The sequence below is a fragment of the Anopheles funestus genome, chromosome 2RL, assembly GCF_943734845.2.
Source record: "Anopheles funestus chromosome 2RL, idAnoFuneDA-416_04, whole genome shotgun sequence".
Lineage (NCBI taxonomy): Eukaryota > Metazoa > Arthropoda > Insecta > Diptera > Culicidae > Anopheles > Anopheles funestus.
This window is the reverse complement of record NC_064598.1, coordinates 77,861,899-77,933,987: the sequence shown is the minus strand read 5'-3', so window position 1 is coordinate 77,933,987 and position 72,089 is coordinate 77,861,899. Positions and strand designations below refer to the sequence as shown.

Here is a 72,089-nt window from a genome sequence, read left to right as displayed (position 1 = left end):
AAATAAATATATGTAATTTTTATTTAGATTTCTTTTCTGTAATCTATTTATTTGGATAAGTCTAAAAATTAAGCCTCACTCAGTATACAGTCACAACTCATGCCATCATTTGTGTATGGATTTGCTGACGATGATAAAGATAAACATTGGCAAAGTGACAGTACCGGATTATCATCGCCGTATGAATGCATCCAATCCGAGAAGCGTACGGAGCACTCGGTCGGGCGTTGTCTGCCGGCACTCTGGCCAACTGACACCACAATTTGAATACCAGAGCAATGTTTTTAATCCACCCTTCGTCGCCGTTGTCGCCCATTCATCGTGTCATCGCGTCGATTCACTTCGTATGTGTCCCTTTCATAACAGAGGATTGAAAGGGTTCCAGACGCCCGTAGCCGGCTGGCTGGCTGGCTGGCTGGCTGGTTCTTTGGTGTCGTTGAGCTTTTAGAAGCAAACAGAACCATCCACATCCGATAACCACCCACCCTGTGTGGGTGTGGGGGGGGGGGGAGATTGATGGGGAGAAAGCTTTTCCAACAAGGACAGAAACACTTGTGTCGAAGATTACAACCCAAGACGTAGCCAGCTCGACCGTATTACCCGGAGTATCCTACACTTGCCGGGCGAATGTATGGAAATGTGACCTAGAAGAAGGTATCACCTCAAAACAGCCGCATTTCATCATTCAAAACTGAACACAGTGTAGGGTAATTGCAATTGAAAAGGTGTTTGGACCATCTCGCCATGTTTCGGTGTCGGTCCTTTCCTTTACGCTGAGCTGATGATAATATTTTTCACATGCGCTGGGCTCTACACTAACTCGGCAGATTATTTCTCCATGGATGGATGCCATGATTGGACGGTCACCGTGTTTTGTAGTGCGAATGCGCATTATTATGTGCTTACCGGTGGTTTACCACACCCTCTAGGGTGTACAATTAGAAACGGAACAGGAAACCATTTGTTGCGCGACCGCTGGAGGTTGGATAATTTCGGTCAAGTTCACCCTAATGGTGGTTGAAGTATAGTCGAACGATTAAAATGTTTTGTTGCCGAAAACATGCTGATTATATTATGTACAATAGTTGAAATTTGTTAAAGGTTTATAATATGAAGAGAGATTAATCGACCACGTGAGTGAAGTTCTCTCGTTAAAATTTCACTTTGATAAAGAATATGTACTCAAAACAGCTACATATTTGGATGGAAATTGCATTTGAGATTATCATTCAAACATTGCGTTGTAAAAAAAATGCAAAAAATGCAATAAAGAAAGGTTTCTGCAAAATATTGAAAAAACATTTTAAACGCGTTGATAACGTTCATGTGACTCAAACTGGACTAAGTACTAAAACCCATCATGGGATTTTGATTGAGAAACTTCAGGACCGTGGACTCACCCTCTGTAAAATGACGTAGGGTCTGAAATTAGATTAACATTCACCTTATCGGTCATTGTTCTAGAAATTCACTTTGTGATTGTTAGTAAACAATAACATACCTCACGGACTGCTGCTGAAGAGGATGGATTGAGCTTCTTGGGCTTGCACAGCAAGCTTGCAGGTAAAGAGCCAGGATCAGGAGGAATTTTCAGTAACGATAGATGATATGTTCTTGAAAAAACCCCGGGCCGTCTTAGCGGAAAAAAGGATTCTGTTCTACAATATCTCCTTCAACCTAAACTGGATCTTAATTTCTAAATTTCTACATTTACAGGTAAAACATAAGAATTTTATTCGCTAAAATGTTTGCAAACAAATGTTCTTGGATTACCGTTTTTTACAATTACTGATAACATGGTTTTCGATAAAACGACCTTCAAGTTTTGACGACGATCAAGTTTAACATTTCAAATTTCTTTATTTCATAACGTCCAACATAGAATCATCTTTGCTATTGGCTAGATAGTCCGTACGAAAGTGACTGCCAGTTGCGTCGAGAGATTCTCCGGGATAGTTCATTCGTCTTAAGTTACAAAAGTAACATTACATTGGATCAATGATGATACTTCAATACTGTTGATCTCCTGTGGTGAAATTTCATCATTTAACATTCCCGATCCGAAGCGTACTAAAGCACGCACCGGACATTGTGACGCTTTTGTAGACCGATAGACCGACAGCCGCACGGTAAATGTAACACACATTTCACGAACTGACCATTTACTTATTCATCGACGAATCGTGACACGGCCGGAAACGAAGCACCGTGGTGCGGAAAATCTCTGCCGATGGCAGTGTAGCTTACGTTGCGCTGTGTAATCGGAAGGAACTCCCGCTGTCTGTGTGCCCGTTCGAATGTCAAACGATGCTGCGAAGGGAATTCCCAAACAAAGCCATCAATAGGCAAGATGTCACGAAGTTATGGACGTCTTCTGGGAAGAATAAACATTCCGGAAGCTTATTGACAGACAAGCTGAAGACAATCGCAGATTCCCGTATCGAAGCGTATTGGATTGGTGATTCAAGGCCTATAGTGAACGGTCGAAAGGGAACCATTGCCGCTATGTTACCGGAAATGGATGCAAACGTTAACGAGCTCGGTCTGTGTGTGTTTTTTTTTTTGCTCCGAGCGGGAAGCGTGTGGCACAGCAGGTTATTAAACTCATGGTAGAAAAACGAAAGCATGACTTACAACAACAAAAACCGTTCGCTAAGAAACGAACGCTTCCCAACGAGTGTAACAACGATTATCACGCTTCAGCCTCCCAGTTGGTCACATTGCCCCCATTCCTGTTGGACAGCGCACAAAGTTATGGACAGATGGTTCGTTTCCGGGTTCTGTAGCGCCCGGATGGTAGCACTCGGTTCGGTAAGGATATGATTGCATTTTGCTCCATGACTCACATCCGGTTTCGGGGCGGCGTAAACAACTCTCAGATGGCATTTTCGCGTTTCGCCAACTAGACGGTGGACCTTACCATCAACGTATAGAAACCGATCCGCCTTTACCAGTACCGCAGCGCATGTAACAAGTTTTCCATTTTACGTCAATCGCTTTTCCGTGCCCGACCCGATGTGGAGTATGTTTTGCGTGAGCTTTTGCAAAAACTTTTTTTTTTGTGCGGCCCATTTTTCCCACCCATCCGCGTAACGGAAAGCACTTTGAAGTGTGTGCGCATTTTGAAAACTCATCCATTCGCTTCCCCTTCCCCGTGGCGATGAGTTGGCGTGACGAAAGAAAGTGCTTCACAAGTTTTGCCGCGCTGTTGGGAAGAAATAGCTTTCTGATTGAGGGCTAGATATGGGAGGGCACAGCACCATACCGGGTGGTTTGGTGGTGGTTGGTGGCGATTTGGTTCGGAGGACCAGAAAGATGAGCTTTTATTACCACTCATAAATTGTTCGTTTATTGCTTCTTCTGCTGGTAAGTGAGCGCGTGTCCGCCGAAAGTAATGCTCATCGTTTGGAGTAAATATTTCTCAATTAAATTGTCCGCTTTGCCGTTCGTGCAGCGTCGTGCCATACCCGTTTGTGTGGAAAACGCTAGTTTAGTTTTTTTTTCTGTTGGAGTAGAAAATGCGCTGGTCATTTTGTTGCAGCCTGAGGTAGTTGCTGTTGGCGCACGGACAAATCACCGGATACAGGTGACTAATGATAATGTTGAGCGTGTGAGCGACTGAAGCCATATATCAGCCATAAGTGAGCTTCGTAGTCTTTGCATGGAATTCTAAATTAACTTCCCAACAGGTTAACAACCTCGGTCGCCAGCCGACATAAGGATAAGAAAGGCTTGCTGGTGATTTATATCTTGTCGAAAGTGAAATATGGTTTTAATGGTGCCATAAGTTGTTTGAGTTTCATTAAGAATATAATGTAGGAAAAAAACTCTAAAGGGAAATCAGTTCCGCATGCGTTTTTTCTTTGTTTTTATTGATAAATTAATGTGATTCACAACAGGCTTTTGTTCCCAGAAGTAATGCAACAGTGTTCAAACGCTGAACTAATCCGAAAGGAACAATTCCGAAATCCGCTTAATCGAAAAACTTTTGTTGCCCTAAGTTTAGTTTAAATTTTAGCTTCAATGAAATGATATTTTATTCGACTAATTTAAGTACAATAAAATTCCTAAAATCATACAACCCTTAAAAAGTAATCTGTATGCAAATATTCCTGGTATACGCTATTGAAAGGGCACTGCAATTCAACCTTTATTTGTTGTTCTTGATATCGATATTGATATCAGATACCGCGTACTGTGATGATTTATTTTAAGTGGAACAGGTTTGAACAGATTCCGAATTAATGAACTTGGCTTTACAGTGAAAACCATTTTTCATGAAGATAGTTCAATTACGAAAAATAAAATTAATGTTTTTGATCAATATTTTCAGCAGACGGAAAAAAGGATGATCAATTCAAACACCATAAAGGGCTTTTAAGTTAATAAAATTGTTTATAGTTATTATTTTTTTTATTTGGTAATTTATTTAAACCAAACATTTTTTTACGCTCAAAGTTTTTGATTTTTGCTTGTTGAAAAACTGTAAAAAATTTACAAAAATGATTTTACACTGCGTTTAACTAAAAAAACGAAGTATAAAAAAATATCACAGATAAACATGGCACAGTAATTGCTACAGAAATGTATTAAACTTAAAAGGGATCATAATTCGATCCCGGTATCCATTCTGACCAATCTATAATCCCACTTTGCATCCGGATCAACCCATTAAACGACCTTCGATCAGTGCCAATGTAACAACCCCATTTGGTATCCAGCGAGGAGGGGAGATGTTCCATCGTGCCTCAACTTGACTTCGAACACATAACCCAAACCACACACCATTCAGTTCGTGATTTTCTTCTTCTTCCGAGCTCCAATCAATGGGTCCCGGGATTGATCCCCGTTTAAATTCTTTCCCGGTAACCGCATAGCCCCCCGAAACCGATCGGTGCGCTTCGATGATTGCAGAAGCTGTCGTTCGTTCCGTTTACGTAACCAAATTACCATATCACGTTTCCGGTTTGTTCCACCCAGGATACCCTTTTATATACGTACGGGGTGAAACCTTCATCTTGCGAATCAATTCGCCACGCCAATTCGTTTCCATTCTCGCATGGTTTGGGAGGAGAGTTCTTTTTTTTCTGCGCCTCCCTGCCACTATTTGTTCCTTCCCCGGTTGCGTTCACATTCATCCCGGCAGTTGCCGGTGTTCGGTTGGATCGATTTCGCTAATCAACCATCAAACGGGAGCGTGGCATCTTTCAGCTTCGTTCGGTTTCGATATCCTTCCGGGGTTACCGGTGATACCGAGGATTCGCCTTTTGCCATCGTCGTCAGTGTCGTCGTTTCCATCATCATCGTCATGAGACGGGTTGTCGAGCTAACCAACCGAATGGAATATCGAATAGCGCATCGTGGTTTTGGCGATACAATTTTCAGCATTGCAATCCGTACGTACTGTGTGTTTGGTAGGAAACAGTTTTGCTTTCCATGCGCTTGGGATGGAAATGGTAACAGAAAACATAAAAAAAAATTGGAGCAAATTAAAGGCAAAAACTCATCTAACGATTGATACCGTGCGGAAGGTTTGTTGCTAGTGATGGAAGATACATACGTCGCTTCTTTTCCTGGAAAACCCATATTTGAACTGAAGTTTTCACATGTCAACTACGACAGTAGCGAGATGAAAAATTTAAATTACAAAGCTGCAAATTTCAGTTTGCTAAATTGCGGCACATGTCGAATGATGGCTTTGTGTAAGAGTGATTAAAAATGATAACCTTTGCCTTTTTTGTTTGACAAATTTTTAATGTTTTCTTGCGTCAAATAAACAGTGTCTTACGAAGCCACAGTAATCATGAAAATCATAAAGACCATGTGTTCATTGTGTGATAAATTTGACATTTTTCTAATTTATCAATAACTCCAACTGACAGCAACAATAACGCCCACATTACATTTCATCCATAAATGGTTCCATTCAATTCCAACTTCATGTGCGTCAGGTTTATTCACCTTACAATAATCAGCACGCACGCCATACCCATTGGAACAGTTTGCTCCTTTAGTAGCTTAATTGAATATTCAAAATGTCAAACACCAAACTCTTAGCCAAAAAAAAACACCATCACCCACACACACACCCACAAGCACTCGTTCGCGAAGGATCCACATTTTCCCAGCCGGAAATGGCCGTCCATCCAGGCCGACACATGGGAAGCTAAATTTTTATGAAACGGACCATCGAAATGTGCCATCGAATCGCTGGTGTACGATGAAATTCTGGGCACGTCTGAATAATCTACCCATTTGTGGAAAACCGAGGTGGCGCGTACAAGCCTTTTTTCTGATACCGGTCCGGTCCATAACGCGGCCCCCAACGTGGGCACGCTTGGGTGTGGTTATTTGAAAAATTGGTTGAAAAATTCATACCCTTGCCGGTGGGATTTGTTTCGGGGAAATCACACCCAGGAGGATGATGATGGTACGGTACCGTGGAAGACGTGAATGGTCATTTAAAATCACTTTTTTTTTGTTTCTACCACCCACTTCAACCAACCCTGGTTTCGTTGAAAGGATTATTCATGTATTCTGGCCGGGTGCTTGTTTGATGGTGAGTTTGGCGAGGTTAATTGATTTCCGTCAATTGGTTGTAAAGTGACCATTTCATGCTCTGTTGCCCGGGAGTGCAATCGATAATGGGCTTCCACTTAAATGCCATAATTTATGCCTAATAATGATTTTTTTAAATCGTTTAACTTAATATTCTTTATAGCAACATGTTTTCATGTGGATTTTTTCTTATATCACAGGTTTAAAGATGATTTTTACTAGTCAGCTGACATTGACTCGGTGAAATATTTACAACATGAAATGAAACGTGCTTAAACTAAAATAAGTATCTTAAATTATTTTCTTTCTCTATTCTTTCTATTTTGTTTTATTTTTTTAACTTATGAAGCAAAAGTTTTTGTTTACAGTTTATCATATTTTTTTTAAACTTTACTTAATTATTTACTGAATTTTCATTAAAATCAAATGTTTTGAATTATTTACTAGTTTTATGGCAATATGATACTCGCGTTACCGTGACCTACAACAATACACATATTTTTTCAAAAGTTTAAGAACATTTAATTTTCATGTTTTGCAAATATTTTTAATATTTAATATAATTGTTTATATAGAGATGTTAAGAGCCCAGCGGTGTATGTGATAAACGACGTCGGTTCCACATGACAGGAACGGCTATAAAAAACAAACGAACCTTCACCGTAACAAGGCCTGATTATCCGGCTACGTGGTAAAAATAAGTCTAGTAAGCCAGAAATGGCCGGCATGACCTTAGAGATCGTTAAACCATGAAGAGAAAACGAAATGAGATGTTATGCGAGCTGATACTAGTTTATTCGTACTATTCTTTAAATCAACTATAACGAATACTTCTAAAATTCTGGTTATTGTAAATGTATCTTTTACTGTTTTTCTTTTTATAGTCTTATTCGGTTTAGAACATTTCTTTCAATTTACTTCTTTACTTTATAAACGTTGTCTTCTTGTCACAATGCCATGTTCAGTAATGGTGCATTTAATTTTTTTTTAATATTTGCATCACTGTTCTGTAATTCATTATACCTTAAATTTTTATTAGCACCTTACCAATAATTTGCATTTAATTTTGATTGAAATGGCAAACTTTTGTTCATGCAAAAATAAGGGCAAAAATAAAATCAGTAACAAATTGTAGAAGCTTCTGCTACATATGTTTCCCCCCTTTTACACACCCAAACTGATCTTTCAGCAATGTTGCCCATCCACTGAAAAAGTAATATCTTACATCCAATGGCAACTCACCGCACAAACAAATAATGTATGCATACTGTAGAAAGCAACAAATCCGCCTGTGAAGCATACCGAAATAGAAAGTACGTGAAATATTAGTACACTTGTGGGCACGTGCGTGAGCGTGTGTTTGCAAGCTCATCACAACCTACTCGCTCGACCATGTACTTTCCATTTGTCTCGCCAGCAACGGCACGGTTTACGGTTCGTTTGGTGAAAATAATCTCACCCTCGGAGTGGGAAAAACAAAGCCGACCTACAAGCGGAAGTTGCACTAAACAACCGGTTCAAAGTTCCGGTTCGTGTAGCGGCCCGTGTGTTTGTGATGGAATTTCGTACTAAACACTCATCTTGGGTGGCAAAAAAAGGGAATGGGAACAAAGAAAAAAAAAGCATCAACCTTCTCCATTTATTCTTTCGAGGAAGGTAGCCTACTTCGTGATTCTCGCTCTCAGCCCCTGGGGCGGCTCGAAACGATCGACCGTCATAGCCACCGAGCGACCAGCGGTTCGGCTTGTTCCCTGCATGCAATGAGTTATTGCTATGAATATGTATGAGTTGCACGATGTGAGCATATTTGTATGCTTTTATCTATGCGTACATGGTCTAGTGCTGGCCTCCGATTGTGGTGTGGCGGGAAAACACAGCAGGCATCAACCCGCGCCCCCGTACCCCTACAAATATGCCGTTCCGCGACTGTTTTCCGTTCTGTTTCATTCTCGTTAGTCCTGCATTATTTACGTGCGGTACGCTTCCAGGCGCGTAAAATGCAGAACGGCTGTGTACGGCCAATCTCAAAGAATGCAGCCTCCGAATGCCTGTTTGTGACGGCCCCGTTTTTGCCGTGAAAGATACTTTCCCCGGAGGAAAAATCGTTTAATGCGTATAATTAATTCAATAATCGATATTATTTTTCAAAAAAGGTAAAATTTTCTCCACGATCAAACGACCGTACGCACCCGGGGGGGTGGGAGGTTTGTGAAAAATGTGCCCCAACATAAAGTACCATTTACTTTCATTATCCGCATTACCCGTGGTCTCGTGTAAAAACGGCCAGAAAGCAGTATCAAAGAAATGAAACAGAACTCTTTGCCTTAGCGAAAAAAAAGCTAGCTAGGCATCCACCACAGTCGAGCTTTTGTACAAAGTGTGTGTTGTTTATTTTTTTACTGGAAACAGTAGAAAATTTCCCTCATGCCAGTTTCCAGACTTTCAGTCCTTTCAAGTGGCACCCCACAAGTTTTACGCTTTAGTTATTTGAATAAATAGCACTTAAAATTTGTCTTCACCCTGTTTTGAAGCGATCGTTGGATTAGAATGATTCTTTTTTTCTTCACCAGGCTGGATCGTAAGCTAAACGTTTTTCACCCCAAAATTCTCCCTCTCGTTCTAGTTGGTTTTTACCCACCAAACGACAGCGTACCGTAGTGAAACGATTTCTATGGTAATGAAGCTTATGCATATTTCCAGCGCACCTCGTCCTGGTGCTTTCGTCCAAAAATGGCGTACGATTACAAACTGACTCTGGCATCAGACGCGTTGTAAGCCGCACTCGAAATAGATTCCGTCTGCTAGCGTGAAGGCGCGAATTGAGTTATGCGTTGGAAATGATGGTTAAAATAAGAGTACCGGTGGAAAGCATGATTGATTTTACGTTTATTCATTACCTAACACGGGCTAGTTTGAATAACAAATTAAACAGATTCTATTATGCTAAAAGCAAGACCTCTGGGGGCGCAACGAATGTAAATAATATTTCACCATTAACAAGGAATGTGTGGTAGAGGGAACCGTTCGCCGGAAAGGAAAGAGTAATAATAAATTTAATTTTTTAAAACGAAAAACAAATGTAATTATGTAGTATGAATTACAGCCATACTTTTAATTTTTCTGGACACATAATATCCAATTCTTTTTCAAAAATATCTATCAAAAATCTTAAATAAATATCACAACTTCTTCCATACGTTCACTAGATCATGATGATGGAGACACGTATCATATGTAATCTTTCTTTCATACAATTTATTCCTCTCGTAAAATACCTAGGTAAAGCTTTTTTAATTAACTTTCACCAGTAAATCCCCCTTTGCGATTGAGTTTTCCTTACCTTGACAGTAACAGGACCAACCTGGACATTCGAGTTTAATCCTTCTCGAACGTTTCGTTTCCAGTTGCTCTCTCCCTCCCCACGTCTGTCTCTTTGGTGATTACATCATCCAGACATCTAATAAGCCAGTACATACAACCACACCAGGAGTAACCACGCATGATGGACATCATAGCAAAATGGCATCGTGGTAGGGAAGAACACGTACCCAAGCACGTACCGTGCGAACAAAACGAACATCTGCGTGCTTCATCTTGACAGTTTTCTAAAGATAATTCTTTCAGTTTGCTGCTACCAGACAACTTTTATCCTTTTCGTCCGGATGGTCGGAGCCAACCTTTGGAACATGAAGCGGGCTTAGAAAAAACGCCCTTCCCTCTCCACACGCATCTCTGACCTCCCGGCAACCGTTATGCGCTTCCCATTTAGTCTTGTTTGTCTTTAATGGTCCTTTTCATTAGCTTCCGTTTGTGTAAAATGAATTAAAACTTCTAACCGGGCCGTACGTTGCAGCTCGTTACCAGTGGAACGGGGGCGTGAAAGGATCGAGCTCCTTAAATTTAACCGGTAAGTTGAAGCAAACGGTTCCACTCACCCGGCTGTCAGCAACAATCCCCTGAAACTGTCGCTTCAAGACAAGAAAACTAAAGAAGCTGTGTGTGTGTCTTGCAAGACAACGGAACGGAACTCCTCAGATGGCCATCGCCTTTTTCGCTCGTGGTGGACATTTTCCTTGGTTCCTGGTTAGTAGCGAAAAACCTCCACCATCTCGGTGAAACCTCAATTTGTCTACTTTCAAAAGTCACTTTGTCACCCATTTGTACCATTCTTTGGTCCGTAACGGTCTCCACTGATGCTTCCTAGACGATGGACAGGGTGCTCCCGGGAAAAAGGGATCAAACCCGTGTGATAGTTTTGTCCCGTGCATTAAGTTTTATGATTCGAAACCAAAAGAGATCCGGGCTTGGCCTGTTGCCTGGTTGCGCTTGTATTTGTGCAGGATCCGAGACCGAACGCTACTTGGAAGAGATCGAGTTTCGCTTTTGCTGGTAGCCAGTAACCAGTAGGCAAACTTTATTAATAGTGAACCGAAGTGATAGCTAGCGCTGAATGGGATAAGTCACAATGTCGTCTTAAAATATTGGCAAGAAGATAAGAGGTCTAGGTGTAAAATGTTAAAAGGAAAAACGAGAGTTTCAATATAATGTGAAACAAATCTTCATTTCATATTAGACAACAACTTAAAACTCCAAGAATCCATTTCCAAACAAAGCTTAATGACATTTTCGTTCTCAACAGCCGATTTAACTGCCCTACCTTCAACTCCACGAAAGCACACTTCTGCAAGCGTAAGCGGAACGCAATTGTCAAATACATCCCCCAATAGTGGAGTGTCATAAAGCAACACCTGAAACCAGTGCCTTCCAGATACTTGGGCGGAGCACACTTTCACGGGACATCCCAGAAACGTGTCTGCCTCGTTGAGTAGATTTTGATGTACTTTTACTTTCTATCTTTACGGCCATCTTCTCCCTCTGGCGCGTGGAAGTCACTCAAGACAGTTGATACCTATTGCAGCATCATTTCTGGTAGCGCAAGTGGTACACCCCGAAAAAGGCACTGCCCGTACGAAGGTGCCGCTTATTAGCTTCGCATAGTCATCCACAGTCCGCCAAGAGTATGGGTGCGAACGCGTTCTCTGCCCCGATGAAACTATTTCCACCGGATAAGATGCTTAAGATGCAACTAATGCTTTTGCTGCCGTTGCTGAAGCACGTGCCCGTAACACCTGCGCAGCTGAAGCTGAATGTGAGCATCACCCCGTTCATGGTGCTGAGCTTCCTTCACCCACCCGGTACCAAGCCAAAGCGTTCGTTCGAGATGGTTTGGGCAAGCGTATAGTGCATGCTTCTTGGTGGAAAAGTAAGACATAAGACACACCAACCGGGAAAGCTTTCACGAAAATTTGGAGCTGCATGGTGTACCCGTCAGCTGGCGAATTGTGCGGGGAGATAGCATTATGTGCCAGCATTAAAGGTTGGCCTCGTGGCCAAATCTATCCTTCGGGAGCAATATCATGGGAAAATGGTGTTACCTAAACTAGACTCCTGCGGACGCACTGGCATAGACTGAAGGATCTATCTAGGGGAAGGATTTCTGGAAGACGAGGCGAAACCAAAAGTAGTAGATAAATAAGTTTGCTACTGGAGGGATGAGTTTTTCTTTTTTTCTCGCTTTCACTCACACTCACTGTTGAGTGCATTCACGCTTGACCGCGTGACATCACCGACACACACACACACATCTATACCGGTTCTGCAGTAAAACAGCCATTGATCTTTGATTTCTTTCCCCACCGAAAATGGTAAAACACAAATGGATGGCCGGGTGATGGAAAATGTGTTTCAAAATTGAAAGTTATGGGTGTCCGCGACACTGGTACTGCCTTAAAAGCAACAGTAAATTCGAACACATCCCATTCACCTTCGACGTGAGCGGGGATCACCGGATTGCCACACATTGTAAAGCGCAGTTTCATAGCCAATTCACGTGCTGATGGAGTGCCATCGGGAGCGCGATGTAGCGCTTGGGTCGTTTGTGTGAAAATGTGTCAAAAAGCTACTCGCCTAGCAGAGACACGTGAGCAGCTATCGGTGAAAACATTTCCACTACCCAAGCCCGTTGTTTAACAAACTTCATTTTTGGGGATAGGTTTTCTCCCGTACCCGCAAAGTATCAACTATTGCTAATGCTTTCAAAATGTGTAAAATGTACTGTAGGAAAGTTTTCCCGAATCCTTTTTCTTAAGAAGACGCATACACACGCGCACACATATGTATCATAATGTCGCGGGGAAAATACTCAAAACGGAACAGTGGATCGACCCTTTAACCTCTGCCTACGTGTGACCGGACCGGATGGTTTATCATTTGCAACTAAATCCGTGCCGTAGCCAGTGCCGTTTTTCCTGGTAGTGGGAAATGTATCATAAATATCAATAATTAATCGACAGATCAAACTTGTGCGGTCCCGGTCAGCGATTAATTATGAAATCATCATAAATTCATTCCGTGCCGTTTCACCCACCCACCATTTGTGCCCATTTGTCCCGATCCACTGGAAGAGAGCCGGAGTATTGGGAAAGTGTACCAGGGAGGTAGGCAGGTTGCAGATATTGAAAGGTTGCCCACACAGACACACATTCGAACTGGCTTAGCATCGATCAATTATTTACGCTAATTATTTTCCGACATCCACCCACGCCCGCTAGGCACTCACGGGGCGTGAAAATGGAAGTTTATCGCGGTGGGACGGTACGTATGTTGCTTAGCATATTAGTTAGCGAAATTTCCCAGCGGGGCTTCTGAAGTACTTTTGTTTTCTTCCCGTAGTTGGTGGATGTAATATTGGAGTTGTTTGAAACTCATCATTTACTGTAGGTTAATGAGGCAGAGTGGGGCCTGAAGTTGTAAGACATCAAACAATGTTGGAATTGGTGTTGAGAAATAGCTTTCGAAAGGCAAATATGTGGAGATTTTTTTTATCTTCTAGTGAATATAATTTAATATTCTCGCAAATATTCTTTACACATAAGTAAGACATTGGAAAAATTGAATCCTGACGCAATATGACAAATTATCTGGAAATGAAAACTCATTTCACACTTCCTAGAAACGAAGACAAACCAAACAGTTTATCTTGCTTGACACTAAAGGTGTGTCGCGATAATGAATTTTTGATGGATTTAAATGCAATTTCTGTACATCCTTCAAGCATCTTCACACCTTCATTCCCGCCCCATATTCGCCACACATCCACTCTCCCTAATGAACGTTCACTAATTAATTTATCACGCTTCATCACGCGAATATTCTTGTGCTGGTGGTAGCAAATTTAAGCAATTTTCACCATCACATCACAAACCACCCACCGAAAACCGTAGCAATTTTCATTCGCATCCGATTGTCTGCTCAACGCAAAACGTCTTCCTTTCCCAATTAGTCGCGTGCAGTCATTCTGACAAATATTTTCGCACTACGAAACTTACGTCGGGGTTGTTTGCTTGTGTTGAAAGGAAATCGGAGCAAAGTGAAAAGCGTGCAGCATGGGTTTTGTTGCTTTACCATTCGATCACTTTGAAAGTGACAACTTTTGCCATTGCTTTATGTTTGATTTGTTCTGATTTTATTTAAAAGAAAAGGCGGTAAGAAAACTTTACCATTGCAGTGAGATGTTCGCGATGTGCGAAAGATTGTGCAATTTTCTTAATGAATGTTTATTTACAAGTTGAGTAAAAGTTGAAAATTAAATTATTCATTAATTTACGTTTGTGTGCAGCATTTCTGAAAACATTTTCCAAAAAGCTTGAAGAACAGCTTGTTCGGTTATTAAAATAAATATTGATGAATTGCTGTAAGAAGTAACACATTTTAAACAAACGATTAATACAATTATTTTTTTAAACTAGAAGTACAATAAATTAAAGTTAATGAAACATAAACTTTCATCATTCAACCAGCAATACATGAGCTATTCTACTTTAACGAACTTCGTGCAGCAGCAAATGAAAAGCTCCATTCAAATCAGATGCAGTTTGCACAGCTGGTCAAACTACCGACAAGGTACATCTTAGCAGGAACCCTTAGAAACTATGAATTCGAAACAATTTGAAATAAAAACTATCGCTTTTTTGGGTTGTGGAATAAAACGAAAGCTATGAAGAAAAAAATCCACAACAGTGCGAAAGTAAAGGCGAAAAGCTGTAAAAATCATGAGAAAACTTTCTCGCTGTGAAAACATTTCCCTAAGCTTTTCGGACGCCAAATGAAGGAATGAAAAGGGAATGCGTTTCCAAAAGAAGCAGAAAAGCAAAAAATGCACACAAATGTAGAAAATATAGTTTTCCACTAGGGTAAAGACTACACCGGTGAAACGTTTTGTGCTACAATTGATTTGTTATTGTTTCTCAAAGAAACGCTTCCGCTTGGTGGTGCTGCAGCATTTTGGTAGACAGTGTGACCCAAAGCAGCTGGGTTTGCATGAGTTTTCTTATTTCACGAGAGGTTTGTTGTAAAATTTTGCACTTTCAAACAGAGCTAAATTTGGTTTATCTTTGCACATCCCACCCGAACCCATTTTGGATAAGTTTACGTTGGTCAGAACGGGGAAAGAAAAGCGATATAAAGTTAATCGTAAAAGTGTGCACAAAGTTTACATCCATTTACATGAGGGGCAAAGGTTGCGGAAAAGGGAGAAGCAGTGTGTTTTAACGTTGCTTAATGAGCTTAAAATTATGCTAAAAGTAAAAGATTACGAAAGAAAGCGAGGCGTAAGGAAAGAAATGTGATACAAGAGTACTTCTTTTCTATTTTTATATAGAGGATGTAATTGAAGCCGTGGATGTTTAACAATGTACCCGGGAAAACACCAATGCCTGAGCAATTCACAACTTGAATTTTCATGGTAATTGATAAAGGTCGTCTAGTTTCAAAAATCGGTTTATATTTCTTTACTTTTATGAAATTACTACTACTTTTGCAATAAGAAAGATTCGACCAGGACAAACTGGATTCTTCTCTGAAATTAATACAAAGTGTTGAATGTTTAGATGTTCTATGAAATTTGTAAAACATTGTCTTGATAACTGGAAATCGCCAAAAAGCTTCAGTAGGTCTGACGGTTGCTGAAACTCTATGTAGAATGCTGAAGACACGCACACTGGATAAGAAGACGAAAGAAATTTATTAGTTTTAATGAAATCACAAAACTTTTGTTACATATTGTTTTAGCTTAAAATGAGAGTTTTGTTTGGAAAATATGTGATTATGTGACGTATGGTAAGAGTACTTGAAAATAGAGATGCTTTTAAGCGCAATTTCGATGATGGCAGCAGAGTGGAGAATTGCATTTCTACAAAGTACCTGATTTTTTATATTGCCTGTAAAGACAGGAGTGGCTATTTATTTACGTACAATCGACGCTTGAGCTTGACTCTTTCGACAGTTGATCTGGAGCACAGGGTGCTTCTGATTTTAACCCATTTTTACATGTATTCTTAGAAAATGTAATTACATCATATTAAGCTCTTCAAAGAGGCACAGTACAGTGCTGTCAAGAAGACTACTTGTCCTACTTTTACTAGCTTAATTTCTTACACTTGAGCTTTTACTCATTGTGCGATGATTCACTTAAATTATCTTTCCCAAGAACCAAAAAAATATTGCATTTTTCTACAAAAGAGTAGCATATACTTTAGAATACTCAACAAAGCAAAATTACTTTTATGAATAAGTTGACTTATTTGGAACCTTTCTAACAATGCACTAATTCAATCACACTTTTAGGCTGACTATAGAGTTGAAATTTCAAAATATATTAGCGAGATTTAATTTACTTTAAATCGCAAGATGAATGATACACAAATATGATTAACGGGTGAATTTTTCACCGAAGTGATAAGCTGCTGCGGTTAAAATTGATAAACAGCTCGAGTGGGAATATCTCCACACTTTCTCTACCTTTCTTTTGTCGCTCTCTCTCTCTCTCTCTCTCTCTCTCTCTCTCTCTCTATTTCTCTTTCTCTAGTTAACTGCCTTTTGTCGTTGCCTACACTCACCACACCTGGTTGTGACTTTCCTCTGCGGTTTTGTACGTAGAATAATAAACATTCTAACCGCAACTTCAAACCTCCCAACAAAACAGCACCGACATCATTACCACCGTGCACCATTTGCACCGCCATCGTTTCATCTGCCATCGTCCCACCCATCCACAAATTCTTCCATTTTCCACGGATCCATCAACGAAATTGTACGTAACGAGCCTTCGGTACTACACGGTAATGATGGTACCAAACGCAGCAGGGAAAGCGTGCCCGGGCATTACGTGTATCGACCTTCACACTCTTACGCTTTTCAGCAAAAGAGTACACTTCTTTCAGACGGTGCCGACCATGCACAGACACGCATTGCTACCATTTAAAATGTCACAATCCATCTTATCGCTAGATTAATGACATGTGAGGGCGTGTTTTAAGCGTTAAGTATCCGGTTTTGCTTCGATGCGAGGCAGGATGCACCGTTGTCAGCTGAACGACGGGAAGCTCAATATTCGGCAAGACGCCCAACGTGCGAGTCTGACGGAAGCAACGGTAGAATACATGATGGCCAATTTACAACAGTTCTTTTCTGCGGTTTCCCAACAGCTTTCCCGGAACGTCCCCGGCAGCACATCGTGACAGTTGATGAACAGACGCAGACAGCATATAATGGTTTCCTGTTACGGCGTCCCGTGCGTTGCGTGCGAGTGCGTGGTTTTGGGCAGGTAATAAGTGCCCTACCATCGAAGTGCTGTACCGCATGAGGTGCGAGCATGTCACAAGGCAGTTCGGTGGCACAAATTCATGCTTCCTTCGGGGTGTATGTGTAGCATAGTTTAATTTTATTTGCTTTTGTAAAGCTTACGTGCTTGAGCAACGTGTCACCTATGATTTATCCCGGTACATTTCGCTCGAGTATACCATGACTTATAAAGGGAAAGCTTTTAAGCTTCAGTAATGCTTTTCCCTTCAAGATGTATTTTATGCTCCGTATGCGTGGCTTAGCTTGAGCTAATAACGTTCTTCATCCACCAGCCGGGGTAAACTATTCCTACGGCGTTGATACACATCTCTGTGGCTTATCTCTCTCCGGAAGGCTTTACCTTCAATCCTTCAGAAAATGTTTTATCGATGCAACGTGCGCAACAGAAATGTTTCTACCGGTGTAAGGTGTGAACACGTTTATTAAATGCTACACTTGCCATTTCTCATCCACTGTCCAAATCAATTTTCCTTCCAATCATATCTTCACCCCACCCGAGACCACATTCTCGGACGCAATGTCTAAAGAAAGCAGTTATTTCCAGCTCTTCCTCGAACGGTTGGCTGTATTACTGTGAAGTAGGTGCAATCGATAGGAGTCAATTGATGTGGTGAAAAGCTGCGGTGACAGTGGCACACCTTGGGCGAAAGGGTCGGCCATCGTTTTGTTGTGTAGAAAGTTAACGTATCTGCAGCAGGTCAGGATCAGCCTCCGGTTGACACACGTTGCGTTGGTTTGGAAATCGTCCATAAATCATCTCGATTTAGTCATCTCCAGACCATTAATCATCGTCGATTGCATTGCGGATGATCAAAGCATCGGATGGAGTAAACGTTGCAGCTTAGCGCTTTGGTCCAGTCTGTTGTTGTTTTGATATGTTTTACATATGCTTTGATGCAGCACAATAATTTTGATAGCGTGTGGCATTGCTATTGTCGACGAAATACTCAAGTATATTAAGTATTATGCAATTTACTTGATTGAAAAGTAGAAAGTATAAAAATTAGTTTGTCTAAAATAATATCTGCCATAACGAAAATTTAAAAAGTTAAATAAAATCATTAAGGCTGAATTCTTAGACAACCTTAAGGCATTATTAACAAAAAAAAGTTATCATAGTTTTAAGGTAAATGATTTTTTTTTTGTTTTTCCGAATATTTTCTATGTTGAAACTACATTTCAGCATTGTTTTTATTAAAGAAATTGTAGTTATTCTTCATGTAAGCTTTTAAACGGCCTTCGTCCTTTCCGTGTTCAAGAAGAGAAAAAATCTATTTTTTTGAATATTAAAAGCGGTTCATACATTTTTTTAATAATTGTTTGTATAATTCTGGAAAATAAAAAAAGTATTTAAATATTTTTGCATTTATTCACAAGGTCCGAAAAATATGTACGTTTACCTAAGAGTGATCAGTTAAACATCAAAATACAATTTTCCGCAATTGACCATCTTCAACCCTGAACGTTTTGGACTAACAAAAGACTTAGTTGCTCTCATGCAGCTTAAAATCACTGCAAATAGCATGAAGTATAGTTCGGAAGGAAATAAATTCCATTCTTGCATCTCACCTTCGTCTTTCTAAACCGTCTTAATTAGAAGCGTACAGACCACATCGGCAATTTATTCTCAGGAAGACAAGCTTTAACACTACTTGCAGGTTAACTCAATCCGCTGTTCGTCGAAATTTTCTTTCCAAATTCTTGCAACCTGTTCACAAAATGGTTTGATGCAAAAAGGACACTCACATGCCAAAAAAGAAAACAAAAAGTTCACCCAAGAGTTAAGCCATCCAGCGTTCCCGGGCAACGGTGAAAGGAGCAGCGATGTGTGCAATTAAAATTTCTCTGCACATAACCGCATTTTCTTGCCACGCTTTTCCTTCGCTTTTCCAAATGAAGTTTTTTCCTACTTTCTCTTCGCTCTTAACTGTTGGAGTGCATGCAGCTCAAGAGCATGTGGAAAGAAATTTTCTTTCACCAACTTTCTCGGCACAGTAAGTAGACTAAAGTCCTTTACGTACCAGCAAGACGAAGCATTGCTGATGCCATTGTGAATTGTGTTCCCCTTCTCTTTAACGGGGAAGGTTTTTTTTCGTGCTGAACCGTTGCCGGGACACTTAATACAGAGCCGTTTAGCGTAATTCCTGCTTACTGAATAAGATTGCAATGGGTGGCAGGTTACAAGCCAGGGAAGGACGAAAACTTCCTCCGTGCAAACGCGTGCTCGTGGGGCGACACTTCACAGGCTTGTAATTGCTTCAATTGCCCGGTAGTTTCATTTGCGAATCGGTACTCGGTGCACGAGCACAAAACGCGTACCGGAAGCACTGGTATGAACGGAGGATAATCACTGGTAATCATTTTAATGCCATTGCAACGCAGGTGAACGCGCTGCTAATGGTGCATTCGATGCATTTCAATTGCCGAGTGCCGAGTGAAGCCCTACCGAGCAAACGCAAAGGGCTGTTTAAAGTGAAAAATGGAACATTTGCATGCTGCTGAACTTCGAGTGGCACAAAAACGATGAGTGTGTTTGTGTGTGTGTGTGGGTATGCCAGTGTGCAACAGTAACCGGTTGCTTTATTCTCGCCACGCTTTTCCGTGCTAAGCCGCATCGCGATAACACGCGATACGAACCATAACATATACAACGCGACAGTGAAGTGAAAATGGTGAAAATATTAACTTACTTCATCATATTTCATACCTTTCACTGGTGTGTTTGGTACGTGTGTAAGCTGGAAAAGCTCATCTAGCCCGGTAAAAGCATTTCCACTTTTAAGCACCATACAAAACATCATCAACAAACTTCATCGACAGACCGCGGACTTTAGGTTGGTTCATATTTTTTGGAGGTGAATTTTATGCATCACTTCGTAGCGAACAGAAGTTGCCTATACTGCCCAACGGTTTTCTTGTAGTGAATGTTTTGTAAAGTAAAAGTAGTAAAGCGAACACCCAACACTGGCCGTAAGTCTTTCACGTAAACTTTCCACAAAACAAAACGACGACAAGAAAAAACAACGTCAAATGGAAGCTTCGCAACATAAATTCATACCTTTGTAGCGCTCAAAATGAAGCACAGCCACATAACCTACACCAAAAACAAAAGTCCGAAATAGAGAAAGAGAAGAAGAAAAAAAACTCGTACGCGCATATACTTTATCACACCTGGTGTGACTGTTTCATAAATATTAAAACTTCTAAACGACAATGACACAAGCGCTTTCGGTATGGTCCTACCCGTAAGAGCTTCTATACCTTCCCGACTTGACGTGACATTCCCGCACGAGATGTGCTTTGTTTCGGTTTTCTGGTGGGTTTTTGATCCCAGCACCAAACCGTTATTGATGAAGCAGGAAGTGTGTGCGCGGTGGTTTCTTTCTCCATTCTTAAAGCACTTCAACAGCACCTGCTTCCTAGTTGCCGATGGGTCCAAACACTCTACCCCGGTACGGTGGCTTTATGTGGTGCGTTTTTTTTTCAAATTTTCTTCAAAGGCAAAATAAAATAAAAAACAACATTAGCCCATCATCATGCGCGGACCCATCGATTATGTCATTCTGCAAGGACCGAGACGGGGAAAGAAGAAAAATCCCAAAAACAGCCCATGATGATGATGACACGTGCCTCTAGATGGTGTGTTTTTTTCTCTCTTGTTTTCTCATTTTGCTACTTCAGTCCAGCAACCGTTCCGAGCGGTACGAGAACATCTTTAAAGATGTTTTAGGTGCGAAATTGCCATCAAGTTTTTGTGTTCATGTTTTTTCTCCCCCAGTACTTCTAGCTGGGAGTTTTTATTTGCTTTATTTTGTAACAAGCTACTATATTTTGCGACTCTTCAGCGATTCGAGTGCGTGCCGTACATGAACGGAAGGGCCGAAATGAATGAAGATTTCAATATTTTAGCACAGATTATGTTGGCCAGAAATTGTTTACCAAACTCAGGCTCTTCCTGTTGGGTGAGTGTTTTTTGGGTGAAATTAGTTTTTTATGTGGTTTGGAATGCAAAAAATAAAATTTAGAAAATATACCTTTGTTGGATGTGCGGAAGCATCAAATGGAAACAGTCGCATCCAAATGTGATGGTTTCAGAAGGTATACTGTTAAGCGTAATTTTGTGCTTCCGGACGAGGCAAGTTAGAAGCCTGAATATCTACTCCTAAATGTTTGTTGGTTAATTTATATTGTAACAATTTTTAAAAATGTCTACTGACGTCTTATAATCCAATGATAAAATGAAAATTATTTTTTGTTTACTGATGAAACGTCGAACGATTAATACATGTTTTGAATTAAAATCATTACGTATTTAAATACATTTTAATCAATAACTAAAGCGTAAGTTGATATCTTTTTCGTAGGGAACAAGAATAAAATAATTTTTCCTATGCAGAGCTTACATCAAAAGATTTTCAACTTCAATTATCACGTTGTATAGATGCGCATCGAACCAAATCAGTGCAATATAATTTCTTCTACTGTAAAACACTTTATACATGCAATCAAAAAACGCTTATCCTATCTTTTTACCTTCGTTCACCGTTTATTTTGTATGCGAAACAAATTTAAAAAAATCGTTCCCTACTCGGTTTTTTAGGTTATTCGCATACCCGGGTCACCAATATTACACAAGAGGATTACTGTCAAGTGGGGCAAAATTTGATGTAAATAATCGCTCCAAATTTTTACCTGACAATTTAGGCTGTGCTGTTATGGATCAGTATTATGCTGAATCATTTCCAGTGTGAAAAGAAAAAGCATGATTTCTATCATAAATTTATATTTGTGTTTAATATCAGTTTTCTATGCTTCAACTAAACGTTTTCAGGGAAAAATTTAAAAGCTAATACTCAAACAAAATCCAGGAAACGTTAAATGTAATATTACCCTACACTTTCAAACAATCCAACCTGCTTTGAAGACAGAGTTAGCACTAATTTCCGTTGATATATTCATCGATATTTCCATCATTCCAGTTATAGTTTCATTTCCACTTATTCCTGCAATTTTTCCACTGGTTAGTGGAATTTACTTTTCTGTTTGAAAATTTTACTCATACGTACTATACATACATTTTCATCCGAAAAATCAGATCATCTTTTCCATCACTCAAATGGGGGGCAGCTGCAGTTCCGGTAAGCTATTCCCACCGCCTCAGTGGTGTAGTAGTATGTTGCTCATCACACCATCCTATTTCAGCTGTGATGCAGCACGATCCAAATCAGGATTATAAATGATCCAATTACATGCTCGGAATACGTAACAATGTCAAGACAGACACACGTTTGTCGTGCTGTTGACAATTGAATAGCGCAACCGAATGAATCAAAGAAAGGCATACATAGAACTGGGAGGAAATACCCACACCCATGCACGGAGCCCAATGGAGCAAGGTCAAACAAAAGCAATGCGAGCTGAAGGTGCACAATGCACAAGGACAAGGATCCATTTTAGTTGTTTCCTTTAAAAAAAAAAACAATCTCCAAACTGAGAAAGAATCATTTTTCACCGATGAGAAACGCTTGTGACGGGTTCACTGCGAAGCGAGTTAAGACGAAAAAGTGAGGGAAATCGAGGAATCCTCTTTTCTCGTACGGGAAAGAGGTTACAAAACACCAATACAGATTGTTTGTCAAACGATACCAGAAAGAAACGAAGTTGGATGGAGTTTTCCATGTTTTTGGTTTTACCTGCATAGTAGAGAATTTATTTAAAAGAAATAAATGAAGTTAATTCAAGGTATTCTTCTACAGGAATTGTATGACGCTTAAATAAATTTTGAGTACCGTTATTACGCTTACCGAACCTATACCCCTTCCAATATAAATTAAGGGTTTTTGTGTTTTGAAACTTATGTATAAGAGCTTGGAAAATTTTTATTCTAATAAAAGCTTTTCCGACGCCACGATAAAACTATTATTCAGCATCAAATTTTGTCACAAAAAAGCCAATCGATTTTAATTTACAACTTAAGGCGTTATAGAAAATATTATTTTTTTCCAAATTCACTAAAGCCAAATTTCCTTCCATCAATCTTTTTTATGTAAAGTTCATCCTCGCTACAGAAAACAAATGTTAAAAGACACATCAACAGTATTTAAATTCATTTTAATCCATCTGTTCCTGGAAGCCATTCTCACGCGTACAGGGATTAAAATCTAAAACGCAACGTACTTTTACCACGCGAAATGCTTCAATGCAACCCCGAGTGTCGAGGTTAGGTTTTTGTAAATACTTCCCCCTCCCGAATTATAGTCACGTACACCTGCCACAGCATACGCAGCGCTTGTTTTGGTCATTCCGTTTTGCACCCAAAAGCATGATTCAATTAATTTTGTCCCTGTCGGTTCGATCTTCACTGCCACTCTAAATCAATTCAATTTATTAATCAATTATCCGTACAGCATCCGACCGGAAATCGGAATACCTCGTACGATGGAGCGGTAGACTGATGTGAGGACATGGGTGGATACGAGACGGCATAAGAATGTCACGATACATCGATGATGCGTGATGATGCGGGTGCCCATTTGGGGCTGTTTTGGCGTAATAACGAAAAAAAGAAAAGCTCAGTACAGAACTAAAATTGCCCCTTTTGCCACGGGTGGCGTATCCAGGGTCGGTGGTCCAATTATAAAACGAATTCAACCGTGCTTTCCGGGATAAATTTTCACCGGCAATTACGAATGGTTCGGCTAGCTTTTGGGAGTAGGAAAGCTCCTTAAAAAAAACTTTTTTTCTCCCCAAGGGACATATGCTGACGCTTGTGAGGGGTTAGTTTTGATGAAATTTTCATCCGTTCTGGATGACCGTTCGATGGATGATGGTGGTCAAATTTTGACCAACTGGTGATATTTTTCGACCGTTTGGATGATACAATTCAAGCGTTAGCCGCTTGCTCGCTCCATTCCATACCCCATTACGCGTCAAACACATATCACATCTGCTCGGTGTACTCGGTCGATTAAATCTTTCCTCCTTTTTCCCGGACGGGTTTATCGATCGACACCGTGGGGACACAATTCAATTTCCTCCCGGTTTGCAGCTGATCGCGAACAAGTACCGCAGAAGCTTAAACGCGATACCGGAAATGGAAGATGATGATAATAATACTAATGGGTAGCTAATCGAATCGATCCCTTCTGGCCGCCGGTTGCACAGACGCGAAACACAGTGCGCGGCAATCAATCAGCATTAGCTAAAACCCGAAACCAACCCCAAATGCTTTCGGTGCGAAACCACGGTCACTGGGAGAGGTCCCATCTGGAGAATATCAGCGTCCGATGTTAAAATATCTATTGCACGCGTTTCACTCTAATCGAGTGGTGACCGGGCTGAGAAATTTGTGAGACCCCCGTTTGTAAACGAACCACCGGACATGACCCAATGTGACATTGCATGGCTGTGCGACTACATGCCCCGGGAGTGTTTTCGGGGTATAAATTTCATTCCGAAATCTTACAGCCCTGCCAACAATCCCCATTGCGCCCATCCGGATACGGCAGCCCGGGTTGGGTTTGTGCCCGGGGGGGGTGCCCAAATCCTTCCAAATTAATTATTATTACTCTGATTAATCACGATAATTAATCCTTAAATCTGATAAAAGGATTTATTGTGGTTTGCTGGACGAGACAAAAGAAAAACGTTCATTTGGAAAAGGGAAGCATTTGCCCGCGGGTCGACAATATTGGACATCCGGACGTAGTACGTGCTCGAAATGTCCTCAAGAGGATAGAGAAATGAGCGGAAGAATTTGGATAGAAAAAAGAATAAGCCAACCAGTCTAAGGACAGATTAGGGCGGAAACATATCGTCGGTGTTTTCGTACCGTCTAAGGACAGTTCGAAGAATAATCAATCGAAAAGGAAGGTGACTATGAATAAAAGTGGCAAAGTAGCGCGTTCGTGATCGAAAGGCATGGGATTTGCGCTAAGTTATGCCGCCGGTAGCTTTATTAATTGCAGTGAAAGATTTTCCCATGCAAGTAATTATTGTTGCTGGAAATGTATTCGAATTTGAAGGAATTGATGAAGTTGTCACCTAGCAGTTGAAATTAATTTAAGGACGAAAGCTTTTTTATCGCATTACAGTTTCATAAGCAAATTTATAATGCCAATGATTTATTGATAATATTTGAAAAGAAAACAGGAAAAGTGAAGAATGAAAAATTAACAATAAATATGCTTTTAAACTGTATCTAAAATTTTAAATTTTATGTTTAAACTTTAAGTGTAGTAGAGATTGTATGAATCTTGCTTGAAAGGTGTAAAGCTCAAATTCCAAGAAAACAACAAATCTTCTCAAATTCACTGCGACACACGTTCGGTGGAATGCCTCGATACATATCACAAGAAGGATCGAACTGCTTGACCTCCCGCATCCATCGCTCCCCTTTGCCACCCAATCATCCAAAATCGAAACCTGAATTCCTTGTATAAATCAAAAAAGTTCAAAAGCTTTGACACTCCAATGACAGGTGTTAGTTGTTTTTTCCTTTTATGCTTCAACTTCTAACATCGAGTGCGGGAAGCTGCTCGGGAGTTGTAGATGGTCTGTTTCACATTTCAAGAGCAACTTCAGCGAATCGCTTGACGTGATGTGATAACTTTTGCATGAATCACGATGCGAGAAGCCCGCGGGCCGGACCAAAAAATGTATGATCACAGATTGAAGCATCACGTTCGTGACGAGTATTGAAGTATTTTCAATTTCTTTGCATCAATCTCCATGTTCGGTGGTGAATCGTACGTACTGGTGATTGCGCCTGAGACAGGTAGAAGCGACACAGATAATGCCGTCCCAAAAAACAAGCAACATCACCTAACAAAGTGCTGCTTAATGCGCTTGAAGGTGTCCGTCCCTTTCCGTCCTTCTGCCGGCAAACCATCTCTCATCGCGCATCCATTTGATCCATGAAATGTGAAACGTGCAAAGAATGTAGCGTCGGGAATTTGCTTTAGCTCATTCCAATCTATCCCATTCCTTTTCAGGCCTAAAGGACGCTCAAGGAATGAAGGCTTATGATCTTAGCGAGCAGTGAAGAAGCGTCCATTCAAGATAACACCGGTGCATAAGTTGTTTTGGTAGTTTTTGATCATTTCCAATATTCTGAGCTTTTGGTAGCGAAGAAACTTGCGAGGTACGTTGCACGTAGCGCATAAATTTTATCCACCGAGCACATGCATCGATTATCGGATGTGCTCCTGAACTTTTGCAACGCAAAAGCATTTTTAGCATTAAAAAAAACATTAAAAGAAGATCAATTTTTTTTTGCCCGCACACTAAAACACCTTCTAACGCTGCACTCAAATTTCACGAATCGTCTGACGCGGTTAATCACGTCGCAAGCTCCGCACAGGGAGCAGAAACTTTCACGACTCACGTACCGCACGAACGGGAAAGAATAAAAGTATTATCGTGGCGGGATTTTTGTGACCGACGGAAAGTTTGTTTGGCACACAATTGTTGTAAAGTTTTGCACCGTGCGCCAAAGATTAATGATAGAAAAATGATCGGATATTCGATGCCCCGTAGCAATAAGTTTTGGTTTGATTTGCTGAACGGGAATGTAAGGATTGAAAGGTCAATCGTGGAAGTGAAACATTTACAGATGTATGTTTAAGAGTTTTGGAAAGAATAAACCATCTTTTAGCAAAATTCTTTAATTGTTTAACAATTATAAAATATTTTTAAACATATTGAAAAGTTCTATTCATTTTAAGTCAATGATCTTTGAAAACCTCAATTCTAATTTTCTATATCATGTACCGTAGTTATATTATAAATTGTTGAAGTCTTGTTCTTTTGAAAAATCGAAAACCAGGACTTGAACCAGTTGCGCTCCAAGAGAATGATAATATTAAATAACTGAATTAGAATTAAACCTCTCTCTAATAATAATTCAAATTGTACAAATTGTGCTCTCCTATGTACAATAATTTGTAACATTGTATCACATTGCAATGGAAGAACACAATCCCTATATCCATGTGCTCCCATCATTGCAGAAAAATAAAATTGCAAAAATTTAATTTCGTTCTATTTCACAGGAAATTTGAAATCCTTTTGTCCATTCCTGGCCAGCCGTTTGCCGCTTTACAAAAGACAAACCCCACAGTCGGTTGCAACATCTGTTTAGCCGGTAATTTCCGGGTTAAGCCCTTCGAATGCCAGCCGGCGTTACCATTGTGCACAGTCCCAGAACCGAAGCGGAAACGAATTTTCAAAGAAAATGACAAAAACTCTCACCCAGATCGATTTCCCGGCTCGGTTCCGGGTGATCAAAGTGGTGACATAGTTCACCGGGACACCCTTAGCCCGGCCCCACCCCAAGCGGATAGGGGCTGCTGTTTCTTCAACTTTTCGCCGAGCTGCTCGTTGGAAGAATTTGCCGCTAGAGTAAAATGGCCAGACAAAACTGCAAACTCAACGATTCGTGGAATTTCGTACCGTGGGCACCATACACCCCACACAACCGCTACGTACCTTACGTGTACGGTAGTGAGGAATAATTCAAAAGTTTTGCGCTGACCAGAGACCGTGCACATCCGTGCACGGTACCGTTGACTACGATGACCCGATCGAATGGGGCCAGTTTTCCGGAGCCACAGCCGGAAAATGATTTACGGTTTCGTAACGGATGACCGACCGAACGGACGGTGTCGTTTGGTTCGGTGTCGGTTCCGTTGTCCGCCCTGGCTTCTTCAGCTGTGGGTGGACGTGTAGTTGTGTGTGTTTGTATAGTTTTCCGTGAACCAGCACCGCGTGAACATCGATTCGCCTTAACAGGGTTTGGGGTTAAAAATTGACCGAAGCCGTAGCAATTGGTTGTGCGAGAAGACGGGCTGCACACAAAAACCACCAAAGACAGCAAAGCCACCGAATATCCGGAAGAGTTATGCTGATATGCGATACGACCGGCGAAGTGGCCACCTTCAATTCTCCGTATCTCTCGCTCTCTCCTTGTTTCTTACCATTTTGCTTTGTCTTGTTGAAAAACCACAAACTTCTTCTGTTGTTTCTCGTTTCTAATCCTTCTTCTACGCGATCCACCATCCCTTCCAAACGAGACAAGATCGACAGGAAGAAAAACCTTCTTTGACCGGGGCGTATCGAAAGGAAGCCACTCAAACCTGACCATTAGACGGTTGGCGACCGTAACTGGCGCACTTCTTAGACACCCGGGATCGTCTTCTTACCACTCCTCCACTTCCACCAGACACCAATCAGACACCGGCCAACGAAACCCTAGTGCATCCTTAATGGAATTAAACTTTTGTTCTTGATAGCGTAAAAGAGTGAAAAATATACTTTATGTGCATGGCGGTACAAAACATCGATGCTTAGCATTTTTGCAGCTTGTCCAATGCACGAACGTCTTCGGCGTGCTAAAGCTTCCAGCGTGGATAAAGCATCGGGTGAACCCAGTGCCCGTACACACTGCTTTGCTATTCATGTATGCAGTTTTCCCCGGCGAACAAAGTTCGCTTCACCGACCGAGTTCAGTCAGTGCAGTGTGCCGGAAGGGTAACACTGTATGTGTGTGAGTGGGTTAGTGGTTTGGTGTCCTAACAACACCCCTTTTTCTATACCCGAAGCGAATCGGAAAGTTATGTGTGTCGAATGGTGTGAAGAGTTAGAGAAATTTATACTTTTCTTCAGCCACGGGTGTATTGCTTGGGTTCCGAGAAAAACTGGACGGATATCGAAACGTATCCTGGTGGCGATGTCTGATTCGAGATGCACCAGAATGGGTACGAGTTGAGATAAGATGAAATTCTACAACAATTAGGCGGTTTATTTAAAAATATTAAACTATAAATGTTTGTTTACTTCAAAATATTGTTTTTCAAAAAGCGCTTCTTGAAAAGAAAAATAAAAGGATTTCCTTTGAGCTTTCATAAATGTAAATTTTATTTTAATCATAAATTACACATGTTTCACAAAATTTCTTTCACACAATTTTTGGCATCAGCCATGCCATAAGCAGTTGAATTGAAGTTTACTTCTCGACGCATACAGTAGATGCTACCCTTTGTTCAAAACCGAAGGTTGGATGAAAACCTTGCGGCCAACCGGCACAAAACATTCAAAGCAAGTGTAAATGTATGTTTTCCTTCGGAAATTGAAAACAATAAATTTAAGTGGATGCTGCTGCCCCAGAGCTGACACGAAACGTAACTTGTATAGCGCCCTTCTTGTAGCCCTTTTCCCCGTTTTACTGTTGTGCAACGATAGATGGACGGGTTTTTATTTTTGCTAGAGAGAAAGAAAGAGAAGAAGAGATGGCATACGGATGTGTGAGTATGTGTTTCGAAAGGTGATCCAATCTGCCGAAGCAATTGGCAGCAACGGGGAACAGCTACAGCACCAGGAAACGGCAATTGGAAATGGCAAAAGTAGCTAATATAGCCCAGTGCTTGTTTGGTATGGTGAATGGTTTTCAACGCTTCTAGCTTAATGAACAGCAATTGCTTTAGAGTGAATGAAGGTGTGAAGAAAGTTTTATCCTGGATATTTTGTTCTACAGGTAGGACATGCATTTGTAGTATGTTTATTAAAGTTCTTCGAAAGTTTAAATGTGTTTTATATTTTTCCCAACATTTCTGTTTGATATGTAAACTTATTTTTACTCTTAAAACACCCATTATTATAAAGTCCAGTAACATAGAAAGATTTAAAAAATGATACATATTGGAACACTGTTAGTCCATCTTGAGCTATTTTGGCTTTCCATGAATTCAACCTTCCGCTATTTTAGTTTTTTTTATTTTTCTCTGGCCAGGTATGGCCAGAATGATTTTTTGGATGATCTTTTGGAATGGATTTTATGTCAAGAAAAAAAAAATATTGTTTTGAAATGCTCTGACTGGACGACGATATGTTGAATTTCTTTAATTCATAAATGTAATTTTATTCCAACCCAATTGTTATTGGTTTTGCGATTAGTTTGTATGTGTCAAACGTGACACCAAGCGTGACTGCTCGAATGCAGAACTGCTGTACGTAAAATCGAGCGTATCGCAAGTTCTCGAATTTAGCGATGGCGGAAGGGATATAACGGCTAAATTTTCGTGGCACAGGTCTCTTTTTTCCAATATTACGCGCGCGAAAAATAGTGGAATTTTTTTAACTCCCCCACTTTTCTATACAACCGCCCTACATCGTACCGCCGTTTACACGCGATAATCGTTTCACACGTTACATACGATAAGAGTAATAAAAAGTGCATGTTAAGAAAACGCTAACCGTCGCGTATTTATATTCGGGAGAAGTGCAACATATCACCGTTCGTTGCTAAACGCAACACCAATTTTAATTTAATTTTAATTTTATAATTTATTAGTCTTTTTTCAATTCTACTGATAAAGAGAATAAAGCGTAGAGTAATTTCTGATGATGCCAATGACCTAAGTAAAAGACAATTTTTTTACATCAGAATTAAAAATTGTGATTAAAACAATTCCAGTTAAACTGCAGTTAGTAATGTTTTCAACTCACTGAGTCGATATTGGATCCTGCAAGTGGACGGCATCGGTTGCAGCTGCGGTGGAGTTTGTTTTTACGTATTCATTTCATCACACTGTGAGGATGCAATTTCTCTTCGTTTAACACTTTACGTGCAACCGTGCACAAGGGCAACGGTACCGAAACGGGTTCCACCCTTGCTACGTGCTGCATGCAAATTTTACACCCTTCACGCGCAAACATCGCGCATTCGATGCGTTACTACCGCGGGCCAAAGGAAAACTTTTAAGCGATTCCAAACTTTCCCAAAACACCACACAAACTAAACGAACCGATGTGCTCATGTGCAGGTAACGTACGCGGTTACGTTTTTTTTATTATACTTTACTTTTGGGTAGATAAAAGTGCATGCAAAAGCAAAATGTGAACACGCGAAAACTCGAATGCGAACAATATGGCTCGTGCAACGCTTTTCTGGGGCATCTGGTAGTACGCTCGCTATGACCCAACACGTACCCGTGCATGGTAAAAATGCAAATACATCTTACCTTCGTCAAGCTTTCTACGCTCCGGTCTGCGGCGAACTGTTTTGCCACACTAGACGATGTTGATATGCACACGGTTGTGCAGCCTCACCCCGAAGCTTCAACAATGAGGACGTACCGGTAGCACCGCAGGGGAAGAATTTCAAACTGCATTTTTCTTCGTTCACTGCACACAAAATGCTTTGAATGTCATTCTTCAAAGAGATGGTTAGCTGCTGAAAAACGAAAAACGTACGTCTTCTTGTAGTTTGTCTACCTTCTGGAGTGGTCCGTCTAATTTTCCCTTAATGTTTTTGGTTTGTTTTGTGTTTTTTTCTCTCTGTGCTACAACAGTAATAAGCAACCTCAACAAGCTGATGGATGCTTTTACGCGGTACAGCATGAATGTAGCGAATATTTGACGATAAAAACCACGATAATGTAGAAGCAAAACTAGACGCCATTTTAACGAGGTAATGATGGCACGTTGCAATGTTTTAATTTTGCAAATGTTTTTGTTACCTTTTGTGTGCTTTTATGCATTTTTAACGTTGCTTGTCAGATTGTGTGTAGATAAAATTTAAATTAAACAAATATTTGACCCCCTGATACGGCCAGGCCGTTCTAACCGAGCAAAAAAATATTTGACCACATTTTTGTTAGCTGCAACAGTGGAAACATTAGACGTTGATGGTTGTAATACATTGTAAATTTACTAACATGTTCAATTGTCATATTTCTGCTACATTGAACAAATTGACATCAATAAATGATGGCTTCAATTTTAGAATCATTTGATTACAAAAAAAAAATCTCTCCTCCTCGTCATATTCGTATGAAAACCAATCCCTTTCATGTTCGTGTCATTATTTTACTACTGTTTTATACTGTTTCTCATTGTTTATACTCGTTTTATTACTTATTCAGAATGTTTCTCTACTTTTAGTAGCTTCTCTCTACCACGTTTAGATAATTCTTAGTAAGGCACCATGCGCCTCCATCACTTCAAAATGATATGATAAACATAAAATTAACGTAACATTTGAAATTGCAATCTACTTTGATGTCACTTTCAAATATTGTAATGAACTAAAAGAAATTCTTTATGTATTTATATCGAGTATCCAAAAAATAAAAAAAAAATATAAAAGACAGGAGGATTTACCGTCCGACTTAGCTGGTGAACAAAACAAACACTGTTCTTAAGTGAGTTCTCGTTTAAAATGTTACTTTATTTTTCTTTTAACATAGCTTATATTCTAATTTTCTGCTGATCGATCGCGATCAGCAGTTTTACAATTTGTTGCTTTTCACCTACTTACTAGGCCATGTTGCTTTTTCTCCTACTTACTAGGCCATGTTTGCTTTTTCACCTACATACAACTTACCTACCTACTTACTTATTTTACTTATATTTTGGTCAATTACTGGCCGTGTGGCCTGATTATACACTGCTGTCGTCAACAACTCCCAACACCGGCATTTTAAAAATGGAGAAATAATCAAACTGTTTGTTAGGAAGTTAAACGGGTTTGTTTAAAACGAATTAAAAATATGTTTTGTGAATTTTATGAAATAAATAAAATGGTACTCTATGCTTGAAGGTTCCAATAATTCGTAATGATTGTATAAAATAAAATAAAATAAATTATTCATTCTCAACTACTTTGAATAATAATTTAAATCAATTTCAACATGTTAAATAGTTTCTTACCGAAATACAAAATATAGTTTTTGTATTCAAACAAATTCATTGTCACATCTGATTAATGCATGACTTTGTATCCATTATCCTTGTTTGCAATCTTGCCCACAAACAATGTTCCTTCTCGAGAGAGTGTAAATGATGTGGTTAACTTTAGTCCACATGATTTGTTTGGTGTATTTTTTTCACCATCTTTTGCTTTATTGTACTACATACCGTTGACCGTGTACGCAACACACAAAAGAATTCACCCGAGTAAATAGAATGGCACAGCAGCAACATCAAAAAAGTCAATTCGTGTCACATCCGGTGTCCGGAACGGTGCAAAAAGATGAAACAGAGTTGCTCAATTCCACAGTCAACGACATCCTACTTCAGACCTCCAGAAGTGGTGCTCTTGAGATGCAACTAAAGGACAGAGTTATCGGGAGGGAAGAAAGCAAAGAAACGGGCAGCAAATGAGACACGGACAAAGTACCAGCGTGTCTGTCACAGTGTTGCTTCTTTGATGTGTTTTAATAAGCTTTTCATCGTTTGTGCTTTACCACGCACAGGTTGTGTGTTATGGCGTTCAGGCGTTCAGGCGTACGTTGCCACCACGTTTCCTTCTGTCCGCTTCTTTTTAATTCCTTCGCCAAACCCGTTCCAAACCCACAAACATATTTACTGCCGCCTGGCCACTGTTTCATCCTACACTTTCAGCTGGATTTTATTTCCCGTCCCGTCGGCAATGGAAAACTCCTGCAACGCAACCGCGCCCGGATGGCTTTTCACCGACAATGCTTTCCACACGCTTTTCGGGACGGTGTGGTACGATAGCGACGATAATGATCTTTTCCCATTTTTGTCTCATCTCCGATGCCGCGCCGGGAAAGGTGGTCCGTTTTATTTCAAAAGGCCATTTGCCAACAAAATTCACCAACTCTAAGCCAACGAGCTCGGTGAGACGGTTTGATACTGTTTTTTTTTTTGCCCCCGTTTTCTAAATCCTTACAATCGGGACAAGGCAAAGTAGGTTAATGGTGAACGGAGGAGGGAAGGATTAGCCAAAAAGAAGCTCAATCCCGCTTTTTATTCCCTATCCCTTCGGCTCAATTTCGGTCGTATTCTATTTCCACGCCCTATCCTGTCCCGGTTGGTCCACATTTGTTGTGATATGTTTTTTGTAGCAGGAATTAGTTCTGTTTATTTTTAATTTCATCCCGTACCAAAAACCCTCCAACCTCACATACCCGTTTCTTGTGTTGATGATAAGAACCGTTGTCCTGATCCTGTCAAACATTTCATGAATCTTACCCAGAATTCAACGAGTGTTGATGACGACCAGAAGTCCTATTCAAGTTTCATTTTGCTTTCCTTTTGGACTGGGTTTCTTCACTTCCAAGCACACGTATACATGATCCGTGCAAAGATGACATCGCATTTCCGGTTAATTCCACCCAATTTCCATTGTTTTCTGACCGGCGTCGTTCAGTAGGAGCTGGAACGGTTCTGTAGGGTGTGAAATGCCGGACGCATTTTACTAGGGATCGTGTAAGCGTAAACACAAAGCAAAGTCGTGTAAATGTTCTTTTTTTGATTTATGCTACGGTCATTTGTTTGGAAATGTGAAATGGGATCAGAAAGGAAACGTACAAAAACACTCAAACAAACAAATAAAAATTTATGACATTAAAACGGGGGGAAAAACAGCGAATAAAAAAAATATAAAGTCAAGAAATTGATTATCTTTTTTTTTAATTTTCTTGAATATTTAACTTTATAAATGGAAATTTATAATTTGCAACGTAAAACTATGTTCTCTTGAAGAATTTATATCGCAAGAACTAGCAAATGTTTTGAATTATTAAAGAAAAAATAATTAAAATGATAAAAGAAACTTCAAACATAAACCTCTTTAAAAACAGTAAGAAAAGGTTCAACATGAAATATTTGGTACGTTTCGTTAATTTTCATATTTTTTGGGTCCCCTTTAATACACTGTTTTGTAAAAATATTGTTATCAAATTTCTTATACATAACAATTAAAAACCCATGCAGTTTGATTATTCTTTAACAGATTCTCTAGCTGCACAAATATTTTAACTGGTCGAAACGAATTAAGATGAAAAATTTGTCAACACTGTTTTTTTCATTTTTGCTTTTAAAGGACACAATAAAAATTAAAGAACAAGCTCGACTACCTTCCAGCCATTTACGTGTGCGTGCAAACCGAAAACAGCCTAAAAAAGGACCAAAACAAAGGAAGCAAAAACCGGAATGGCCAAAAAACAAACAACAAAAGGCGGACATTTGGTTTCGGTTCGGCAAACAAAAGAATATTGATGGCCGCTGTGGCCGGTCAGGTTTTTGCAGAGAAAATTGCACCAACACAAACACACCTAATGGTGTCCCTTGAAATGATAGTGATTGTGCTAAGAATTTATGATTTGTTGGTGTTGGTGGGCAGTTGTTATCGTTGTTTGTGTGCCGTTGGTTTTTTTTTAATACACGACTCGGCTTTAATACTCGAATAGTAATAGACGACAAGGTGAGACGAAAGCGGATAAAGTATTTGTCGCTCAAACACATACACACATTTATTATACAAACATTCTGCATGCCATTGCAAAGTTGTTGAAGGTAGCAAGGAAAATCACGTATTTCCGTAGGATAACTCGAAGTTGATTGATGTTGAGGTCATATGAAACAGGTCACCGTCATTTCCTTACCGTCACCTCTTTATCTTCCAGTGGGTGCATTTCCTACACCAAAATCCATATCTCGCAAGCAGGAAAAACGGAAACACTATCCACAAATACGTTGCTTCTAAAGCTTAATCCGTCAATTAATTAGCCGCTCTTGCTCCGGATTGTTTTCGTTCAATTAATCTAATCCTTTTACGATTACAGTGGACCCGTTTGCTTTGCCCCAAAAAGCACACCAGCCAGATGTGCCTCTGGGCCGGGGCGGGAGGAACAAACTCCACCCTTTCTCTACGACCTTAACGTTTGCCTTAAGAAATGGGATTGTTCCTTTCCGTTAGTTTTTCCCCTCGCAAAAGCCTCCATGGTTTGGAGCACATATCCTCGCGTTTAATCGTTTGTTTGCAACTTCATCAAACGGACTAATGAAAAAGTACGCTCCCGAGACGAAAGCGACACCACAACCCATCAACCGTACATGTTGTATGGGGATGCGCTGTGTGGCGGTTCTGCAAAGAAACGGGTACCGTAAGCAAGTAGCAAACTCCCATTACTCATACCTTTTGCTGGACCGCCGGGTAAAGGGGTCCGAGTAAATTATGCGTGTACAATTTATCTTCCGAAACTATGGCAAAACCATACCACTAAGTAAACGGTTCTTCTACATATATCATCATTATATCGGGTTTTCCTCATCGACGGTTGTGGTTGGGCTTTTGCGTACGAAGGTTCCGGGTGGAGAATCCGAGAGTGGTAGATAGGTTTTTTTCCCACTGTTTTGCTCTTCCTGTTGTACGTTTAACCCAATGCGCTTATTAGCAGGCAAGGATGTAGATATACGTCCCGAGCAGTTACGCTGACTGTACGTTCGGCACCGAGTGTGTTGTCATCGTAAGCGTCATGTGTACGCCTGTAGCAGTACTTATTCAACTTCACTCCTTACAACCACTTCACTCACTGTGCGATGTAACTGTGTCCCAGCCTCAATATGCTAGTCATTATTATGATTTTGTGTGTCAGTGTGTTCGTCCAACTCTTGTGTAGAACGTGAAGTATTCTTCCGGAAGATACGTTGCAACTGAGAATGGGAAAACTTCTAGAATTGTGAAGAGAAAGTTAGTAAGACTAACTTGAAACGATCAACACACTCACCAGATATACCAATTGGATGCTTTCAACGGCTTAAGGTTGGTTGAAGGTTTATTGATATTTTGTGTCTCAGTGAGCGACAGGCATTTCGACATATCGACCGCAATCACACAGCTGTGATGTAAGTTGTAAAATAGTAGTAAACCTATTTTGAAATATTTCATGAAGACTCTGGAAAAAGATACGCCTGAAAGTATGCAACCGGAGTATCATTTTATTCGTAATTAATAAAAAACGGACAAAAATTAATTCGGCTTCAACAAAGAATGAACCGTTATACAGTTAAAGCCAATACTGTAGGCATAAGCTGTTACAAGAAGCAATTAGATGGGATTATACAATTTTACAAAGCCTCGAGCTAAACTATCCCTCCCAGAAAGTGCATATACAATCTTAATAAAGCATATTTTCCCTTACTTCTAACCTCCTGTTTCAAGTCCGTACGTACTACTTCTTGTCGAGGTTTTGTAATACCTCTTCACAAGAGTCCCCTTGTAAGACTTTACCTCACCAGGGTGTGTGTGGGGTTTGAAGAAGTGTTGAAAATAGTATCGTCAAGATTATATGGGCATTAGACGTACGGCAGTACAGTGCCGAGCAAGATGATGAAGCACTATTGTGGCTGATAGACGAACCGGTCGTACACATCCAAGAATCACTTCCTATTGCTCGTTGCTTTTAAACTGCTTGGCTTACTAGCTGCCAAAGGCGTTCATTAGCCAACACAAAACCCATACCGAGTGTATTAGCTGATTCGGCTTCCATACCACTACGCTTCAGCGCTGGCGAGAGCATTGAGCGAGTCAGTAACGATAAATCTTTTGCTCGTATCTATTGAATAGGATCACACATATTTTCATCCACCCTTGATAACCTTAGCAATGTTGTTGCTACCTCGCATGGTTGTAATTTGACACTCATAAAACCCGAACAATCCGAACTTGTGGCCAACGGGGGTATGCCAGGGTTCTCTTTGCTTGTTTCGATCCCGATTACTTAGCACCGATGCAAACTCCCTAACCGATCGGAAAATGTTTTGGTGACATTTGCTGTCTGGGTGACAGCAGCACTCGGGATTTTTGGGCTGTGTTCCAGCAGACACACACCACATTTGGGCGAGAGAATGTGTGTATGTGTGAGAGAGATTTTTTTGGATTCATTCCTATCGACAGGACGACTCTATTTGATGCTTCAATGGGCATCGTAATTGGATATCTGTCAAATGATGTACGCTGAAATTGCTTTCCTTTTCCCTTCGTAACGAAGATATTTATCGGAAGGTTGAAAAAAAAACGCATCCCAGCCAAGGTGTTGAGGTAAAAAAAACAAAAGGGGCATGGTGGAGTAGCATCACTATTGCTACCTTTATTGTTTGAGAGTTGCAGAAAAGTGACTCCACAGTTTTTTTTTGGTGCGAATACCCGCAATGCAACAGCAAGAGCTTACAAGGATGAAAAAAAAAGAAAATGGTGACTGAGAAAATTGGGAAACCGAGCTTATCCGTGAGCTTACATTCCACTTTCCATTTTCAAAATGTGTTTGTGTGTGTGAGTGTACGGCCGTCACAAAAAGCGATACTTCAAAACCTTTGAGAAATTCATGTGGAAAATCACTTTCAACACAAGTGCTCTTCACCCGAACCTTCTTAGTCATCCATGGTGGCGATTCTGTCATAAATCTGAAAGCTTTTGCAATATTTATCTTAAAAGCAAAAATGTCCGCTCCCATCTGTGGGACTCTTGGGCGCTTCCAAGAAAAGCCAGTTCACCCCATTTTCCCGCTCATGAATGCATTGTCAAAGAGTTGCAGCCTGGTTTTGCCCGTGCGTCGATGCACTTTTGTTTCCTTTTATGGATGTTTTTATTCTCCCGTATGTTTCATCCGAAAAAAAAGCGAAACATTACACTTGAAGCTTTAACACCCCACCACGAACAACTTTACGATGTCCGATCAATGTTTATGGAGGTAATAACTTTTGCCCGTTCATCACTTCTAGTAAAACCATTTTCCTGGCTCAGAATGGATGGGAGTGAATGTTTTACTGCACTTGTAAAGATAGCCTCTCTTTCGCTTCCCATTGGAAATCAGATTTTCCATTTTCCTTCCCGACACAATGGCATACCGATTTCATTCACTTGAATCATCATTTTAAGCGTGGACCTCAGAATTATTTTTTTAAAAGTTTTTTAGAAGGACACTCATCCGTAAAAGCTGCAATCGTAAGTCGTGTGTACATGGGGACATATCTTTTGGCTTTTGAATCCGGAACCTATTTTTTTCACGCTAACGTTTTTCGTACCATCTCTGCATTGCCGGCGAGCTGCCCCTTATGCATCTATTAGTTACTGTTCCAATTCATCCGCTCGGTTGACCGGTGGACCATTTTACGCTCTGGATATGGTCACCCGTCTGCGAACCTTTTCGTATTGTTCACTTTTGCTTTCGTTCCTTTTTTATATGCGCTGGTGAAAAATTTGTACCCCATTTCGAATCTTTTTTTTCCTCCATTGGTTAACTTTGCAAAAAAACGACAAGTTTTACCTCGGATTTTTTCTTTCTTGCGCGCTTTTATATCTTTCTATGGAACACAGTTGGGGGTGAATATCGTCATTCCGTCTGCAGTGACACCACGGTGCAGACAAAGCAGGTTGGCCGAGGAAAAGAATCAAAAGGGATGAAAAGTAGTCATCCCACTTTGCTTGAACGCTCGGCATTAAGCTGTGTGTGTATGTGAAAATGTGTGTTTCTGTGTAAAATCCGAAATTGAATGAATAGAATCACCAGCTGAAAAAGGCCAAACCCACAAACGACAGCGGGGGAAAAAGCTCGTAAAAAGCATAAGTCAAAGTCCATCCATTGTGTAACGATCACGGTACGACTCATTTACTATTCTTGGACTTTTACTTCCACTTGCCTCAACCAGAACTACCTTCACCTACACGCATCCAGACAAGCACACACACACACACATCCACCATTTGGGAAAAAGCATTCTTAGCGACAAAATTTCAATGCTCTTTTTTAACGCTAGCTTTTGCTCCATGTTTTCTCTCCTTTTTTATTCCTCCTGGTCTGAAGAATGGGATAAAAGGATACGGTAGTTGTGATCTGATGGTCGGTTAAACCGTTGTTATTATCCGGTCACTTGCCAACCAACCGTAAACAGTTCCAGTACGAAACTGACTCTGACGGAAAGCTGCTTGAGAAACATTAGGAAGTATATAGGGGAGCAGAAAAAGTGGTAAATGATTCCTAAACTGCATATTATGGCTTTGAACATGTACCTTTCATTGTTTTCAAATCGTTGCTAAAATTAGTTTCATTAAACGTTGAACAACATACCTTTCTGATAGTCTTTCAATACAAAGCACCTAAGCTAGACTAAATTTCAAAAATAAAAATGAAGTAAATATTTTCTTTAACAAAATTATTACTTTCTATTACAATTTTTATTCCAAAATACAGAAAAAGTAGTTTTAGCAATATTGCCTGATACTGGTTCTTTGAAGTTGATATATTTTGTATAACAAAATAAGAATGAAATTAATTTTAAATTAATTTTAACGAGAGATGGTTGTTTTCTGTAAATATATAATATGTTTACAAGTCTAAAATAATGAACAAAAACAACTTCAAACAAGTTCGTTCCATAAAATTCACGCACAATGTTTTAAAGTAAGGAAAATTCGGACACATTAAAGCGACCAAAGACTGAAGGATTTTTTTCTCTCCCCAACCATTCTGGATAACCTTACCCAATCCCATCCTTTTCCACCCTTTAGCAACCACTCCGCAAGCATACTTTCTCTCGTTCTTGCTCTCGATTCTATCCAATCTCGCTTCCAGCCGACTGTACCGACCTTCTCAACCCAATCCAATCATTACCATCATTCGTCACAAAAACAGTGCACCAGCATCATCGGAACATCTGTGTTTGTTCGTCTATTTCCCGCCATTGGGCACAGTGGCGCTACTGTATTCCAAAACAAACGCATGCGCCCCTGAACGCACCCGAATTTCCATCACTTTCCATCGATGAGCAGAGCACATACAGAGGCACTGAGAGAGAAAACCATCAGATGAAAGAAAAAAAAACGCTCCCACCGTTCCGAGTGTTACACGATGTTCTCTCACTTTCTCTCTCTCTCTCGTTTGTGTTGCTCGGGAATTCGGGTGCTGCTGTGCAGCATCGCAAAGCGTCGTCCCCCGGTTGGGCACCAGTTCTTGCAGATTCTTTCGTTCCGAAAGACGGCACGGTCTGCGTCGGTTTTTGTAGGTGTGTACGCGTCGAAAAACCCGCGACCGGTTCCGGCGCGTCATCATTTGAACGGTGTCGAATGAAACTGGCAGCAGAAAACCCCAAAAAGGAAAGGAAAAGAAAACAAAAGCAAATACTTGCACCCGTGCAGAGGGGGATCGATGTCAATCTCATTCATCTCACTACGGGAGTTGCCATGAGAAATGATCAAAGTTTGTGAAGGATTGCAAAAAAAAAGGCAACGAGTGAAGGATTAGCGAAGGGTGTTTGAATCCTTCCTTTGAATTTCTTCAAACAACAGTTCAAACAAACGAATGTTTTGTGTTTTGTGTGCGTGAAATAGTCGTGAAGACGAGCCGTGAATAGTGAATGAGGTGAGTGTTGGTTTCATTTCACACAGAATTGCTGTGTTTGCTGTCGCATCACACAATCACGTATCACGGGAAATGATTGGAAACGGATCTGCCGAACGACCGTTCAATTTTATTGGGGAAAATAGCGATTAAACACCCTTCGAAGGAGTTCCACGTGTGCGTTATTGGGTGGCTGTGTTATGCGTGAAAAAAGTGAGAAATGTAGGATGCTGAACCTACCAAACCCACCACACACGGAACGCCAGGCAGGCTCATGTGATGTTTGCCTTCCTTCGCCATGTTTTCCCCGCAAAACAAGAAGGTCGAACGTATGTGGGTGTGCGTGTTTTGTTTGGTGTGAAATAGCAAACGGCGCCTCGTTGGCTACCGTTTGCGAAACGGTGAAGAGAAGAGTCAAGCAAAGGAGAATAGAGAGATAGAAAGAGAGAGAGAGGGTGTGTGCAACAACAACAGAAGAAGCAACAACGAAAAAATGCCCATTCAAGTGGAAAGTTGGAAAGTGAAAACGTGACTCAAAAAGAAAATCGGAAACATACCCCGGGACGTACCGGAAACGGCATCTGGCATAATGATCGGGCTTGTATGTGTGGTGTAGTGTGCGTTTCATATGCGTCTGTGTGGTTCGTTGTTTGTTAGCATTTTCCGGCTTTGGGAAACATTTTTTTTGCTTCTCCTTTTCACCTTCGAGAAAATCAATCGACTGGGCGTTGTATTTCGATATCTGGTTGGAAAATCTTACCCAAGAAGAACGAATCATCAGGGAAGACGTAATCTATGCTTGGGTTTTGAGGGAGAGCATACACACTTACCCATTTTCCCCATGGTAATTCAATTTTCTCATCCCTCCATCCTTCATTTTTGGCCACACGTCACATTAGCTCAGCATGATAATTCGAACCCATCTCAACAAGCCCATAATCATAAAGGACAAGGCCTGTTGAAGTATGCGTATATCGTCGAACAAAACGGCTCACTGCACTGACGACACGCTGTGTGAAATAATTTGCTTCCGATGGGAAGTGTGTCGGATGGCGTTTGAAGCATGGCGATGATTGGCACACACTCTCCAGCGTGTCTTCTACAAAGTTGGGGCCATATGGAGTTTTTTTTTCTTGGAGGAAGGTTAGGATTCACACGGTTGTAAAAAGATACGTTACGTTTGATGGATGATGGATGATACAGACCGTCTGCCCTGCGAGAGCGAATGTGTAAGTGTATTTAGTGAGGTGCTGATGTAATTTACTGCCACCTCGACCAAACTCACTGTTGATAAAACGAAAATCTTTCATAAAAGAAAGATAGTGATCGTGCGTGCTAGCACCGTACCGTGATCAAACTGAACCACGTGCAGAGAAGAGTGACAAGTGATTAAAGCGAGCATAATATTGCTTTGTAAGAAGCAAACAACAGCAACAAAAAAAACGAAGTTCAAAGCGACTGGATAAGCTGCCCATGCTGTCCCATTGTTTCTACATCGGTTTCCGCACACAAAAACAGGAATTCCCCAACACCGTTGGGTGCGTGTGAGTGCGCACTCCCGTGCGGTGACGAGCGAAAAGGATTTATCGCTCAATAAAGAAGGATTAAGGTGGAACACCATCACCCACGCATCTACGCATAGCCCTTATCGATGATCGGCATCATTGTACGCTGGTGTGCGTTGAAAATGGATTAAAAAGCAGTTTTAGAACCGTTTCAATCGTTCAGTTTCGGGTGTAACAGCTAAAGGTAGCTGACGATGTACAGCCGTGTATTTGTGTGTGTTTTTGACATCGTAAAAATGGAGCTTTGCAAAATGTGTCCCCATCTGTGTGTTTGTGTGTGTGTGCGTTTGCTTAAGTTGGAGTGTGATTGGTGAAGCACCCAAAAGGATCATAAAAATAAGCATTACCTCGCGTTGAAAAGGATAAACCTCCCTCGAAGGGATCATTTTTCAAACCCACCCGCACACCAACTTACTCGTTTGTTTCTCTTTTTCATCCCTCCCTCTCTCTTTCTCTTTTTCTCTCTCTTTTTCTGTCTCTGTCTTTCGTTTCACTTTGATCGTACACCTCGCGGTTCCCACAGCTGTGCCCGGGCAATTGACAAAAGGGTTTAAACCTGTCCGGTAAAACAACCTCATCGTTTGGTGGAGTAAAGGCAAAAACGAAAGAAGAAGAAAAAAATGCGAAAACAAGTTACAGAGAAGTAATCGAGAGAAAGTGGCAGAACAACCTTCAGTAGCCAGTATCGCATTGCATACTGTTGGCTGGTGGTAATCGTCGTTGCTGGCGTAGAAAAACAACATTGCAAAGGTAAGTGAAACAGCGCTCGAAACTGACCTCTAGGGGGAATCCTTCTTTTCAACACGGGTGAAAAACCAATTTCCTCCCTTCCTTTACCGTTTTTTTGTTTGATACCTCAATCGTTGGTCCGCTTGGTTAGGGTCGAGTGGCTAAATTAGCATCCGCACAACATCAAACTCGAGTACCCACTCAATGTGTCCATTTTTGCACTCTTGAGGGAGGAAAGATTGTGACAAAAAACACACACACACACAGAGAGAGAATCGTAAACACACACCCACAACAGAGACCCAACAAAACCCTTAGCCGCCCGCTGGGGTTGTTGACAGTTAAAAGCAAAACCGCAACCAATGTTTCCGAACCTATCCGATCCGATCCGCGCCGTACTGACCGCGGGCTGGTTAAACTTTTCCCGATCCCAAACCATTCCGGGGTTCGCGTTTTATTTTATTCGGGTTTTTATTTTTGTGCTTTTTTTTTTGTTCTGTACAGTAGGGTGAAGCAAGGTTCAGGAAGGGGAGAAACAAGGTAGGACAAGGTGGCAAAATTTCACTGAGCTTTTTGCGGTTTTTGGCACCGTACCAGCCTAGTCCGGTGTTTCGTACGGACTCTCAGGGCGTTATAATTGGGAAAACTTTACACTTACCCCGAACAGGCAACTCTCGGCACTATTACGTACCATCGCGGGGATGGATAAATGTTCGATCAAAGTGGATCGAGAGTGACATGGGTCGGGGGTTGAGTGTTGAAAACTGTGCTTTGAAAACATGTTCCAAACCATTACACACACACACACAAACATTCACCCCATACTACATGGCAACTGTGCCAATACGTGCCTGGTTTTAGGAAAATGTTTTATGTTTGTGGTTTGGGAAACAAGTGATAGACAAGCAATAAGCAAAAAAAAAACACAAACATACCCAGCAAACAAAAACAAACGAAAAAAAAACCGATCGTCGATTAAAGCTGGTCAGAATATCAAATTACTTGGATGAACTATTCGTGTAACTTTGCGAACGTTGGAATGTGCGGGAACGGGAGTTCTGTTCCGAGGGAATGGTTCGAGACCGGCATGGGGCAGGAACGTGCGTTGAAAAGTTTAACATCCATTACGCTGATTGCTTATGGCAGAGATTTTTGTTTTATTCATTTGAAGTGCTTTTGGGATACCTCCCATTTCGGTTAACGTGAGACCCTTACTGATCCCGTGCTATAAAAATATTTAGATCCACTTTTTTTTGGTACGTATTGTGCAGAATAAGCCGGTAAATGCTCTTGCAATCATTTTAAATATGATGGAATTATTATTTTTATTTTTCAAATATATTAAAAATATCTAAAGTGTGCTTTTTCTTTAAATGATTAAAATGATTGATATGAAATGATTGATAAATGAAAAAAATCAAAAGAAATAAAAACTGATAAAAACTTATAACGTTATCACGTTTTTATATAAAGAGAGAATGAGACATGCAATATATTTTATGTAACATGTCCTTCAGGGAAAAGGAAAAGGTGTCCTGCAGGAAGGGAAGCTCTTGCTAAGAGAAGAGAAAATTACGAAGTTAACTACACTTGGTAAATAAAAAACATTGCTAATCATACTCATGATTGCACGTTATGAGAGACCCAGAGATGGTATTCGAGGCATTATTTGGGGGAAACATTAAAATATTGGAGTAGAAAAATTTTTAAAAACAATTTACCGTAAATCTTTTCCAAAGTTAAGGAAATGTAACTTTGAAAAATCCTCAAATTATTTCAGTTTCTATCAAAAATGTCTTTAAAATTAAAAATAATCTTACTTGAGAACATTCTCCAACAAAACGTAAAAAACAAAGGGCACGTGCAGACTTAACTGTCCGTTGCAAACAGTTACCACGTAGCACGCTTTACGTGGAAGGGTACGGACACTTTTTTTTGTTCCACACGAACACTTCTCGATTACACATTCACAAGGCAGCGAATGCGGACTACTGAAATACCCTGTCCACCCACCGTGGCAAAAGGTGTAGACAAATTTTCTTTGAAACAAAAACCTCTGTCAGAACCTGCTGTCATCTGGTTTGGCCCGAAACTGTTAACCCTGCTGTTTAGTTTCGATTTCACTCTTTGCGAAAAAGGGTTTCGTGAAATTGTTTTCCCAGAAGGAAACTCTATTATTACGCAGAGAGAGACTCTGTTTCGCATTGGCCAACGTTTACTGGAAATTCTTCTCTTAACCAATAGAGTGTTATGAAGAAAGAAGAGATAGAGGGTAAGAAAGTGGAAGAGAGAGAGAGAGAAAAAGAAAGAGAGAGAGATAAAAGGAAAGTAAGTCCGAGAAAGATCAAGTGATTGCTTGTGACGTCCATAGGACATCTTCTAGTACCTAATCTCTTCCCAACTTCGTATGACGTCTGGAATGGGCTTCGTTTGCAAAATAGTCAAGCCGTAGTGGACAAAGCAATCGAAATGGCTTTTCTGTAAATATGTGCCCGTCATAAAGTGAAGGATCTTCACACTGTTTTTTTTCTGCCTTCATTCTTTGCCGCCCTAGCTAGAAACAGATTGAACTGTCAAATATAAGAACCCAAACCGTTTCAAACAGCAGTGCACGAATCAATCATGCACGATTCGATTCGAAAGAACCAACTATTCAATGGTTGAACAGTGGCTTGAATGACTTCATACAACGTAAAGCCCATATTTCGCCTTTTCGTGGGTGGAAAAATTCGGAAGAAGAAAAAAAACGACATCAAATCTTGACTGCTTGGGGTGTTTGAATACAACCAAAGCAGATCCTTTGCAATTCAACGCAACATACACGCAGATGGGATGATCGGCGTCGGATTTTGCGGATGATGGTTGGTTCTGAAATTCAATCGAATCTGTCTGACCTCTGCAACATCATAAAAGCTGGTTGAAGCTCTCGAAGCCCATCATTGACTTTATGCGCTTCTGTTTCCGATTCAAACACTCCACGGTTTGAGCTTTGCTGAAGGACGGATTTTTGTTGCTGCTTGCCTGCTTGCTCTGCTCCACGTAACACGTCGCTTCAGAATTGATTGACTTTTTCATTCCGTTATCACAATCCCGTAAAGTGGATGCCGTCACGTACTGCGATGGTGTTGGCGAAGAATTCAAACCATTCCCCAGTCCCGAAAGCGTACAATTTCAATCGCCATCCACGGTCGAGTGGGCATCGAACCCGGCGATAGGGAAAAAACACGGTGCCCGGCACCACCACAACGAAACAAATAACGTAAAAGTAAAGAGACAGCTTGAGGAAAAGGTCGTGAAAGTGCTAACAAAACCAAACCAAAAAAAAACGAAGGAATATTTCAACACCGGAAGCTTTCTGTTGCTTTCGCTGCTGTCACGCATCATTTCCAATTTATATTTTGCCTTCGCCGAAGAAACCATCCGGTCGGACTAGCAGCAGGTGTGAGCTTGTATTTTGTGTGTGTGTGCGTGCGTTTTCGATTGTATTACAGTGGTCGTAAAACCACGTTCAACCATCAAGCGTAGTAACGTTCGCATTTCACTTTCGGCACCTTGGTTCAGGCTGAAGAAGAAAAACACAAACACAAATCGCCCCTCCGTTCTGTATCGCTTTTTTATCATTTCACTTTTCCATCGTAAAGACTACCAATTTCACCGTCATCAGCGTTGGTATTAGTGTTTTGCGATGCCACAATCAACGTGCAACACATCTTTGCAACCGTTTGCCATTTCCATCATGGTGCAATTCATTACTGGTTGGCTTCTGCTGCCACCCTTGCCGCAGCATTTCTAACAATGATTTTTACCAATCTCTCATTTGTTTTCACACTGTTTCTGGTGCTTATTTTCTTCGCCTTCAATTGTGTAGTGTGTTTGGTTTCTTTCGGTTTATTTTCCTCTTCTTTTTCATTTCTTCACGAGAAATGAAAAGTGTGGGTTACGTTTAATGGAAAAGTGGAAAATTTGCAAGCCGCATACCATATTCCCAAGGTTGGTTTCTGTTTGCTTTGTAAGGTTTTTTCTTTTCTTTTTTTTGTTGGAATACCATTGTTGGTTGCTACCGTGTTGTGCAACCTCTGTGGTAGTCATTATCAGCTGCTATTCAGTTTGTAGCATAACCACTAATAGAAGCTTCATTTCGTTGTCGACATCGTCCCATGGGGGTTGGCACTGTAACGACTTGATTGGGATGAGACCAGGAGCAGAATTCTATCGAATTCTGGAAGCGTAGGACTGGTTGTGAAATAGCAATTAGTGTGGCATGGTAAATAATGAAAAGTATACATGAAAAAAAAAAACACACAAAAATGGAGGCGCCCAGTCACTCAACTCAAGCGATGGAGGCGCCTAGTTGTTCTGCAGAGATAATGGAGGCGCATGGTGTTTTATGAAAGTTTTAAATAAACTTAATTTTTTTATCATTGCAGCTATTGAAAAGTAAATTTAAAACAAAATACGATAACACAGCGTTTCTCTCACCATATTCACTCGAAAGCACTCTCTGTCTCCGAGGTGCAAAATTTTACACCAAAAATCAATCTGACGCACTGAACACGTACCGTACCAGGTCGGTACTAAATGGTTGATGTAATCCAATCACGAACGATTCTATCACGAGAACCATCACATTCACCGGAAACGATCGCCACGCTCATACCGGTGCTCATTTTGACAAAGAATCTGAGTCGCTCGTTGCACGTTTGCCACTTTCCGCAACAAAGCTAATTAGTGATTGTTGAATTTTTGATGACATTCACCAGAAGACACACACACGCACATACCCAACTAGCGTCGTTGCTAACTTACCCGCCAGCAAAAGTCTTCCTTAACGGCCACCTGTAAATGTTTAATCGTGTTACCAGGTCCTCTTTTCGGGAAGTTTGTGCGCTTTAACGCTCTCACCGTAACGCTTGAGAGGACCTGGTTTTTGGTGACTTTTAGGCTTGCGGCTGGGTTGAAAAAAGGACCAAAAGCCAAAAACTCAACCCTCGAGAGTTTTTCCTTACTAACGGTTTCGCTCGATTATGGGCTTAAGTTTGCGGACAAGAAACTGTTCTTTCGATATTAGCCTTTACCCGCAGCATAGGCCGGGTATGCTGAAGGTTTAGCTTAGCAGAAGTGAACAAGGTCATTGGAAAGACGACTCGGTAGTTGTTGGAAATGGTTCGAGAACGCTTGAAATATTCAAACATAGCAGCTGACCACTTTTATGTTCATCCAACCAGCATAAATGGCCCTTCTTGCAAAGTGAAAGAGACACGTTCCGAAGTGACATAAAACATACCTCCAAATTGAAAACGAAGAGCTGTATTATATCAATTTTCTAAATATTTGTTTAACGCAAATATTTACATTAGTATCTTTAAAACAACAACAAAAAACACTAACCAATTGCTAATACAATTTTTTTTAAACATTAGAAAAGTTTCTATAAAATGCTCACTTTATTTTCAATATTCAAATCCATTCGAAGCATGTCAAGACTATGAGGAAATTAAAAATTCAATTTTCCATCTTTACTGTTTATGAGTTGTTGAAGAAGGCCAACCGGATATACCATCATCAACCGTTTGGGGTGTTTTTTAGCATGGATAAAAACTGATGGCCTATCATACGGACCACAATGTGACGAGATTTTCGGGTGGTACATTTTTGAAATAATATCTCAACCTTGTTCCATCAACCAGACGACCACGTGTACACACTATGCGTCTGGTGATGATGATCGTAAGTGAGAAAAAAAAAAAATCTTCCACCCAAGTGTGTGGTCAACAGCAGTCCAGCGTTCTTGTGAACATGGCAACCTAACCGTTAGCCAAAGAAACGAAAGTTCATTTTTATCTTCATCTACATCCACATCCACAGCGATGTGTGTGTGTGTTGCCTTACCGTGGCTGACACTGACGCCCGGGACAGATTCTGGGCCCCGGAGAAGACGGACACCGTCATAAGTTAATCTGTTTTTGTGATGGATTTATGCAGCTCAACCTGCCACACATACCAAACCACACCCGGACGCCGAAAACGTCCGGTCGCTCACGTTGATGGTGACGGCGCACGGATCATGTTGCCGTGCATGCCCGAAGATAGATAGTGCTGGAAGTTGATGGAATCCTACAGCGTATAACGTGCCGGCCGGATGCATACAAGTCCGATGCGCTCCGGCTAAGGTATGTAGCAGCGCGTGGTATATCGTATATCATCTGCAACATGATACACAGAACGCTGGAGCCATCCCATTTGTGGTCTTCAATCTTGCCGCCGGATTGGCCTTCTAATGTCAGCTCCCGGCGCAATCGGGTAGAAGAGATACGAGCCCAGGGGTTATGCTAAGAACGCGCTTGTTGACGATGCTTTTTACGTTGCGGTGAAAATATTTGCTCACCTCGGGAGGAAATACATCGGAAGTGCATTAGCCGAGAAGGGACACCATGGTACGTAGGAAATTGTGATGGAACGAGTGAAATTCTTTTCAAGCGTATTGAACATGAATTTTGAGCTTGAGTAGTTATTTATTGGGAAGGATCAATGCGAAAAGAAAATGTTTTTATCGTGTTTTAATAAATCATGGTAATATATTAACTGCTGTTAAATGAGATTTATTAAAATAACAATTCAAACTAATCAAGAAAAATGATATTGTGAAAAGATTTATCATCATATACTTTGTTGTCGTTTAGGGTTTGAATAATTCTTTAACTATTTATAAATAACCATACTCATATTTACACTGAACTCTATTTTACACTTTGAACATTGTACTCTGTCACAGAGATTCGACTTGAACTCATGGTTTTTACTGCGGTTTCAATAGAGGTAAATAAACTTCGAACAATATTTTTGGAAATTGCCTCTAACCAAATTTGATTTGCAAAAATGGACTTTGAATACTAAATTTATACTTCAATTCACACATGTTCTTTTTTAATACGCAACTAATATTAACCGCTTATAAGTTTATTTAGGCCTAAATCCTTGACTCCCCTATTATTCTATTGAATATTCGTATTAACTCTCATTCATTTATCGTAAAAGAACATTTGATTCTGTTTTATACATATGACTTTATTTTCCAGAAAACTATTGCACATCTTACTATAATATTTTAATAACTGGTTACTTGCGATAGATGATTTTATTAAGTCGAAAAACTTCCCAACGCTACAATATATCTAATATTATAATTAAAATTGTCTAAATAGCTTTTATTACAGCTAATTATTAGTTAATCTTATTTCCTACCAGTGTGCACTGCCTAATACTTGAGCTGCAATAAACTGGCATATTTATGTTCTTCTTTTTCGAAAGGTTGAAATACATGTTATAGAATGTAAGATGAGTTGTTTACTATCACATTCCAAAGAACATGAAAAATAACATTAAATTCATATAGCTCTCAGATAGGCCTAGATGTCGGAAATATCCATTTCTTCACGAAGTCAGTTTTCTGCGCTTTCCCCCCTTTTTTGTTATCTCTTTCAAATTCTTGTGCTTTTAAAAAAAAGAGTACCCAGAGTCACCAAAGAAAACGAGCAGCCCAACAAACTTTAGAATTGATTTAACTACATGATTGTCCTGAGACCTCCCAGCGGAAGAAGTCATTGGAGAGATATCTTCATTTCATCGTGGCATTCACTTTCCTGTGGGATTTTTTGCCATTTCCATCTTAAGCTGTAAAAAAACATGCCGCTTTGTGTGCGTGTGTGCGGACGTTTGGGGAAATTTGTACCAAGCGGGTAACAGACATACGAACAAACGAAAAAAAAAAAATACACCCCATCTCAATGGAATATACGCAAACACCAGCGTTCGCACTAAACTTTGCACTCATTTCGACGGACAAATTCGTATGGAGCTAAGCTGTGTAGAGAAATTTAAATTATTCCTCCAAAAAATACACGCGCACGCCACTCCAGACACATTCTGTCTCGCCGGGTCGACGTGCCTGACGTGACAGGCCTTCGCATTCCCTTTTTTTCCGGGGGTTTAGTTAGTCTTTGCTTCCCGCTCGTTCTCACTCACGGCAAGCGGAAGGAATGTTTTTCGTATGTGAGTTAGAATGTTGATTCGTTACGTTTTGTTGCTGCTGTTTCGTATTTTAACGTCGTATTCCTCCACCTCGGGTTCGCAAACCAACATATATGATGTGGAGGTTTTACGCGCCCAACAAAAAAAAGCCTTCCGGTGGTTACTGGGGGGCGGAGAAATAAATAACAAAATAACTCCCGCACGAGCGGACCACCTTCATCCCCACCCGGGATGGTGGAGTCTGTTTTCATCCCTCCGTTGGACAATATCTATCCGGCCGGTGGTATGCCACCGTCAAGTGATGTTTATATGTGCGCGTTCGTTATGCCCGGTAGAAATTGACGGCGTGATGGACCCTCAAAATCCTCTGGAGCCGACAAACTTCCCAGCAAACTTATGGCGGGGATGCCTAAGCAGTGCCGGCCCGATACGGTACGAATTATCCGCATGGCTTCAAAATTAAATTCATGGGAAATATTTCACCGAAGGGGGTTTATATTCGCTATTGTTCTTACTCCGCCTAAATTTGTTTTCCCGATGAAAGTGAAACCCTACCCTGACGTGCAGTGAAGTGAACGGGGAAATTAAATTCACCACCATTTTACTCGTGTTCTTTCCATTTTACTCCAACCAACACACTCACGAACAAAAATGATAATATTCCAGGAAAAAAATACCAACCGGCGTTTATAGTATCAAAAAGGTTATTTGCTTGACACATGCTTCCCACAACCTCGTGCTCCATATGCGGATGTGATTGTGTGTATGTTGTACTTCAGGAAAAATAAGCTCCACCAGCTCCAAGTTTCCGTCCCCATGCACGGCGAGGCGGGATGTGATTTATGGCCAATACCGAATGGCAGTTGACTTCCTTTTCACGCTTCACAGGCACTAATCATCGGACATCGATTGCAAATGATTTATTGGAAGAGTTTTGCTCGACTGCCACGACCACCTCCGGTTTTTCCCGTGCCGTGGCAAACATGAAATGACAATCTAGAAAGCTAAGTTGCCCTCCGCAACGAATGATGGCGCGAATCGATGAAGCGTAACCACAAACAACTCTCCCAGCGATTGAGTTTCCACCGCAAGAAGCCAGCTCAAGCGGGGAATTTCGACGATGGTTTCACTAATTAACTGCCAACAAAAACACACGTTCCTTCTTATCAGTACGCACCGGCTTACAGGTGTGTTGCGTTTTGACGCAAGCACCTGATTGTCGATTGCCGATTTGAGCAGATTCGATGGAAATGATTCACTGTATCAACTTAATCCACTAATTCAGTTTCGATTTCTAGCCGTTTTTATTCGTGGAAAACAGGAATGAAATACAACATCCCTTGTTATCAACAACGAAAAGCACGGGTGTTTTGTTTTTACCAAATATTTGACGGATGAAACCACGTCCTGGGATCATTTCATGGAGAATGGCACAATATTTTTATCAGAAATGGGTCCAACAGATAGCATTTCATTCGGGGAGCTTGTTATTCTCCTCGAGGACACACATAATTAGACCAATTTGAGGGAATTTTCTAACTGTCTTTACAACTGTCCTGTTGGCCATTTCCTGAAAATCAAATAATAAAAAAAATATTTTTTTTAAAGAAATATATCAAATGACTACCAAAAGTATAAATATTTTACCCAAAAAGAATAATAGAAATCGCCTGAAAAGCAACATGTTTTTATCTTGATGTAAATAAAAGAAACCTGATAATGTTTGCCAGCAAGATCGATTGCAATAATCCCTGTTTGATGGCCATTGGACTAATTGTTTTACTACCCAACTGTTTTGGGGTGATTTCGTTTGGTAGCAAACTTACACTTCCGTTCCGGTTTGGTCGATGTGTTGATTGCGTGTGTGTGTGTATCGAAAACGATGCACAGAAATTTCAGTCATTTCCGCTGAACAACCGTTCAGTTGCCTTGGCAAAACTTCTTACGACCATGTAGCACGACCAGGAACTGGAACGTGTACTTGTTCCCTTCACCATCTGCATCAAGTAATAGTGCCACGTGTACGTCGACGGAACATGTCGATGGTGAAAGTTTTCTGTATAGTTTCTTGTTTTTTTTTGTTGCTTCTGATATTATTTCCTGCTAGGAACGATGTTAAGACGGCCGATGGGTCATCGTTTGAAGGTTGAGGGATTGGTTGTGGTAAAACATTCCGTTACGGGTGGAGGAAGTTACAGTGCCTTGGGATGTGGAAGTATGAGGTCGTTCGTTCGGGAAATAGTGATGTGTACGAACATGTTTGTGGTAGAGGAGAAAAAAAACCGAAGCTTTCGTTGTACGATAAAGGTTTTTACGATGTGAGATGTGATAATGTTTCATGCATAAATTTAGTACATACATTCCGTAAGAGCGTAGGGTTCATATAACATATTTCATGGTTTGCCATGGATTTTGCAATTATTTATTTTTGTTTCTTAAATCATGCAAAATAAAACGCTTCGAATATTCTATCTATTCAAGGAAAGTAAACTATCTGGATGGAGATAAATATATTAATTTAAATTTTCCGTTAATGTTAATCTGGGTTTTATTGGGTTAAATTTGCATGTTTAACGAGTTGTTGTAATAGTACATTTAGATAGAATTGACTGTTGAAAACTGATGAGCATCAGTCTTATATTTTTCGTAGCAATTCCATTGCTATATATTCTATAGATGCAATACTGATGATTGCTTAGATTTTGCCTAAACCAGTGTTGCCAGTCAACACTTGTTGCAATCGCTGCTTAACAGTTTTGTTGATAAAAGACATCTTCTGTATGGTAACTTACTGAAAGAGTCTATTATGATTTTTAACAACTGATGATTTTTAATCAAATTAATTTGATATAAATAACATGTTGATGAACATGTCAATTATACCCTCGGAAACCTGTATTAATGTTAACAAATATCTTTTATTGCTGAAGAGCGGCCAGGCTGTAATACTTACATCCATTGGAGACGTTAACTAGGATACAATTTGGTTTTGAAGATATTTTCTTTTCCAACCGATGAAATACCAAAATCCGTACAAAAAGTTACAAAATAAAAAAAAAAGTTTTACAAAAGCTTCTGATTACAAAAAACGATTCGGTTTCCTCTAGTAAATCCGTTTAGCGCAAGATTAAATTACACTTCCATCAAAACTTATCAACCATCATTCCTTTGAAGCGAATCTGCCAAGCGGTTTGTTGGTAATTAACACAGATTTATACACAACCTAAACATAACGTTATCCAGCTGAAGTGTAACTTTATTTGAAAGGTATCAGTTTTCAGACAAACCCATTCAAATAGCGCACATGAATGGAAAATTATATCCTTTGCCTATGTTGAAAACCTACTTGCGCTGACAGGGTGGTGAATCATTTTAATGCTGCATAAAATCTGCTACGCACGTTCGAAAAACTTCACCAGAAAATGGGAAAATTTTCTGCAAAACAGGCACTTACACAATCACTTTCCATTCATACCCGTACTCATATGGAAGAAGCACACACACACACCCACACACGCAAGCGTATTAAGTGAAACCATATGAGAGCGATTGGAAAAGTTACACAGCACAGCCAACCATCAGCTTCCTGGGTTGCCTCAAAACACCAACCAACCGGTTAGGCATCAGAACGCATCGAAACGAAGCAACGCGAATCGATGTGTTTTTTCTTTCTTTTCTTTTAGCATACGAGCATCAGGGAAACTTTCTGTCGAATCTCACTTCACCAGAAAACGGGAGAGAAGTGCAAACTTTTTCATTAAAAGCCTTTACCACCATCGTGTGCCAGGGATTGTGGTAACCGAGTGCCGATGAAAAGCACCCGTCGGTTTGATACTCCCGTGCGTTGAGAGTTTTAGCCTCTCAGCCACTACCGTTTGCCATGGATGGATGGAAAAACAGTGTGCAAATATTATCATATTACTTCATCGTTTCGAGATTTCCCGTAAGTGTACTCAGCGTTTCCTCATAACCCATACACGGGACCTTTTTGGGGGCCAGACGGATCCCGGCTAGGCGGCCGCTTTCGCTAGGCGTATGTGATGCGCTACTGTTCCCCGGGGCAAGTTGCAATCCGGGGTAAAACTTTTCTTCCACCGTACGGATTGTGCGGCTACACGCCCCACGCGTTCGGCTGTGAAGAGTGCTTAAGTGTTCATCAGCAAAACTAAAATCCATTTCCGATCCGTACGCTAAGGTTACCGCTCGATGTGGTTCCGAATGGTTCCCCGCCAACGAGATGCCAAACGTCTCCAAACGTTAATGATTTTGCCGTGCGGTACTTTCGCGTGTGGTCATAAAATCGATTCCGAAATGGGGAATTCATTACTGGGCAATAGTACGCAACATGATCACTTTGATCGGCGAGAACACTAACAGCGGAGATGCACGATAATGTGAAACATTTCGTTCTGGTAGCAGTTCTTCGATGATGCCCTTTTCGCTTCATATAAAGCATCTCAATTAAGCGTCCAATACTGACATTCGGGCTGGCCGGTTAATGGTGCTGAAGGACGACTAAGGGATACCAGGATTCCGTGGAGAGAAAAGCAATGATCAAGAGTGCTCAATTTTGACTACAATTTGACTACCTCGGATAAATAAAATACCATCCAACCGGTCCCACCCGCTAACGCACCTTCCGTGCAATGGTGACGGTTGATGAAGATACTGATGACAATGGTAATTGCAGCTATTATCGCCATCGTTTCGAAAACGCTGCTCGCAAAACGCTGCTTTCGCCCATCTTCGAACGGTTTCCAGGTTTTCGGAATCGACCGATTGGATGAGCAATCGAACGACATTCGACCCACCCACCTCCCCTGGTTGGCATTTCCATTTGCGCTGGTAACGATCGAAAATTTATATAAAATCATGTGCTCGTTAGAGAAATGTAATTTCTTCGTACGGTTCGGTTCGGATTTTCCAATACCAGTGCGGGAAAGGCGAGTTTGACCGAGCGAGGAAAATCGTATTTAACTTCCATTTCGCATCATCAGCGGCAACTTCGTAAATGAGAACTGCTAGCCACACAAACTTCCCCTTTCCTCCTCGTCTATCATCCCTCATTCCAAACCCCTAATCGAATCCGGATGTGCGCAATGTGCACCTGCTTCCGTCCCCTTTCCTACGCGGCAGATACGGCAGTGTAACGGCTGTAAACTAAACTTCGTTAACTTCCCTTCCAACCAGCAGTCCTCTTTCCTTCACGATATTTTACTACAATATACAGGGGGTACCGAATTGATTTGCTTTCGTTATACGCTTCAAAAAACGGAGATCGATTGGTTTTTGTAGCCCGCGGTTAAATTAATGATGGTCGTGGAAATTGAGATAACCGTTGGTGGTGCTGGAAGGTGTAGGCGAATGGGGAATGAAAACTTTTTTTTCCACCGGCACTCATAATGACCGGGTGGGGATTTTTTTTACACCGGGGCGATGTGTTGTGGGTGGTTCATTTTACGGTGGTTAGCACATAAAAATTAGCCAGTTTTATAGATTACTCAAGCGGGGTTTATGCGTCGCTAGGGGGTGGATAGGGCATCATAAAATAAAAAAAAGGTGGTCATTTGGTTTAACTTTTATCTTTTTCTTTCTCGTCCTAAAACCATCGTCTTTGATTGGCCTGTACAAGTTATTTGAAAAAGGCCCCGCTTTTTGCGGAGGATAGGAGGGATATTTTCTTACCCATAGTAGAGTGTTTTTATTTTTCCGTTTCTGATCGATTTAACTTTCACGAATCCAAACACCATTATCATCCCCAATGTCCGTTGGGAGCATCATAAAAAAACAAAAACAGCAACACATACTAAACCGATGATGATCACTTTTTGCACACCATGGATTGATGCGTTTTCACACGCTTTAAACCGAATCCAATGGTGGATAAATTTGATAGAGAAAGTTATTTATATTCATTAAATAAAGCAATCGTGAGGCGAGGGAGAAACATGGGTGGTCAGCTGATTTGTTGCATAGTACCGATTTATGAATCATTGATAAATAATCATTAATATGTATTTGAATGGCCTTTTTGCAATCATTTTTTAGTAGTCTGCTTTATTTGCCATTTGCGTTTGATTCTACTGATACAATAACCCCAGTCAATGGCAAAGAATGAAAGAACACAAACTAACGCACCATAGCCAATGTTTTAAAGTGCAATTGGTTTAGTAATAAAAACTTAATTTGATTGAATTTGTATATTTATTATCAAATCGCTACATTCTGAACTGGAATTTATTTGTTTTACGATTCTTTATTAATGGAATGATGGAATAAATAGCCTGTGACTAAAACTGATTGAAAATAGCTAATATGATATTGACAAGGTGGTGTATATATATTAAAATCGCAGGTTCCACACAAAAGGCTCTCCGGTTCCCTTGTAGCAGGGCATGACTTAGGAGTGATGTTAAAAAAATATTATTCAATGATTCAAAACCCAACTGAAAACAAAATGCTTTGAAGGACATACTTACTCTCAATCAGCTAAAAACAAGAAACAATGATATCACTATCATAAATTCCTTTCTAATTGAATGAAAACATTAATCATTTACCGAGTCGATAGTGCATCGGGAAAAAGAGTATTTTATTCCTTGTATTATCAATAAATTTGCTGTTAAATTCTCAAAAAAAAACAATTTTTTTCCTGATTTCATTTTTGATTAAAATTTGCAACTTTCAATCATCACATCATGATTTTATTTCTTGTTGTGTTGTGTTATGAAAAAAATATAGATAAACTCCTTTCTCTTTATTACTGAAGTGTGGTTCCGTTAAATGGGAATTGATTATTAAAAAATTATATTAATCAAAGCACAATCGATACTGCTCATGACCCTTCGATCATAGCGCCAGCTTTTCTTCATCCTTCTAGCGTGCAGCATAATTTTATAAAGTGAAGAAAACAAACTATACTAATGCTATCTGGCAAACCAGCGTGCAAAATAAACTTTCCCATGTACGGCTGGCACGCTCGTTATCGTACCGCTTACCACAAGCGAGAAGATGGGGACGTGAGTTTGGCTCACCCATACACCGAAAATCCACTCCAAATTCACACTGGAATCAAGCAAGCAAATAACGAGCTTTAGTGAGCTTTCCCACTGTCCCACAGGCACCGAAGAACCGATTATCTGCCAGGCATCACGGACAGAAACGAATCGTCGGGATAAAAAATATTCCTCCGCCCCTGTTGGAATGGTGTCCCAAGCCTGGTCCAGCAACGATGTTTGGTGTGGTGGAAGCTGTTTTTGGCAGAGGGCAAAATTATCGATCGATTTGCGACTGGTTGGCCAAATAGTGTTGGCGAATTTTATCTGCAATAGGGCAGCACCGGAGCAGCATCAAAAACATCTCGGTCTTACCGATGTCTACACATCGCAATCATCTTTTTTTTTCTCCCATGGCCCGTGTCGGACGGTGCAGCAGTTGCAATACTCTATCAATACGACGAGCGAAAGACAAATATGCCAGCAGCCAGAGCAAAGGGAACGGTTTTCATAGTCAATTTGTGGTACAGAATGAAGGGGCCAGTGATCACGGGAACCACCGGAAGCAATAACCCACCGAATACTGCCCAGAATTCTTTCCGTCCCTTATTTTTTTTTTTTTGTTTGTATTTATTTCACTGCGGCCCGAGTACGGTCGAGTGCAGGGATGTGTTGTGGTTTGCCGGAAGCTGGTGGACGACGCCACTACAAGGAATGCATTCGTTCTGACATGGCATTCTGCTTTTGCTCTGCGTGTGAGGTCCTTCCGTGTGGCATCCGAAAACCCCGTGTTCCACTGCTGACGATGTCTAGCCGGCTGGCGTCTCAGGGTACCGTGTGTTCGCACATCCTGTCCGCAATGTGATACGACAACTGTACCACATCCGTCTGCTTCGTGGTTCCAAGTGGTGCCGTAGTGCCGAACTCAATAACATAACAATTTCCATACAAATTGTCGAAACGTGAAGTAATGTACGGTAAATAGATGGCGGCACTATTATGACATAAACGAAAAAGTGGGAACACTTTGTTGGGCGTGAACAGCCCGGGAAGAATCGGGACGTTTCCAATTCCACGCGACGACAACAATAATGGCAGCTGACGAAGCGGTGCAGGAAAGCGGAAACAATACGTGCAAATGTCGACTGGAGCTCGATGCCAGGAAACCAAGGAACATGTATCTTAATGCTGATAGAATTTCCCCTTTATTCCTTCCACACCAACCAAGTCCGTTCTTGATTTGGGTTGTTGTGTGAGTGAGCACGATATTGATATTGATCGACATCCAATCAACTCACTTTAAACGCAGAAAGCATCCAATACTCGTTTACACACTGACGGTTGGTTGGAATGGAATGGTTTTTGAGACGGTTTTGAGTGTAATGTATTTTCTCTCGACAAAAAATATCTGCCTTTTTCGTTTACTAAAAATGAAAATTCTCAACCCACTCCTACCTCTAGGATTTTTTTTTCTGGCATCCGTTTTACTTAAAGATTTCAACGTACGTTGCTTTCAGGATGCCATTTTTGTACCAGCTTTACAATCCACATTTTACCACTACCCCGCAATTGCCAGCTTGCAAATGTGTCTTCAATTTCTTCCCCCTTTATGGGTTTCTACTTCCGCACCAAATGACGGTTGGCACCGGATGGTCACAATTTGGATGACTGCTTCCATCTCTCTATTATTGTTTCCTTCTCCGAAATGGGCTCGGCGGGCATGAAATCCACAAGAGAAAAGGCTTAAGAAGGTACGGTTTTACCGGTTTCATGCACCTGTCTGCCTTTGGTAGCAATGGCAACGGGTAGGAAAATCCACCATCCACGTGTTGTTTTAAGAAACATTTTTGCTTGTTGTTTCTTCCTTAAAAGTGAGTTTTTGCTTGTGGAAAGAGTTTTCTTTTCCATTACCAGCAGGGTTTAATGTGGGTCATCGTACTTTCAACGAACGAAATAAGAAAATTATGAAAAACAGAAAGCGATTTTTGTTCAACATAAATTTGCTAAAAAGTGTGAAAAATAGAACTAAATAATTATGTAGTCATTCGTATTTTTTTACAGCTTTTGGAAATTTATCCTGTTTTCAATTAAAAATTTTAGATACCTTCCCTTTATGTCAAAACCCGTTTTTCTTATTTTCAAATCCTCTTTTTAAGGATTTTATAATCAATAAATGGATTGCTACCCACAGTTTAAACAAAACCAAAATTTAAATTAAATCTAATCAAAACATTTCAACTCAACCATACGCACCTAAAAAGCATCAATTGAATGCTAAAGCATCACAGCATCACATCCACAAAGCCATTTGCAGCAAAGCGCCAAAAGCTACCGGCAGTCAGGTGTGCCTTTTGCTCTTATATCTCGTGTGCTGTTAAATCAAAATTTTAACCTAAGCATAACATGCAATTTCCAACTTGTACTACTGGCACCCCGACATTCCGGGTGGGCCATGTTATTTGCCAAATCCTTTCTGCACTGTACCGGGCGAACGTCAGCAGAAGAATGTGTTCCGCTTTAGCCCGTGTGCCGGGAAATTCCGCCATTGTATGCTAATGTAAAGGTGTATGTGTGTGTGTGTGTGAGTGTTTTTCGCGACGTGTTTCAAGGTGCGGCAATCAGTATGAATCACGTCACGGTACGCCACCAGCACATGGAGCTAGGGACAAAAAAAAACATAATCCTACCCATCCAGATGGGGCAGAAGCAAAATGGAAATCTGGTGGAAAATCACATGGCAAAGACATTCCCCGGATAACGACGATGGTAAAGAGGTGCCCGGTCGCACTGGTGGCATCGTGTCCTCCTGTTTGGGTTATCGTCCTGCTTGAGTATTTTTTTTTGTGAATTTTCTTTCACTTGCTACTTTTTGCACACTTCTTTTTAGCTTGTTTTGCGCCACTCGCCAACAGCCAACCGTTTGTGTGAAAGGAGAGAAAACTCTGTCATCTCCCGGTTTAGAACATCCATCGTCTTTTCTTCTATTTTTCGGTGAACATGGCACATTTTTCTACCACGGATTTCATACGTCACCAAAAGATCCCCAAACCTTACCCGCGCGTTCCGCACGTGTTGATTTCTAACGAGATGAAAGATCCGTACAGCAGCTCACCTTCGTTTTTTTTTGTGTGGGTCTGGGGCTTTTTTATGTATGTGTGTGTGCACTCTATGCAATTCTTTCTCCGTGACGGCTGTATGATGCCCACTCGCATCGTTTTGGGTCGTTGACTAAAAGATGAAGCCTTCAACAAGGAACGTCCATTTTGGTTTTTTTTTCGTTTTGTTGCATTTTTTGCAATTCACACAAATATGTACATGCGACCATCACCATATTCGCCCGTTGCCATCGTGCACGATTTGCTGTGGGTGCATCTTTGCTTCCCACATCGCAAGCAGTCCTTTTTCATCCAATCTGATGCACTCTTTGAGCAGGGAAAAAAAAGAAAAATGGATGGAAGGAGTTTTTCCTTCCCGCTTCTTGCAAGTTGCAGTAGTTGCACTCCACTTCCCAAAAATGATGCAAAGCATTTTTCACATTTTTCGTATGACTCTCGTGTTATGGTTCACCTTTTTAAGCGAATAAAATACCGCCGAATGCACCTGCCGCCATTGGTGGAGTGCAGCAACAACGATCCAACATCCCATTAACCCCCGCGTGGGTAAGCAAGTGGAAACATGTCGGGTACACTTTTCACCTGGACGAAGTGTCTCTACCTATGTCTGTATGGCCGTGTATTTGTGTGAGCGTATTTTTGCTTGACGAAAAGATTATCTCGCTATTAATAAGAGAAAAGGTATTCATATTTTCATTCACCATTTTACCGGAAACGGCACCCTGCCCGACGAAGGATTGCAAGGTTTCGGCGAAAAAAGCCACACATTCCAGCGAAAAGCAAGATGAGTGTGCCGTTCTGTATGCCACGCTGGAACCGTCCGCCAGACGGAAAAGAAAACAAATATCATACAGCACAGTGTTGCTGTAAGAATGAACTTTGCACTCGTACCGATGACATTCTTGCTGGCAAGGTGAATATCAAGTGTACAGCTGCAGAAGTGATCGTGATGATACTGTTTGGGGATGTGGTGAATTTGTATCTTGGAATAGCCATGGCGTTAAGCGTCAAAAGTAGCAATTTTTATGAAGTAATTGACACGCCTGTGCGGTTGGTTTGAAGCATTGAAAGCGTGACAAAGAATATGTTCCGTTGTAAAGCTTGAAAATTCTTCCGAACGGACAAAAGCTCATTAATGTTCAAGTGGAGAAGTTGCGTTTCAAGCTGCACTATGGGTAAAAAAGCGATGGCTTAAAGGAGAATTAAGATTTTTTTTTAACAAACCGCTTAACAATTCTAAATAACGTTATGTGAGGTTTTCAGAGCTGTTAATTAAAGTTGATAATAATTAAAACACTAGAACTGTCTAATTCTTATCATTTTGACTGGATCGCTTCATTTTTATCAAATTAATTTTTCAATTCAATTTAATTTTAATAGTAAGATCTACCAAAAAAAAACAAAAATATAGTCCAGCACTTCGAAATTTTTAAAAAGGATCGACAGGCTAGGTTTGTAGTTCTAGCGTTAACAAAAAAAAAAATACTATTTATTAGTTTGTCTCTTAACATTGCTGTTTATTAAAAAAGGTGTAATATTTTTTCATCCCATACAATTGTATAAAGCTTTTAATAGCTTTTTTCTACCTTTAAAAACGATCCCAACGAGAATTTTCGTCTAAGTTTTTTGCTCTTATCAATCTGTATGTATTTGTTTCCATGGTCTCTCAGTCTCAGTGGTATCGATTTCACCCAATCCACGCGCTGTGTGCTCTCATGCACAACATACATGTTTAATGTAATCCCCCACGTACTCAGCTACCGTACACACACATACGCATATACACCATGGCACACGAGTTGCACGTGCAAATTTTTCCCTTCATTTCCACGACGCTCGACCCGATTTTATCGTCTCCATTCTGTGCTCGATCGTCTGCTCTTGACGTTTTGGACAACGATACTTTTGCCGAAACCATCATCACCCTGAAGCGATTGGAGTAGTGTGGTGCAAAAAAAAAGACCTCCGACTAGATTTGAAGCAACCAACCTGCCACTTGTGTCCGTTGTAAGGGCTTTTTTTTGCGTATTCCACTTCTAGACACTCCAGACAGTAGTTGGTTGCTCGGTACCTGTATGAATCTCATCACACGCCCGTTCGCTTTGGCGCAAACTGTGGATGACATTTTCCAAAAACTCTAAACAGGAAGAACCTGTATCCTGATGTCACCAGCCTCGACAAACATACGCATAACGATACTTTCGGACCAAAATCGGGAGTGATAGGTGGATATAGGTGTGTGTTATGGCGACCCACATGTCACGCGCACTCAAACACACTCGTCCTTGCTGTTACCCGAACACGAGGGAGATGCAAATGTCGATAATGGGATTGCGTGATTAAGTCAGCGTATCCTGTGATAAGGTAGCAGCAGCCGGTGGTAGCTTGCTGCTCTCAGTTCAGGTTGATCTTCTGCTCGCTTTCTCACTCAACCCAACCCAGCCCAAAGGTTGGACAATGTGTGTGTGTTTGCAATGAAAGAAGGTGAAATTACGGTCGCATACAGATTTGCGTCTGGTCGTAAGAATCTCATGTTCCGGTGGTGCTACCGATGCTGCTACCAGTGCTGCAGTGTGCTGGTGCAAGAGCTTCTGCCTAATGCACTACTGCGGCGAATGCTATACCGAGCAGAAATTTCGTATTAAAGTTAACTCAATTAACGAGCCCACCCATGTTTGCACGGGTCTCGGATGTGGATGTGAAGAGGTGATTAAGAGTAAGCCGGTTTGCTGTAATGAGTTCTACCCGGTTTCAGCAAGGGGGTGATGGAAGTAAAAAAAAAACATAGTCCTTCCTATTGCTGACTAGCACCAGATTCAAGTAGAGATAATTATTTGAAATTAATGAGAATTTCCACCACAACCGTTAGACGGATTTTTCGTGCACCTTCTTACAAAATAATTTATTCATTTCAATAGCAAATTTTATAACTTCTGCCCATTTGCTTTCTCCTCCGCACAAACTCTCCCGCTTCCAGCAAAAACGGCATTGTTGTACCCAAGTAACCCAATTTCAATGCAAATACCATTATTCACATCCGATTGATTATTTATTGCACCGTTCTTAATAACAATTACCGATTGGTGCATACATGTGCAGCTCACCGTGCACGCCTGTGCACATATCGATTACAGACGGGCATCTCGCTTTTTGGTGCATAGACACTGCAACGAATCAGGGCGGTCTACATTTTTTCCGGCCAGTGTGTGCGAGGTCAAACGCGTTAAATCCTTACGGTGTGCAACAATTTCGACCCGTCCCGGCAAGTCCGACGCAAACCGTAACATGGGTACTGGGTGTGCTTCCAATAATCCTATTATCGATGCACTGTAACTAATGTGGATTGGTACTTGGTGCGATGGTATGAATAGCGTTCGCCGGGTAATTTATCACTCCTTCCTATGGCTATGTGTGCCTGTTTGTTTGTGTTTGTGCTTCGGTGTGCGGATGGGTCACATAATCAAAGATTTTAGAATTGGGAGGGGGAAAGGGCCTGAGACCTGTAGCATTTGACCCGTGAAAATCGATTCACCCGAATAGCCCGGGCACATTAAAGAAAGGACAGGTAATTATCCTGCTGACACAAAAGGCTTACCTTCGGGAAAGTTTGCTATTGATTAGAAAACCACTCAATCGGAAATAGTTAGCCGTTGAAATGTTTGTACAAAATAGAATTTAGCGTTCAAACCAATCCTTCTTCTCGTCAGCTTAGAGTTACCACGGTTGGCCATTGTTTGAAGTTTCAAAAACCAACCCCCAAAAAAACAAAAACAAATCACACAAAACACTTCCAGACTCGAGCCCTACGAGCAGTGGTGAAAGCTGTCAAGCAATGTACACAATTTCGACCCTAATCGAGTTGTCGGACAAAAGATGGCATTCTTTCCCTAATTTCATGCACTGCCAATTTCAGTGGCAACATATTCCACTAACCAACATTTCGGCTCCGTTCGTAACATTTGCCAAACAGCATACCGGGCAACAGTCTGATCGACAAAAACGGAACAAATTCTTCCGTGACCTGAAAAAGTTTCTCTTTATTTTGTTCTTTTGCTTCAGTTGCGTGTTTTCTCGGGCGGGTGTTAAAATTGTCGCAACAAAAAAAAAAAATAAAAGATCATTTCGAATGGTTTGGAGAAACGTAATTCCCGCGGGTGGTTTTTCCCATTTCTTCCTGTCCTCCCCGTTGGGATGTCCTTACTTTTGTGACCCAATATTTATTTATATCTCGTGATTTCTCTTCATCTCTTCTTTACAGTGGCCGCTTTTTGGGTTGGTGAAGCTTCGACCTCATTTTTGGAGTGATGCCTCACTAGTGCGAACGTGGAAGGTGTGTTGATGGTGGTCATCCGGAATAGGAGCAAAAAAAAGGAACAGCAAACCAAACGAATTGTCACCAGCTGGTGTCGTGAAACAATTCTCAAACCCAGCTTGGCACCATTTCCGGGACGGCTTCTTGACACGGAAAGGTCTCATCAGCGTGTTTCCAGCAGGGCCGTGTTCGCAGTTCATCGCCGGAAAACGGGATGTCTACTGGTGGCAGCAACCAACTATTGCACACTATCCGGTGGTCCGTGTTACGACTCAAGTGGTACCGGAATTAAACAGCACGGCAACAAAAAGAAGACCTGATTTCCGGTTCATCACGTTCGAGGTTCACGGTGTGGTTCGTGTTTTATGCACGCGCCTCTAATTTGCCATCGTGCTAGTGCTAGACGAGATTGGACGGTGTGGACGAATTAAAATCACTTTATTGCTAGAGGGGACGAGCTCAAAAAAAAAAAACACGGAGACACCCAGCGTACGTGCTCATCCTTAAGCAGTGTCCAGTTTGTGTGAGAGCGAAAGTGTGCGCAAGTGTGTCGCTGTGTGTTTCTGTGTGTTTTTGCGTGTGATTGGGGTGGGTATTAAACGTGAATCAAAACACAAGGTGCGAACGTGTCGGTAGTGTAGGATCGCGTCAAGTGTGCAAATCATCAACCTCCATACCCACCGGAAATGTCATTCATAATTACTTCTTCAAAGTCACACCGAGTGCGTGACGTGGTGGAACACGATGGGTACCGGGTTCTAGCACACCGAGAGCTCAACCGTGATCGCGAGTGAAAACTTGTGCGATGTTGGTGCCGCAACGTATCGGTACGCGGACACTAGGTTACTTACGCCCCCCCTTACCATGAGGGCCCAGTTACGTTCGGGGCATTCCGTTGCAGATAGGTGAACGTTCACGTGTACTACAGCAGACAGAAACCGCGCTCTGTTTGGGACAGTGAGTGAACGGGCGAAGCGAAGAAGTAGCTTTATTGTGTTCCGTTTTGTGTGGTTGTGTGTGTGAGAGAGATAGAGAGTGTGTTTGCCAGCATGTCCCGGTGGGATGCAGCATTGATACTGATGGCGCTGCTCGGTTGGAGCTCGCTCCCATCAACGGAGGGTTGCCCGGCGGAGGTGTGCGTGTGCAAGTGGAAGGGTGGCAAACAGACTGTCGAGTGTGGAGGACGCTACCTGAACCGGCTGCCCGACGGTATGGATCCGGGCACGCAAGTGCTCAACTTTTCCGGCAATAGCCTAACGATACTGCAGAGCGAACGGTTTCGCAAGATGGACCTTATCAACCTGCAGAAGATCTATCTCGCCCGCAACCAGCTGGTGAAGATACACGATCGTGCGTTCCGTGGGCTCACCAATCTGGTGGAGCTCGATCTCTCCGACAACACGCTGTCGGAGGTACCGACCGAAACGTTCCAGGACTATGCAGCTCTGATGCGGCTCTCGCTTAGCGGGAACCCGATACGGGCACTAAGGTCCAACGCCTTCAAGCAACTGTCATACCTGACGACGCTCGAGCTGAGCAACTGTCAGATTGAGCTCGTCGAGGACGAAGCGTTCATCGGCATGGACAACCTGGAGTGGTTACGGTTGGATGGTAATCGCATCACTACTATTCGTGGTGCACACGTACTGCCCGAGTCACTGCACGGTATCAATCTGCAGAGCAACCGGTGGCACTGTGACTGCCATCTGACGGACGTGTACACCTGGCTGAATAGCTTTAACGTACCGCAGCGGGAAGAAATCAAGTGTAGTGGACCACCGCGGTTGGTGGGCGAAACGGTTAAAACCCTCACGCTAGATGATCTCGCATGTTTGCCGGTGGTGACGCCGGAAACTTCCTACCGCGAGATCGCCGAAGGGCGCAACATCTCGCTCGACTGTCGGATAGCGGCCATTCCCGAGCCAACGGTGGCGTGGCTATTCCAGGGTCAGGTACTGCTCAACGATAGCCTCCTATCGCCCAGCCTACACCTGTACTACTACGTGGACGAGCTGGATGGTGCAAAGCACAGTGAGCTGTTCATCTACAACATCAACGCGGACGATAATGGGACGTACTCGTGTGTGGCGGAGAATTCGGCCGGACGCGTACAAACCAACTACACACTGCACGTCATCGTGAAGGAGGAGCCGATCGTGGAGCAGGTCACCTTCTCCGAGGAGTACTTCCTGGCGATCGTAGCAGCCAGTGCGGCAACCGCAGTACTACTCTCCCTACTGTGCTGTATCGTTGCCTGCAAGTGTGCCCGATCGCGGCGTTCGTCCGCGGGAGGCAAGAAGAGCCGCAGTTCGAAGAGTGCCTCCGATGGTTCGGGTGCACCCAGCCAGCAAAAGTGTGCCTCGATAACGAACGACATCGGTGAACCACTGACGGCGGCCAAAATGAACGGTGCGCTGGCACTGGGTGATGGTGGCAATCCGCAAGACATTGTGCTTTACCTGAACGCGAATCCAAACGGGTTGGACAAGGCGGCACTCAACAGTATGACGGCGATGGCACAGTTTTGTAGCCCACCGTCCGCACGCAGCTATCAGGATCAGAACCCGGATCTGATAAACGATGCGGAAAGTGGACAGCACAAAACGCGCCCACGGCCAGACGCGATCGATTCCGATCTAGGTGAGAAGGATTCGGATGAGCAGAGCAGCGTACAGGACGGTAGCAGTGAGGCAAGCTTTCAGCAGCAACAGCAACCGGGTCCGTATTATCCGCCGATGATTCTACGCGGTCCACGTTTCGCTTCCTCCGCCCTGTCCACCTTGCCGCGCGGTGGCACGGCAGCCCTAGCAGGCAAGGACCTTGCGGCCTACCAGCATCAGGTGGACATTCATCTGAGTCCCGGGTGCTTTCTCGATCAGAACGGTTACCCGGTCGATCTAAGCCTGATGACGGCACCGAGTGGCCCACCGGTGAACTACTACCGTACGCTGCCCCACAAGAAGCATCAGCAGCAGCACCAGCAACAGCAGCAGCAGCAGCAGGGTACGGGTAAGACGCTCGCTCGGTACGCCAACGATGCCGAGTTTATAAATCGCACACAATCACCAGCCGCCTACCAGATGTACGCTCCGACCGATGTGCGGTACACGGCCGAGGGCTACCCCCAGGGTCAGCAGAATGACCATACACAGTTTCCTTCACCGCCGGACGGTTACAAGGGCGAAGTGCATCCCGTGGCCTACATGAGCTCAACGGCAGCAGCAGCGGCCGCCTTCTGTGTTGGGCCTACACCACCCCAACAGTGGCCCACCTTCCTGCCCGGGTTCCATCCGCAGCTTATCCCCATCATGGCGCCGGGCGGTGGTGCGCTACTCGCCTCACCCATGATGGCCTCCCCGAGCAGTGGTCCTTCGCCGCAGCCACAGCTGAGCAGTCCACAGACGCAGCCGGGCAGTGCGCTAAAGAAATGTTCCGTCGGTGCGCAAACGTCCGAGCTGGACAAGGACGTCATACCGGAGCAGCGCGAAGAGGAAGAGGAGGAAGAGGACGATCACGAAAATGGTGGCAGTACGGTGAAGCTGCGGCATCTGACGGGCCCACTGGCGGACAGTCCGGACGAGGGCTATGTAGGGGATAGTCACGAGACGAGCGACATTTGACAGCAACCCAAACACGACCAGGCGATGCACCATCATCAGCTACACCGGCATCAACACCACCAACACCAGCAGCTCGAGTCGGACGATGTGCCATTATAAGACTAGTGCGATGCGTTAGATTCTTCCGGTTTGTGTTTTGTACATTTTGTAGTATAAAATTAGACAGATCACCCATATTCGTGGTGGTGGAACGGGAGTGACTGAACGATGACACGATCGCGATCTCTCTTCCCTTACGGAAGTGACATTCTTTTCATACTGTGCATAAAAAAGCGTATGGAAGTGCTTGTTGTTAAGGGTGCCAATATGGTAACAATTCCCCCTGCCAAAACGGAGACACAACTCTTGATGGTGGGTGATGCCGTCGCGCTTATCACTACTTTCCTACAGGTTTCACACAGCACTGTATCCCGCATTCGCTTCAACGGTGAAGCTTCCGGGGGGCAAAGAGTTTAACGTGATACACCTGTGTGTTGTGTGCACCATGGAATGCCATTCGAGGCGTAGATCAAATGTCGATTAGAGGAAGAAATCGTTTAAAATGTGTATCTCGTAGATGGGAAGCGTTAAAGCATGGCCAAACAAAACTGTGACAAGTTTTCAGTTTCTTTAGTCGCTTATTCCCTTTGGATGGTTCAGAATAAAAACAAGAATTGTGAAATTTTGTCGAATCCAGTTGCGCCTGGTGCAACCTTTGTTTTATTTTTATCATTTAAATCTTCCAATTAGTACTTCGAAACTTCCAAGCATCCCTTCTAAACAGCGACAAAATAGTAGCAAAAAAAGGTCTATTAACAACCCAAACCCAAACGGATTGCATAGTTTCAGGCGTTGTAAACATTGTAGCAAACTCCTTGTCATGGGTTCAATAGACTTTTATTGTAAAAAGCGACAAAACTCACACACGCGCTCACAAAGAAAAGGCTTTAAGGTGTATTCCTCCAATTCATTTCAACTCATTTGCAGCATTCGTTTCTAAATAAAATCCCCTCCATCTCATCCCAAGGATAACAAAAAGCAGTATAGTGTACGATTGTATCCAAACAAAATGGGGTTTTCATTCGCCCCAACTAAAACCACTACAAAGTCACTAACAAGGGTCGTTGTAAGAAATAAGCAAAATGGAAAGCTTTCCCTTAATAGAAGATGATGGAAAGTAGCCATTGTCAGGACGAAAGCGCATCGTTTCGAAATGTGAAAATTCAACACAAAACATACAAATGGGTAATGATGGTAAAACGAAAAGGAAACCAACACACTCACACCATGTTCCGAGCAGCAAGTAATTGTAATTGTAAATGGAAACTCTGGTACTATCGAAAAACAATACTGAGAGTGGCTTTCCAAAAATGGCAATGGGGTGTTACAAAAAAGGAGCTTTTTGTTCTTACCTTTCTGTTTCTGTAAAGTGTGTTAGAATGAAATGAAACAAAAGTATATAAACACAAAATTGCGTTAACATAGTACGGTTTTGGTTGTTGGACGGATCAGTTCGGTACAGTGGTTGTGTGTATGTATGTACGTACATGAGTGTGAAAATGGTTAACTTTAATAGGAAAAGAAATGGTGGAATTGTGCAAAAAAAAAAATCAAAACAAAAGTAAGCCATTGTTATGCCATTTCCCTAGTCGTGTGATAAACTGGTAAAGCGATAAGGTAAATGATGCTAACGACTAACAAAAGCAACCATGAACCAGAATAGTTGGTTTTGTTGCTAGTGTGAACAACAACAAATAGCTGTGTGTATGCGTGCGTGTGTTTCAATAGGAGTAAAGACAGCAAAAAAAAGAGGAAAACATTCATAATCGTTAGGAAAATGGTCATTATGGAGAAGGAGAAAAAAAAACTGAAACTCGGGAATGACCTGCAGGGTACGCGTAATCGATCCGTAGATGCATACAGCAATGATTGTAAATAGGGCGGCACGATAATTGTAGATAAGCCGGAGAGAGACAAATGAGAAGAAATAAATGCTAAATGCTAACTGGATTGCGTTGCTGTTTTGGAGTGTAACATTGAAAACAGATTGCTCTTCCGCGGTTTATATGACTTTTTTTTATTTAATTTATTTCATATAATTTCTCAACGTTTCAAAATAAAAATTTCATTTTGATAAAATTTAAAACAATAACCAACCGCAAATTATAATTCTTATTTGTTGTTGTGTGGTGTATCGTATCAAATTCAAAACCTGCGGTAAGCTACCGGTAAGCAGTTTTTATTCATTTGTTACAAATTAAAATGTACCACCAAAGGAATGTCGACGAGAAGCCACAGTGAATGCGTATGTGTGTGTGTGTGATTTTAGTTTTTTCTTTTTCCAAA

General features: G+C 41.4%; 1 protein-coding gene across 1 annotated transcript; it reads left to right on the top strand.

Moving 5' to 3' along the window:
• The first annotated feature begins 40,898 nt into the window (after positions 1-40,898).
• LOC125763913 (uncharacterized) lies at positions 40,899-70,445 on the top strand. The gene is made up of 3 exons (XM_049427639.1): positions 40,899-41,423; positions 43,491-43,717; positions 66,091-70,445. Exon 3 carries the CDS (start codon positions 67,194-67,196, stop codon positions 69,762-69,764), a length of 2,571 nt encoding a protein of 856 aa, XP_049283596.1. The 5' UTR covers positions 40,899-41,423; positions 43,491-43,717; positions 66,091-67,193; the 3' UTR covers positions 69,765-70,445.
• Positions 70,446-72,089: the final 1,644 nt, after the last annotated feature.

What these genes read in the sequence shown, in the direction of transcription:
- LOC125763913 (XM_049427639.1), top strand. Translation starts at nt 67,194, where the DNA reads ATGTCCCGGTGGGATGCAGCATTGATACTGATGGCGCTGCTCGGTTGG.